General features: G+C 33.3%; 4 protein-coding genes across 4 annotated transcripts in view; 1 reads left to right on the top strand and 3 right to left on the bottom strand.

Moving 5' to 3' along the window:
* Nucleotides 1-1965, bottom strand: part of LOC124836152 (uncharacterized) — a 3512-nt gene extending 1547 nt beyond the window's left edge. Inside the window, exons 1-4 of the mRNA XM_047311247.2 lie at nucleotides 1810-1965; nucleotides 841-1208; nucleotides 411-638; nucleotides 1-275 (exon numbers count right to left, since the gene is read on the bottom strand). The exon at nucleotides 1-275 is cut by the window's left edge and continues 80 nt beyond it. Of these exons, the coding sequence (XP_047167203.1) occupies nucleotides 1-275; nucleotides 411-638; nucleotides 841-1184 (847 nt within the window). The 5' untranslated portion in view covers nucleotides 1185-1208; nucleotides 1810-1965. The remainder of the gene's footprint in view (nucleotides 276-410; nucleotides 639-840; nucleotides 1209-1809) is intronic.
* A 17760-nt stretch (nucleotides 1966-19725) lies between these two features.
* Nucleotides 19726-24672, bottom strand: LOC148195886 (uncharacterized). Its single transcript, XM_088094471.1, has 7 exons — nucleotides 24464-24672; nucleotides 24046-24155; nucleotides 23553-23588; nucleotides 23362-23433; nucleotides 21956-22022; nucleotides 21758-21848; nucleotides 19726-20051 (listed from the first exon to the last, which is right to left on the bottom strand). Exons 2-7 carry the CDS (start codon nucleotides 24057-24059, stop codon nucleotides 19963-19965), a joined length of 369 nt encoding a protein of 122 aa, XP_087950597.1. The 5' UTR covers nucleotides 24060-24155; nucleotides 24464-24672; the 3' UTR covers nucleotides 19726-19962.
* Nucleotides 24673-27982: 3310 nt separating this feature from the next.
* LOC124839120 (uncharacterized) lies at nucleotides 27983-36010 on the top strand. The gene is made up of 7 exons (XM_047314856.2): nucleotides 27983-28253; nucleotides 28465-28533; nucleotides 28665-28835; nucleotides 29264-29434; nucleotides 29785-29994; nucleotides 34467-34555; nucleotides 34966-36010. Exons 1-7 carry the CDS (start codon nucleotides 28166-28168, stop codon nucleotides 35713-35715), a joined length of 1548 nt encoding a protein of 515 aa, XP_047170812.1. The 5' UTR covers nucleotides 27983-28165; the 3' UTR covers nucleotides 35716-36010.
* Nucleotides 36011-50496: 14486 nt separating this feature from the next.
* On the bottom strand, nucleotides 50497-54807 carry LOC148195887 (cyanogenic beta-glucosidase-like). Its single transcript, XM_088094658.1, has 13 exons — nucleotides 54638-54807; nucleotides 53760-53829; nucleotides 53468-53526; nucleotides 53295-53370; nucleotides 53104-53181; nucleotides 52908-52995; nucleotides 52476-52731; nucleotides 52260-52375; nucleotides 51459-51667; nucleotides 51339-51370; nucleotides 51152-51254; nucleotides 50884-50992; nucleotides 50497-50806 (listed from the first exon to the last, which is right to left on the bottom strand). Exons 1-13 carry the CDS (start codon nucleotides 54803-54805, stop codon nucleotides 50635-50637), a joined length of 1536 nt encoding a protein of 511 aa, XP_087950784.1. The 5' UTR covers nucleotides 54806-54807; the 3' UTR covers nucleotides 50497-50634.
* Nucleotides 54808-72089: the final 17282 nt, after the last annotated feature.

The raw sequence follows: 72089 nt of genomic DNA on the forward strand, positions 1-72089 counted from the left end.
GATATGAACCCTGCTGTCCACGAGCATTCTTTGACCTTACAGGCAAGACTACACGGAAACCTTGGAAATATATTACGATTAGGAAGATCAAGACAGTAGCAAGCAAATTTGTCACATTCGGAAGATTCTGGCGGTAAAATGCCTCCCGGAGAGCCCGGACCTTGTCTGTTCTAGTTATCAACAAATGGAACAAAGCAATAACAGCACCTTCAAATTCAGCTCCACGTCCACTATTAATGGTGGTGGGGCTAAATGCCTTCCATATAATGTTTTCACTGAAAAATGACAACAGAATTCCTTTTAATTATTTGATGAAATGTTAAATATCCGGTTAGCAGTTGCTAGAACACAACAAAAACACTATAGAATAAAAGTTGGAAATATAACATTGAGGAAGAGTAAAAATTTACCAGATATTAGTTGCTATGAATAGGGAAATTCCAGACCCCAGACCATATCCTTTTTGGAGAAGCTCGTCTAGACAAATCACAATTATACCCGCAAAACAGAGCTGGATGATGATGAGGATGGCATTTCCTACTCCAAGTTGTCCCACACTACCATACATCCCTGAAAGAACATAGGCAACAGCCTCACCAACAGCTATCAAAATACCAAGAAGCTTCTGCGCTCCGTTTCTGAGAAAGAAAAGGAAGTTAACTAAATATAAAGTATATAAGAAAATATTGGAACACAATAAATATTAAATTTTTATTTGAAACAGTTAAATAAAGGGATTCATCACGCAGCTACAAAAGCTAAAATCAGATAAGATTACACAAGGAGGAAAAAGATAACATGATCAACAAGAGGGATGTAAGTACAAAGAAAGAGACTTACAATAGTGCTCGATCCTCCCGTACGTTGTTGTCGACTTCAATAATTTTCGACCCAGCCAGAAGTTGCATCACCAGCCCAGAAGTCACAATGGGAGTGATTCCAAGCTCCATGACAGTTCCACGGTTTGAAGCGAGAATAACACGCATCCAATAGAATGGATCCGCACCTGTTGTTGAGTGAATCCCATATAGAGGAAGTTGACTACAAACCAGGAAAATGAAGAGAGAGATCACAGTATATATGACCTTTTCTCTAAATGGCACTTTCCTATCAGCAGTTTGAACCTCGGGAAGAAACGATAGAAACGGCCTAACTAAGTGAAGCACCCTAAATCCACCTCCCATCGTACCACACTACACCAGTTTAGCCTGCACAAAATATTCAACAAGCATCTGTAAGAGGATAACCAGCAAGGGCCCAAAAAGTTCTGTACTTCTAAATGTCTCAGCGTCAAAGTGGCAATTCTTCAAATAACAAAGCCCATATCAACAAAAAATAATAAATTAAAAACACTTTTCATTCACACAAGCAAGCCAACATTAACACCTTTTCAATCTATGCTAACTAAAATCACCAGTTTACTCAAAAGCATACTAGAACAACCAAATCAATTTGCACTGGCTCAACTTTCCGATCCTAAAAGGACATTGCTACATGCATCAAACAGTACCACATAAACAAAACCTCATTCGAAAAAATAATAAACAAAGCAACAATGCATCAATTACAAGGCTGCCGAGAATTATGCATCACCTGCATTTAACCTAAAAACAAACAAAAAATTTCAGCGAGCTACGCAATACGAATGCATGCTATATATCTAGATCAGATCTCATGAAACGGAAACCCTAATTTGCTTGTGCTAAAAGCGAGAAGCAAATTGGGGCTGAGAAGCGGGGTAGAAGAATATGCAGATCTAGGAATGTGCGAAACCATGAAAAGGAGATCGAAGAGATTGAAGGGGAATACCTCGGGTGAAAGGTTCTATCGTAGATCTACGATTTTGGGAAGAAAATTTGCAATTGAGAATTGCAGGGAGCGTTTGGATGTATATTTATATAGAGGACAAGAACTACGATACTTTTTTGGAACGAGAGATAGAAGAAAAAAAATTAAAAAAAATCAAAACAATAAAAAAGTCGTCGCTATCTTCGTGCACACTGGATTCAGAGGATTTTTTTTAATTGAGTAAAAACTTCCCACATTTTTTTAATATACTTCTTTTTTTCATTTTTCTTTTCAGACATAACCTACTACCAATTTAGGGTTAAATATGTTTTTAGTCCCTAAACTATTGGCCGTTTCTGGTTTTCGTCCCTCTTCCAAAGTAAGGTACAATTTGGTCCTCATTCTTTAGAAAAACATTCGTTTTAGTCCTCAAAATTTTGTTTTTAGTCCTCATTTTAGTCCTCAAAACGTTCGTTTTTTCGACTAAAACGAACCTTTTTTAAAGATTGAGGACTAAATTGTACCTTACTTTGGAAGAGGGACGAAAACCAGAAACGGTCAATAGTTTAGGGACTAAAAACATATTTAACCCACCAATTTATTAACGAAAAATTCTAATTTTTTTTAGCAGGATGAACCAATTTCTTGCTGTTTGAAACTGATTTCTGTAAACAATTGTAAAATGAAAAATTGGTTTTGTTTTTCAATTATATCATGTTAAAAAAGAATTATTTTATCTATTTCTTAAAATATCTTTTTAAAGTAAAAAATTTAAAATATAGATATTTCAGTATTTTATATTAATTTAAGTATTTAATTTTTCTTCAATATGTAACAAATATTTTAATTTTTTAGCGAAATTAATTATATAATATCTATTTAATAAGTATAGATATTTTACTATTTTGAATTATTAATATTATTTATTTTATTTTACAAAAAAAATTTAAAATAATGATTATTTAATATTTTTAATAATTTAGATTTAATATATATTTTAAGCACTGCTATGTTATATTTTTAATTAACTTAAGTATTTATATTTTTTCAATAAATATTAAAATTTCAATATTTTAAATTAATTATTTAATAAATATAGATATTTCAGTATTTTTTTTAGTTAATTTATGTATTTTGTTTTTCTTCCATAAATACAAATATGTTAATTATTTGATTATTTAGTTTCCATTTAGGGTTTTTATTTGAAACAATAAAATTAAAATAATAAAGTTTTAAATTAATTAAAAGACATTGAAATATCAATCATTGAATCATTAATGAACTTCATATAGTATATATTTTTTTAATTATCTAAAATCAACAAAAATAATGTTAAGATTTTATTTGTATATGGAATATATTAATAATATATTGTTTTAAGAAATAATTAATAAATATATTAATATAATGAACTTATAATATGTCTTGTTAAATAATTTTTTTGTTTATTTAAATTATATTAAATATTAATAATAATATATTCAATATGATTGTCATAGTCTTATAAAATAAAATTTTAATGATTTATTTGAAAAAAAATTGTTTTAAAATATTGGTATTACATTTAAATTGTATTAGTGAAAACATATGCGTTATAATTGTATTAGAGAAAACATATGCGTTATAATTGTATTAGTGAAAACATGCATAATGTCCATACGTACCTCTCCTCCATTTTTTCTTTATGATAAAAGAATAATAAAATTATTATCATGTAATAAAAATAAATGGTAAGATTCGAAAATTTATAATAATTAAAAAATATATATTTAAGGTAATTTATTAATTTTTTATTTAAAAATTTATGGTTTATTAATTATTTAAAATATTTATTTTAGTTAAAAGAAATTGTATTGTATGCACGGACCAATACATACATGCCGTAGTAACGCGTTCGATTGTTCGAGTATAGAGGGATCAAAATCAGTTAAATATCTAATTAATCTAATCAGGTCAATAATCAGGTTTAAAAGATATTATACCATAATTAAGGCGATTCCAATCAAAAGCTTCTGAGAAATAAGTACAAGTCAAAAGTATTCTTCTTGGAGTTTTTATTATGCATTTATTACAGCATAACAATTTTATCAATCCAACTGAAGTTAACTTTAGCATTTAAGCCCCTTTAGCAAGTACTCCGATTAGTTGGAGATTAGCTTCCTCGAGTAATAAGAGGATAACATTAAAACATAAGATAAGAAATATTCAAGAAGATTGAAGCTACAATGAAAATATCTCAAATTGAAGAATTATAAGAAAGAAACAAAGAGATAATTCACATAAAGAAGTATACGCGGAAAGCAATATCCAAAACTTTTAAGTGAATAATGAAGATATACAAAATCAATTCTACATCAACAATGAAGTGGTTCAATGCAATTATATATACGAAGACTAAGATGAAGAAGAAAAAGAATACTTGAGAAACATAGTGAAACACTGTCATATCAAAAGTGAAAATATTGTGAGTATATAAAGTGTCATATTTATCTCATAGAGAGTGATATTGGGGTTGAGAGTAATCATTGTAAATCCTTTACTATGTTAAGTGAACCTTGTGAGCTTGATTGTAACTTTCTTATGTGAGAGATCATTTAGATTATAATTGTGAGTTCATGATCTTAGGGGACATTGAGATAAGATACCTACAGAGGTTGATACTCTTTGTAACCTAAAGATATTGATACTCGTGCTAGTTAATTGTGTTTGTCAGATATATTGTGTTTTATGTTAATTAAGGAAACATGTCTTATGGCAATGTTCTAGCTAGGACAAGCCAAATCTAATAGCAACCAAGCCATGTCATCATGCTACTCACGGTTTTTGTGTGATTAAGCGGAAGGTGTGGTGGACGATGGTTGAAGCTCACGGTTTTTTAGTATTGAATGGTGAAGGATGAAGTGTTTAGGGATTCTCTAAGAGTGGTTGAGCCAACTCTTGGAGGAAGGTCGCTAGAGGAGGCCACTTGAGTTGTTCTAGCCTAAGGTGACCTTAAAAGAGTAGTATAAAACAAAAATGGCAGCATAACTTTACTCTAAATCAAAGGTGATTACATGAAGGAGAAACACCTCTATTTATAGGCTAAGGTGTCTCAAAATGGGCAAAAACTTTAACATAAAAGAGTCACCTTGGTTGGCTTGGTGAGCAAGGAGAAATTCTCTCTAATAGGAGGGAGAAAAGTGGCGAAAATCCTCTCAAATGAGAAGGTGACATATGACCACTACCTATGAAAAAACTCTTCATTCATAGGGTGACACATGGCCAATAATTAGGAGAAAAAACTCTCCAATAGGGTGTCTCCACATGTCTAGGATGAAAATGAGCTCTTTGTCCTCCAAGTTTGGCCAAAAATGTTGACCCCTTGGTCAGCACACCCATTTGGACATCCACATTGGTCAATCTTGGGCTTAAGGCCCAATGTTGACTTCGGTGGTCAAAACTCTACTCTACTTGGCCCAAAATACAAGGCCCAAATGAAAATCCTACACTACTAAATTCATAATACAAAGTCCAAATAAAATTAGACTACTTGGCCTATAATACAAACAAATAAAATCTAGACTTCTTGGTCCAAAATACAAGGTCCAAAAATTATTCTTACTCTAGGATCTTCATTATGGCTTAAGATGGCCTAAGAGAATGAGTTTAGGTCCATCTTCCATAGATGATTCCAACTCTTCATGAATGTGTTAGGTCATGGCTAGGGGTATGCCATCAATGTCCCTATGTTAATGAGATAAACATGTCCTCATGCTAATTATGTAATTTTACATATTCATTTGTATTTGTAGTAGCCCACATTATCTTTATTATAAACACATTACCTTATGTGTATGTTCTACATAAGGGAGATTAACCTTATATCCAATTTTTCACTATATTCAATATGTTATGTAGAGCTTAGATTTTTTTTAGCATTCTTTTTTGTTGCCCCTACCACTGTTATTGTTGTTGCCCCCATCATCTGTGGTTGCCGCCATTAGTTTCTAATGCCATCAATTGTCGTTGGAGTTTAAGTTTAGACTGGAGAGCACACAATTTTAATCGTGTCGGTCTAGCGACTTCCATGCCGCAAGAATCATCGCCATTAGGATAGCCATGCTCCATCACGTGCCGCTCAAAGTCGCACCTCAATCCATTTTGCGCCACGTGTGGCAACCCTTCTCTAACAATGATCACTTGCATCGTGATCGCTCTTCATCCTCTTTCCGGATTTGGCCTCTTTGATCCAATAAGACCGCTTTGGTGTTTTAGGGTTTTCTTTATTTTCCCCATGGCATCTTTCGTTATCTCTTTCGATGTCTCTTTTGCCATCACTATGTCTAACCTGTCAGTCTATACTAACTATGTGAATGTGTACTTGTCCATTAATAAGTTATATGACATTAATTATGTGACTTAGGCGTCAAAAATTAAACTTAGGCTTGAGAGTAAGGTGTATCTTGATCATCTTACTCAAAGAGTGATTGATATTGCTCATAGTGAATCTCCCCGTATGATGAAAATTGAATCTGAGTTATGCATGGCTCTCAAGAACACCATTCATTCTTGTTTAAAACAAATGTTTCGTGCTTATGACACATGTTTTGAACTTTTGGATCGCGCGAAATTATTATACACCAATGATACTCAACGTCTTTATGGTGTTTGTCACAAACTTTTCAATGTTGTTGTTTTTCCAAGTCAAGACCTTATGGCTAATTATTTGGGTTCCCCTATTATATCCAATTTTATTTCTACTCATTCCACCCTTTCGCATGTGCCAAGTAAACTCATTAATGATACATTTGTTTTTGCCAATGATTCTTTTGGTTTGGCATCTCAACGTGATGATCACAACTACCCTTGCAAGCCAGGAAAAGGGTGTCACAAGTGTTACCATTATGGAAAACTAGTCCATAAGATTGTAGGTGTTATACATTACATGGTCTTCCTTCTCGATCTACTCTTTTTGCTTAAACAAATCCTCCCGCACAACCATCTATTATGGATCCTCCTCCATTTGATAACGTTGTCAAATATTCTCTCTTTAACAATGATTTTCTTAAATGGTGTGAGAATTGTCAACCCTTTATTTCCACTGCTTTTATTGCACACACAAATACATCTTTTATTAGCTTGACTCAATGTTCTTCTCTTGGTCCTTTCATTCTCGACTCCAAAGCTACTAATCACATTGCTGGTAACAAATCTTTGTTCGCTTCTTTATCCTTTCCAAATAATTTACCTTCTATTACATTAGCTAATGGGTCTAGGGTTTTAGCTCATGATGTTGGGACTATTGGCCTCTTTCCTTTTTTATCCATTGATATTATTTTTTATGTCCCTGAGTCTCTTTTTAACTTATTACCCTCTAGTCTTCTAACACATTCTCTTGATTGTGTTATTTCTTTTATTAAAAGTTTTGTTTGCTTAAAGGATTGAAGTTCAAGATAGAAGATTGGCACCAAATGTGAGTCTCATGGTCTTTATCATCTCTGCCCTTCTACATATGTTGGCATAGTTATGAAGTATTTATCTCTCTTTCATGTTCAGCTAGGTCATCCTATTTTGGCCAAGTTGCAACAACTTGCTCGTAGCTTGTTCAAGTTATCTAGTTTGGTGTGTGAGTCGTGTTAATTAGGGAAACATTGTCGTAGTTGATTTCCTAGTAGCGTGTCATAATGCGCTTCGTCCCTTTTTTCCTTAGTTCAATCTAACATTTGGAGACCTAGTCGTGTTAAGTCTAATTTAGGTTTTCAATATTTTGTTACTTTATTGATGATTATTCCATATGTATTTGGCTATTTTATATCTATCAAACCTTTTATAATGAAATTAAAGCTAAATTTTGTGTTTCTTTTCGAACTTTGCGAAGTGGTAATGGTCATGAATATCTTGCAAATTCTTGTAAACAATTTATGGCTTTTCATGGCATTCTCCATCAAATTTCATGTGCTTATACACCTCAACAAAATAGGTTTGTTTGATCGCAAGAATAAACATCTTATTCAAACAACGCACTCTTTTAATTCATTGTGAGGTTCCTCAACATTTTTAGGATGATACTATTCTTAATACATATTTATGCTCTCCTTTAGCCTTTAATATTTTATTCTTAATTGGTTTTTGTACTTTAAAATAATGTTTTATTTTAGATTTGTTATAATTGATTTTATTGAGCATGAGATACAAAAACATGCTAAAAATAGTTTTTTAGTTGCATAAATGTTCTTTGGATGTTTTGATGTGTGTTAATGTAGCTACAGCTAAGTTGAGCTCATGAAGGTGTGAAAATAAATTTGTTAAAGTTTCATGACATCTTAAAGACAAATATAATAATAGAAAATAATCAAAACAACAAGTAGTCAAGTCAAGCATTGCATGAAGAATGCAAAAAAAATAACATGAAAAAGTGAAAAAATTTGGCTAAGCTAAAAAGAGGGAACAAGGAACCAAAAATTGGACCTTGTTCTCAACTAGATTATAAGGTTAAATGAATAAATTTGTTTGTTCTTTTAATTATTGTTGTGATTTATTTTTATTTATATTTTAATTAAGTAAAAATAATGATTTGTACATTGTAGCAAATTATCACGGTGTTAAATTTACATAAAATATCAATCATATAAGTTCAAGGATTTTTAATTTTAATTGAAAATCTACTTTGACTAAATTTAGAAGCTTTCATGCGATTGAATGAGTTTTTGTCAATAATTAAGAATGTACTTTGATTAAAGGTGAAAGTTTAACAAGAATTAATCAATAATGTACATTGATTAATTAGCTTTTTACTTGATATAAGAGGTGAAAGAATAAAAATGATTAAGAATATTAATATTTAATTAAGAATGTACTTTGGTTAAATTTACTATGATTAATCTATAAAGTTCTTGCTTTTAATTGAGAATGTACTCTGATTAATAGTGAGAACCCCAACAAATTAATTGAGAATTTACATTGATTAATTTGAAAATGTAAGACAATAATTAGTTGAACAATAATCTTTAGATAACTAATGATGAATCTTATTATAACAAAATTCTTCATTCTATTTTATTTCCTAATAAACCTCTTCATCTCTTGCCTCTAAATGTTTTTAGATCTACATGTTTTATTCATAATTTAGTCTTGGTTTTGATAAGTTATCTCTTATATCACATAAATTTGTCGTTTTAGGATTTACTTGATCACCAAAAGGATACAAGTATTTTTATCCTTTATTAACCACTATTTTGTTTATGCATATGTCACCTTCAACGACTCTTCTTTTTACTTTAAGGGTCCTTCTTCTTTTAATGTGTCTTCATTTACTATAATTAATATTTCTATTGTCTATGATCCTCCTACTGTGCCTAGTCCAACTTTAGATTCTCCTCATGCACCACCCGTTCAGGTTTGTTGTTGAAGACATCATTCCTAACAACCACCAAGTGACATACTTCATGTGCCAACTATTTTCTCCCCTCTGGTTCTGACAACTGACAAGTGCTTACTATTAGTAGATTTCAATTATAATTCAACACTTCTCTTGCTTTGGTTGTGTGTAAAATTCAATATAACTACCTCAATTTCACTTGTTTTTGCAGGATCACACGAATTTAAGGAGTCAAACTTGTATTTTTAAGAAAAGAAAAAGAAATTAAACACTTTTGATGGAATCTGTCACAACACAATTGTAGTGCCATTTTTAGGGCTTGAGCCATGAAGAATATCCAAACAAGAAGGTTTCCTCATTCCCTAGCCTAAAGCTTAAGCCATAAACAACCTTTCATCCTTATGTAACATCAGGCAACTTTAGCCCAAAATATCAATGCTTACGCTAGAGAGGAAACCCACTAAGGGAGAAATCTTCAAGGTTAGAGTCATGGACTATCGCTTAATCTATATTGCACAGATTTATAAATATCAGCACCTTGGGCAGATTTGGAGAGTGTGGAAGAAAAGGAAAGGGACTTCAATTAAGACACTTTTTAGGTTACTTTTAGAGAGAGAATCTAGAGAGTCTTCTCACCTATAACCTTTGTAAATAATATAACATCTTTAGAGGATTAGGATATGTATCTTCTTCATTGTTTATACTTCTTCCTATCATTTATGAGGAACTAAATCTCCTTCGTGTTTGAGCAAAGATGTAAACAGATTTGAACTCGCTTGTATTCGGTAAAATCTTCCATTTATGAATGCAACTAAAATAGTCTTAATCTTAATGCAAGGGACTTGTACGTGGTCACTAAAAGGTTTCAAACTGGACAGTAGGCAACCGATTAGACTCTCGGTGCCAGACATGGACCTAGAGTTATAATAACGAGAACTCCCATAACTTAATTATCCGAAGCTTCATACTTAAAGGTAGAGGTTGATGCAAGAAAGGGTAAATCTATGAAGTTTCTTGAGCTTCAACACGGTTCAATCATATAAAGTTACTCTTTTAGTAGTTTAAACTGAGCTCCAAAATAAATTTTACAACACTCTCACAAATACAAACACATTTTCTATACCCAAACCATTTTACAACAGATCAAACTAGTTAAAACATTATAGTTTATGGCAAATTCATGTGGATACGACACTTGTTTACTATCACAGCCCAATATACTTGCTAGTATATTTTGGGTTGCAACAATGCAAGGAACAACCGACTATGACCTTCAAATTTCCCTTTGTAAAGGTATACATTCTACTCGTAATCCTTCTCCAAATAATATTGCTTTTAGGTACCATAGATTATTTTCACCTTTTTATACCTACCTTTTGTCTACTTCTTCTATGTTTATTCGTAAATAGGTCTAGCCTATCTTAGTTGGTGTCACACCATGCTAGATGAACTAAGTGTTCTTCAAAATAATGGAACTTTGGAGCTCGTCCTATTACCGTCTGGGAAATCTATTGTTGGTTGTAGGTGGATTTCAACTATCAAAGTTGTTCCTGATGGTACTATTGAACGCCTCAAAGTTTTTCCTATGTGTATTTTTTACATGAGGGAAATTAATCTTATCCCTAGTTTTTCACTATATTCAATAGTCTTGATTATTGAACTTCTTAAGTAGATTGCTTAAGAGACTAAACATAGCCTCAGGTGAAGGTAAACCAATATAAATTCTTGTGTGTAATCTTCTTTGTCTTACTCTTTAGTTTAATTTGATTATATTATGTTTGCATAAAACAATTTGAAATTCTCTACGAGCTTTATTCACCCCTCTTCCCCCTTTTCTAGAACCACTTTGCACCAACAAAAGTCCAACACCCTACGATTTTGATCAGTGTTTAAACAACAAACTATAAAACACGATCATGCTTAATCTTAAATATGATGAGTTATACAAACAACAAATCATGTGAGACACATGTGTTTTGTCTAACAAACGATACAATGTTGTATAATCTTAGTTTATGTCTAGTAAAGTGAGAAAACTCTTAAATGATAAAAACACATAAAAGTGAGCAATCCTCATATCACAAAAAGAATATATATGCTTACTCTAGGATTACATGAAATGTCTATTACCTGTATCTAAGAAAGAGATTTATTGGTTAGAGGATAAAACATATTTGTAGATCTCTTGAGCAAAGACCTAAAGGTTATATATGCTTACTCTAGGACAATACTCAAATGGAAGAACACTAACTAGAGAAGTTGGTTTTGGAGGAATTTGTGAGAAGAATTACAAGAAACTATCACAACGGAGTGAAACTCCATTCATGAACACATGTAGAGAATGCATGTTTAGTGCAAATAAGTGTTTAATCTCTTTTAGTATTCCAAATAGTGTTTAGAAAAACTTTTAGAAACGAAAGAAATATGGCAAGCTTATTCTATATTGGTTCACTCCAAACTAAGTTAGGTTCAATTCTCCCTTAAACACTTTTAAGGGGTTTCACTAATCTTGAAAGATTAAAAAAACTAGTTTAACCACTCTTGGTTTTACAACTAATCTCTTCATGTAGTCCTCTTTATATAGACTTTCTTGAAAAAGATTTATTACTTAGAGCTTTGACCTTCTTGTAGGGATGTAGCCTTTTAGTATAAGGTCAGAAGCTATCTTGTGTCTTATAGAGGCAACTATGTTGCATGTACGAAAGAGATAGACAAAAGTCATGAAAGAAACATTTCTAGAATATTTTCTTATCTCTTAATGTTCTTGTGATTCTGATGTAGGCTTTTGAATAAGGCTTTGTACTGAGATTATTTGTACAGAAAAAGAGAGCACAACACAATACACAAAAGAGTACCAATACATACATGCATTAAAATGTTAGACGATCCTAAGTGTTTAGGCATTATACATGTTTTTAACGTTATAGTTTTTATGTATAGCGTTTAGCGCTTTGCATTTTTATCCTAGACAATTTGCATTGTTAAACACTATTTTGTTTAGATGTTGTGTTAAACTTCAAAACAAGATTTCTTAGACGATATTGTCTTAACAATTCCTAGAATAAATAGTTCCTTTTTCAACTCATACCTTTTAGGTTCTTTTAATTTGATTCTTAATTTTAGGAACATTTTTATTTTAAAAACCTTTTTCTTAAATGTAGGTTTTTCAATACTTTTATCTTTTGTTGCTTCTTCAAGCAATTTCTCAAGAATATCAGTATCAAACATGTGACTATTACAAAACTCACATATTTTAAATTTTATTTTTCAAAATTTCTTCTTCGAGAGATTTTTTGAAAATTCTTTTGCAAGGCTTTATATTTTGATTTCAATTTTCTATGTGCATAATTTAATTTTTAATATCATCATACAATTATTGAAATGCTAATGTAAATTCATCATAATTATTCATATAATTACAAATCCTAGAATTATTAACCTTGTTGTAGCTTGATTCAGTTTCTACTATTAAACAAATGTTGACTTCTTCATCTGAATCCCTAGAGTTTGATGAAGAGCTTGAATCATTCTCCTCCAATTTCCTTTTTTTGAAGAGTTTTCTTCCTTTATTTTCTTCAATCTTTTTATTACTTGGACAATTCGCTTTTACATGCCTTTTTTCTCCAAAAACATAACATTTGTACTTTGAAGAAGATCCTTATTTCTCCTTCTTGTCATTTTTAGATTGTATCTTACCTTTGGATTTCATGAACTTGTTGAATTTTCTGATCATGTGACTCAATTTTCGTCATATGAGTCTTCCTTTTCTTCGGGGCTTTTGCACCTCTCAAGTTCAAATTTAAAGGCCAAGTTCTTTCTCTTTCTTTGGTCCTTGTCTTCATTTAGTCGCCCAAGTTCCAATTCACGTTCTTTCAACTTACTAAAGAGAGTCGCCATAGACATGGTTGCAAGATTTTATGACTCTCTAATGGTTGTGACCTTTGATTGTCATGTCATGTTTAAAGATTTCAAAATTTTAAAATTAATTTCATCATTATCAAAAGTTTTGCCTAACCTTATGAGATGATAGACTATTTATGTGAATCGCTTATGCACATCGTAAATGGTTTTGTCTTGTTGCATTAGGAACATCTCGTATTCTTGAATCAACGAGTTTTTCTGAGCTCGCTTAACATCATATGCCCTTTCGTGGGTTACTCTTAAAATTTCCCATATTTCCTAAGCACTTGTGTAGAAAGATATCATGTAAAACTCATCAAGGGCTAGAGCAAATGAAATTATATTTCTTGCCTTAACATCATATTAAGCCCTTTTGTTTTCATTTGCAGTCCATTACGAAAAGAGTTTAGGTTCCTGCCCATTATCAATAGTGATAGTAGGAACAAAATGACCATTTATAATAGCATCCCAAATACCCATATTAATAGATTCTAAAAATATTTGCATTCTTACTTTCCAAAAGCATAATTTTCTCGAGTAAACAAATGAGGTTTGTCAATTGAAGCACCCTTAACAAATATTTAATTTTGTCCAATCATTTTTGAAATATTTGAAAAACTATTAAAGCAAGTTCTGATACCAATTGTTAGAATCGTGTAGCGGAATATTAAAGCGTAGACAAAACCAAGAATGGGGTAAAGTGATTTACTTAATAAAATCATGCCTTTTAAAAAATTCCCCTTTTTCTAAATTAATTTTATAACAAAAATAATTTTTTTTTATAAATAATCAACAATAGAAATAAAGAGTACAGGGAAACATGGAAATTACACAAATATTTAATATTGGTTCGGATCGAAAGACCATACACCGAGTTGTTAATCTCTTTAAATAGGGACTAACGAATCACCAAGAAATAACCAGAACTTACAATCACAGAGAATAAAGTTAAGGTTAAAAAACACCTCTTTCAACATACAAATGATGAACAACACCTCCTTCGACACACAAAGGATGAACGACTTTCCTAGCAACAACAACAACACTCAATCACTCAGACACACTCAATGAAAGTTCCCGCTCAACACTGAGAGTTTCTCTAGCATATAGCTCTTAAACCTTCAAGTGAAAAGTTATGTTTAAAATTTGGCTTAGGTAAAATATATATAGACTCTTATTTTGAAAATTGGGTCAGAAAACTAGAGAGTCTTTTCACAACTACCACTAATAATTGATTATCATAAGTGTTATTGATTCTTGGTATACTAATTTAAATGAAATACACAAATTACAAAACTTGAACAACTAAATTCTTAAGTCTTCAATATATTTATTGAATCCAAGCGTGTTTTTAATCTTCAATACCTCCATGAATCATTATCATTAAAATTTTATTGAAGTAAGATGTTCATCTTCTTATTCTAATAATAATTATATTTGTAACAAGCTTAATATATACAATTTGTATGCATGAGTTTCAGGAAAGTGTTAGATAAATTATTAGATATCTTAAATAAATATTTTATTTTTATTTTTTTTCTTTAGTTAGTTTGTTATTATTTTTTATTTGTATTTTGGATATATACTTTTTCTGTTATAAATAATTACCCAAATAATTACCCATTGTGTATATTCAACACAAGAAAAATTAATCTCATATATAATTTTTACTATATTGAATAATAAAAAATATGAATGAAATTTGTTAAATATTTTGTTGTGAACTCTCTGTGACGTGTTATACAATGTTCTAGCATCATCATATCTAATGGTTATTTAATACTTGTAAATACGATCTAATTATATGTTCAAATTTGTATGATGTTGTTAATAAATACTCACATTAAGAAGTTAAAATTATAAGATACTTTATATATATATATATATATATACACACACGTAACTTGCAACACAATGCATTTTTCATGTAAGGAAAATTATGATTTCTTCAATGTTTAGAAATTATACTAAAAATGAAACAATCAATAAACGAACACATATCTAGTTATATTTGAATATATAATTATATCTACATAAGAAATGTTTCTTTATTTATTCATGCAACATGTAAATGGAAGCGAAACCTTCTACATGGTGTTGATTGTCAATCTCAAAAAAAAAAAAAAAACCAAAGATTTGCAATCAAGTTATGAAACACAAAAATACATAATCCTTGAATATTACACCAAGAAATAATCAAATTCTTGAAGTATTTAGGAATCTCAAAGCCATTCACTAAAAAACATATGAAGATCACATATACTTGAGTGTGAATTTTTTTTAGTGGGAAATGTATAACTATAAAACCTTTTTATTCTTCATTTAGTGGAGTTACCAAATTTGTGAGAATTCTTACTATATCATTTATCTAGAGTTAACTTTGTTATCTGCTTAAGTTCTTATAAGTTTGGAGTGGCAACTAAAAGAATAGTAAGTTCTCAATCTTAAAAAGAAATGTAGAAGGAATAACCAATAGTAATAAATATACTTGTCTTTATAAACTAAGATTAACATGTGTAAATAATCATGTTGGTTTAAATAATATTGAATTTGATTTTAGCTTAAACGAGATATTGGATTTGAACATGACTATTAGAACAATAGTTTATGTTCAACTAAATTTATGTTTTATACATTATTTAAACTAATTATTATAACAATCAAACTGTTTATCATCTATAATTATATCACATGTAAACAAAAACCATACCTTCTAACTAAATTTAAAATTTTTATCTAAAATTTGTAGGTGAGAGAAAAACTGGAGACAAATTAACTTTCGGAGACATAGGTTCACTAAATCCCCGCATTGACATAATATTCAAAATTTAATCATTAAGTGGATAAAACTTTTTAAAGAAAATAAAAAATTTATACTCAATAAAATAGAGAAATCCAATTGATCAAGAGAAAAAGGAAAAGAAAGGTGATTTTGATTGGAAGGATAAAAAATATAAATGAACATAGAATTAAAACACGGAGTTTGATTAGGGGGAAAATGATTTTAGAAATATAGAATTCGATATTAATTTTTGTGTTTTACTTAAAATAGTAAAAAAGACACTGTACTATACTCAAATAAATCAAAATTCCATTTCATTATTATTTTTTATTTATTTCTACTATGTCAACTGTTTCAGTAGGGATGTGGAGGCCGAGATACAAACATAACAAAACTGAACTGCTTCTCTTTATGCTTTCCGTCACAATGCTTCCTTCCTCTCTTTATGTTCTGTTCCTTAGGAAAAGGTGGGCTGGGTACCTGCAAAGACACTCCGACGCTCAAGTCAGAAAAGGAATAGTCACCTGAATCTTTTGGTTCAAAGTGATCAAGAAGAAGAATAATTTCTCTAAGGGGAAAAACGTACCTTTTTTCTGGTGTGCTTTGTATATTTAAAACAGGAGAATAAACCGTTTACCTGGAAATCCGGACGGTTTACCGAAGTGGACTACTTGAAAGTTGTAACTGCTATGTCGTGTTTGATACTGAGTCAAATACTTGCGTGATTCGTGGCGTGAGCTAATATTTGTAACTGCTTATTCCTAACTGCTGAACCGTTTACTATGATGTCGTTCACTATATGTCGACCACTGTTAGTGTCGACATAAACATATGAAACGTCGTGCGAGCAATACATGTCGGGACATCGTTGTTGGCTTGTCGACTACCACCAGTATGTCGACCTCAACAAAATGGGTGTCGACCTCAACAAACGATTGACGTTAAGAAGTGTTCGCTATTCCTGCGATCGTGACATTGTCGTCCGTGGTACCCGTCGACCGTTGGTGGATTTGGGTATCCTACGGTACATCAACTATTTTCATCCAAAGTTATTTCTATTTTATGGAACAAAGAAATCAGAAAAGAATGAGAGGGAAGAAAGGAGTTAGGTGGGCAAAAAGCTTTCCCTTCCGTCACCGCACCATCCGTGCTCCCCTCGAAAATCTCGCTTTCCGCGTAAATGCAAAAACGAAAGTTAAATATTTACCGAAAGAACCTTACTTCGTAAGAGAGAGTGCGTGTCCCAACAAGATGAAGTGACAAGATGGAGTGAAGTAGTGTAGGATCACAAAAGAATCCGCACATCGGATATTTACGGACAAAGCGATCGATAATTATTATTCGAAGGTATTTATTATACGGAGATAACGAATAGCTGTATTTTAATATCCGTTTCTAATGGAAATATTATACCATGCAATTTGCAGATAAAAATAATAAAAATTTAATTAATATTTTTTAAAATTAATTTTTTTATTACTCTTAAGGGAAATTTTGATAACAAAACTTAAGATTTCTTTTGTCACGTCTCATTAAATGCACTGCTGAGTCACCTGGTTACTCTCATAAATGCACCCACGTCACACGTTCAGTGTCATTAAAACGCACTCACACACTCTGACGCACGATTGACAAGTGTCAAATGGAACATTCTGAAGTCAGTAAGTGGAGGGCAGGTGTCAACAGAAGAGCGCACGTCCGTTTTGGGCGTGGGTAAACAAAAAAAAAATCATTTCTGAAAAACTCTGCTCATTCTCATGCACGCCTCTTCTTCTTCCTAACTCCAGACCTCCATTTTCTCCTTCTTCTCTCTAGAAAACCCTCCCTTCTCTCTTCTGTAACTTACCATTCTCTACTCCGATCAACGTTCAGGCACCGTGGAAGTAGTCCCGGCGTCATAGGCTTCATATTGAACCGAACAGTTCTGGATTCTGAAACGGGTAAGTTCCTCGTCCTTTGCTGTTCGTTCTTATCAACATGCAAGCCTAGTTTTGGTTGCATGCAGTCACCTTATCTGAACCAATATTGGTTTTCTGTAAATTGTTTAGTTGAAGAGTTTGATTGAGCGTTGTGGGTAGAAGAGATTTTAATTCTGAAAAACTGAGTTTGAGTCTGAAGAACGTACGCACACTTCTAGAGGTAAGGGAAGCTTATTCAATTTAATTCTTGTGTTATACTATGCTGTATGGATGTTCTGTGAATTGTATTAAGTATGATCTGTGATATTTGAATTTGGTATATGATTATGATGATGAGATGATGTATGAGAAGTATGAAATGTGCTATGATATGAGTATTTAAATGTATGAAAGTTTATACTGAAAAATGAGTTTACTGTAAGTGAGATTTTGAATATGAAACTCCTATGATATTGAACGTTCGTTATTGAACGGTCCTTGACCGTTCGGTATTCTTAGTAACTTCTTTGAAAAAACTGAATCCTTTCATTTGGAAAGAATTCTATCTGAGGACGAACGCCCTCTTGTATTAGTGCTACGTTTGAGCGTTCGGCTAAACGTAGATATCCTAAGTGTTGTATGAGGAATTGAGAAGCTTGAAACTATACATTCAGACACTTAGTCATTCTGTTAAAAACGTAACTTTACCATCTCGTCTTATATAAATTTCTAATTCTATTATTTCGAATTAGCGATGGGCCTCGACCCAAAGCGTACGTTATGAGTGGCGCTCGGTCTTATACCGAACGCTCGTCCTAGTCTTGAATTATCAAACATGTGTAAATAGCGTTCGTCCAAATATTTTAGTAAGTGCGTATTTCCGCGTTCGGTCATTGACTGGCAAACGGTCTCTCAAAATTAAATTGATCTCGGTATAAATCTTTATGGGTCTTGTGGTATCTATATCCATTTGAATTCGGCCTAGAGCCTTTATACTTAATTTATTCTGAGTATTGATCGGATCTTCCTAGAGTCAGTTCATTTAACTGATTCCAATGGTAATAACATTCGTCTTAACATATGTGTCGGTTTTATTCTTTCTGAAACAAGGATTTCTCGGTTTCGTGTTTTAACGTTCGTCCACTACAAGAAAAATCACAGTTATATACGATTAAAATCCGTATATAACCTCCAAAATCCGTATATAAAATGATGTTACATACGGATTATATACGGACAAAAATCCGTATATAAAATGAGCGTAGGTAAATTACATACGGATATATCCGTATATAATTACATACGGATTTTTCCGTATGTAATTACATACGAAAAAATCCGTATATAAAATCTGTATATAATTTATATACGGAAAAATCCGTATATAAAATCTGTATATAATTATATACGGAAAAATCCGTATATAATTATGATTTTATAAAAAAAATAAAATAAATTATTCTATTGCAGTCAATAGTTAGAAGTTTTATATAGTTGATAATGATAAAAGTCAAACAGAATTGCCAAATGTTCAAATAACAACTGATTATTTTTTATAAATAGAATTCAAAAAAATAAATACAACTCTTATTCTTTAACAATCTCTTAAACAATTACATTAATAAATCTCTTACAATGTGTTACCTATTCAACACCCACAATTTTAATATATATTCATAATAAACAAATTTAATAATCTAAGCTGGCACTATGTCAAAGCCATTTACAATGATAAAAGGTTTTTCAAACCACTAAGATTAATCGACATTAATAAAGCTTCCAACACACTATCTTCAAACTGAACTTTAGGGACTGTAACACAGATGCTAAAGTAGCATTTGGTCTCTCCAAACCTGTCCATTTAAGACAGAAAACTATTGAATATATAATAATAGTTTTAGCCACCATAAAGATCCATGAACAACAAAACCATTGAATATACAATTGTAACATCCCAAAATATAGTAATACCATAATTCAGAATTAATTACAATTAACAGTGAACAGTAAACAGTCTTAATATTAACAGGAAACCAAGGTTCAAAGCCTAACGGCTGGTGTACAAATAACGAGCGTATCCAAGTGCAGAGAATTTAAAGCAGAACAACTTAAGGTTTCAGAGTTACAAATTACAGCTCAAAATAACGAGCACTAAATAACGAACGGTTTTACAAGATGATAACCGAACGTCCCAAAATGACCTAATATATATATACAGTACTAAACTAACGAGCGCTCTAAGGCTCGGCTTTAACTTCAACTTCCACCAGATTTGCATCCTCCAAATTTTCTTCTTCCAGCATGACTTCAAGGGATGCCTCACCATCTGCTCACATCCACAACGGATGATCATTGCATTTTGACAAGACGAAAGCACATGGACAGTAGACAACACAAATGGAAAACGCAAGGGTAAGCTTATACTGTTTAATTAATACAACACACATACAGTTCGTAATTCGATTCGCACATACATCAAATAACTTAATCATGTAATTTAACATAGAAAGATATATAAGACAGACCGTCCGGACTGTATGAACCATGTAGTTATAAGCGTCCTTGCACCCAAGTGGTGTAGTAGCCGGGATATACCTAATCAGCTTCCACTTGAGGTAAATCCTTCGCCCCTGCTAAGTGAGGGATACGAAAGACCTCCTGCCATTCCCACACATGACTACCCCCTTCTACGTGAAGATGAGCATCACGGAATATCAGGATGGACCAAGCCAGCATTAACTAACCACAGTCATACTTTACCAATTTCAATATTCAATCATATAAGAGACGTTCCTCCCTGGAACGCTCATCCAATATCCATAATCATAGATTCAATCCATATAGTGTTCACACTGTAATTCAATATGATGTAACATCAATTTCATCTTTAACTGTAAGAGAATAACAGAACGAACGTACAGTCCACTGAACACTCAGGACGAACGTCCAAATAACTTCACTGGATACTCAGGAAAAATACTTAGAACGAACGTAATTTCTGTGGATTCTGTTAAATGAACCGACTCGACTTGAAGTGTACTGGTACTTAGAAAATAATCATGATAGAAACTTGAACCAGATTTAATGTACAAAGGAGGGTCAAGAACACTTAGAATTATTTTTCAAGAGATTTACATATGAATCCAATTCCAGGAATGGAACGAACGCAAAGAAAAATGAATATTTAAATACTTTGAACGAACGCTATTTTATCAATTGAATATTCACTTAGTACGAACGCGAGGTAAGAGACCTAGCGAGATTCAGAACGGACGCTCGTTTTAAGACCGAGCGCTTATTGGTAACGGACGCTCGACATAAGGCCGAACGCTACGAATGACGAACGCTCGACATAAGGCCGAACGCTTATGAAAAACGAACGCTCGACATAAGGACGAGCGCTATCAAAGACGAACGTTCAACATAAGGCCGAACGCTAATTAGGACGAACGCCTCGGTATAAGACCGAGCGTTACTTATTCATAAAGTTTTAAATATTTAAATATTGCTGAGCTAGACGAACGCTCAGACATTCAATTTGGGACGCTCGTTCATGAGCAGAATTCCTTCCAAATGAAAGAATCCCAATCTAAGTTACTTTACTGAAATGCCGAACGGTTTAAGACCGTACAGGGACGAACGTCATTTATCAGTGGGAAAGAATGAAATTTCAGATTTCTCAACCTTAGCAAAATTTTCCAGATTTCCAATTTATAACTTTATAACTTTCATTCCAGATTTAATTCACCTTAAACATCATCATCATACAGATTTCAACATTTGAATCATTCCAACTATACAATCACCATACTCCATTTATACATGATCAGATCAACATGCATTTAATCAAAATCAAAAACAACATATATAATACATACAAGCAGTATTTGTTCATGACAGATTAAACCAACATCAGAAATCATATCAGATATCAGTAACCGTTCATAACAGCTCAAACATCAGACTTTACATACATGCAACTCATATCACAAAAATCAAGCAGTATGAATTAAACTTATAAGCTTCCCTTACCTGATCTAGCAGTGCACTTCCAAATGCTTAGAGTTTCTCTCGTGCTCTCACGGCTTTCTATCAGAAATTCACTCAACCACTTCAACTTAATCTAACACACCAAAAATCGTAAACAGATCAGACTTCTAACTCATGCATGCAACCAGAATTTTGGTTTGCATGAACTAAATGGACGAAGGTGCAAAGACGAGAACTTACCAGTTCAGTTCTCAATTCTGTTCGGATCAGAATGATGTTCACAGTGCAGGGAAGGTTTCTATGGTGTCTGAAATGAGATCAGAGGTTTGATGGTGAGTTATCTTAGAGAGAAGATGAAAACGGTTTAGAGAGAGGGCAGAGAATTTGAAAGCAGAAATTCTGAGAAGAAGATGAAGCATGCAGGAGGAAGAGGGAGAGTTTTTCAGAATTATTTTTCTCTTCCCATGCAGAATAAACTCCCCAACCTCCACACGCCACTTGTCTCCCACTAACCTTCTCAGAATGCTCCAACCGTGACATATGGCAGGCGCATGCAGTGGAAATGTGAGTGCATTTTGACGTGTCACGGTGCATTAAAATAGTGATCAGAGAATGAATTAGTGTGTATTAATTTATCAGGTTCTCACAACAATAATAGCTTTAGCCAACAAAAACTGAGGGAGTATTTTGGCAGTATGTTTATTTTAGGTTAATTAATTTTCTATTTGTGCCAGTTTAATTACTATAATTAAATACTTATTCCAAAAGTAACTAGAATAGAGACAGTAACGATTCTTATCCCACAAAATAAAATTGGCTTTACTTCGAACATGAATAAACTACTTCCTCCACCCCATAAAAGTGGTATTTTCCAAATCACTCGTAAATAAAAATATAATAAATATTCTAACATCTTATTTTTAATATTTTAAGATCGAAAAATAGTTTTAGATTCAAAAAACATATTCTAAATACCCATCCAAAACAAAAGAAAGAAATTTTCAGAAGATAATTTTAGATTTAAAATTACTTTCCAAAATACTTGTTTCAAAATTTTGTCTTTTATATTTTCAGAACACAAAAACTGAAATATAAAAAAATTATTAAACAAGTATTTTGAAAGATATTTCAGATCAAAAAATACTTTTCAGAACATCCTGTTTTGAATTTTTTTTCTAATTCTAAAATGAATTTTCAAATCCTAAATTTATTTTCAAATAAAAAAAATCCAATAGGAAAAATACCGCAAAGCAAGATGCGATTCTTGTTTGTCTTAGCTCAAAAGACTACAATCCGATTGTGGAAGGGTTGATTGAACCGAGAAATAGAGATTAAGAAAATCAATGGAGGCTGGTTCTAATGTATCCAAAGCTATATAAAAAAGAAAGTTTTGCATAAAATTTATTTTTAGGAAGAGACAAAAAAATTGAATGTGGGTGTGGAATCTCGTTCCACTTATAGTGTTCTAGATTCAACAAGCAAATATGCAATAAAATAGGCTTTTGTTATACATGTGCAACACAAGTGATTATACCAGAAAATGGACTTCACGAAATAAGTGACTCATAATAGACAAGTTAACAGAGTAACTGAAAGGTGAAAACTAAAAACTTCAATATAAATTCTACAAGATAGAAGGGACTTACTTGTGAAGAAAGAGAAATATACCACAAAGTATAAATGTGCCAGCAACAAGAATCCAACCAATGAGGATCAAGCTGCAGTCATTAAAAGAACATGATTTAATGGCTGGTGATTAGATGGGACAAACTATTGAGAATTACAAAGTCAAAAAATAAAAAAATAAATAGAAAAATGCTCAACTAGTTTAACTTACAAGTATACAAGACCTTGCAGACCAATATTGATAATACTGCAGAAAGTTGTGACCACAAAAACAATCACATGAGACGACAAAAAATCTTTATGATAGAGACAGAAACAAGTATTAAAACAGGATAAAAGAAACGTATAGAATCCAACAAATGCAAGAAAGAGCATAACAGCAGCAAGAATAACCAAAGCCAGTCTCCTACAGCACATAATATATAATTGTCAAAAAATAAGACTTTTTAAAACCTTAAATCAAATCAAGATATCCAAGTGTTTATGGTTACACTTTCTTTACCAAAACTATGCTCTGATCTGGCAGACAGGAGTTTTTCAAGAGGCTAAAAGTCAACCCAGGATGCCAGTGTACGAGGTCTAATGCAAGCTTCAGTTCTAAATAACAAATCAGATATATGATTCTAAAGACAATGATAACTCTTATGCAAATAAGCTCACTGACAAAAGAAGCAATTATGCATACAATAAATTAAAGGAATCACCTCATTATGGTCATGGAGTAGAAGAGGGGTGTTTGCCATAGGTGAGAATCCAATAGCTGGTAATCCAAGGTCACGAAAGTAGCGTGAATCTGTAGCTGCAGGAAAGACCTCTGGCCAATGGTCAATCATGTGGTATGCAGATGAGAATTTGAACAAAAATGATCACCCATAACATCACAAAGACAACAACATGGCACTATATAACCATCCTTTTAAAAGTCAGTTTATTCCAAAAACAATATCTATCCATGTCATAACCATCATCAAAATAGAAATCACACCAAACTCCCAAGCAAGTTAAACAAATATATAATCAAACATTGAAAAGCCCAATCCCCTTCCCCGAGTTCCTTGCAAAAATCACCACGGGGTTAGATTAATTTCTATAAACAAGCATTAATGGTAGACAAGAAAAAACCTCGGCCAAAGATATATCCTCGGATGAGTTCCTGCATCTGCAAACGCACTGACACCAACAACCTTGGTTGTCAAATACAGTGTCCTTGGAAGAAGTTGAGCCATGGACACCTTCAGTGTCTTCTTCCTTAACCTTGCCCTCATGAATGCCTCTAAACTTATTATCACCACCTTTTTCTTCCTCCTTCTTGATTTTATCCCAAAATTTCCTTCATTCCCACTTCTCTTCCTTCCTGTCCTCAAAAAACCTAATTTTTTATTCTCAGAAACCCAAATTTTCTTATCCTCACAGAGACGCAGATGATATTCTGGAACCCTAATCGAGTTCCACCGATCGTGCAGGAAGAGTTGACGATGGTGATTTAAGAAAATCGATCGTTCAACTCTTTAAGATAAATATCATCATTTTTATACAAATATTTGAACATAGAAAATTAGAAGAAAAAGGAAAAGGGTTTACCGAGATGCTTTTAGAGGGTTTTGAGAGCGGTTGAAAATGAAAACGAGAGAAGCTTATGTTGTGTGTCCCTGCGAAAAAGGAAAGTAAGAGGGTGAAGATGGTGAAACTTGCTCTCGTTGTTTCAGTGTTTATAACTTTATGTGAGAGTTATATGCAAGAAGAACGAAGAATGAAAGGAAGAGGAGAGCTGGGATGAAGGTTGCAGAGAAATGTGAAATAGAATTAAGGCTCGAGAGGAGAGGTCGAGAGAGAAGAGAGGTGGAATGAAAGTTGCAGGGAATAAAGGTGGAATTAGGGTTCGAGAGACGAGAGGTCGAGCCGTGCTTAGTAAATTCAATTTCTTTTTAAAAAATGATTTTTCAGGTCCGTATGTAACATCGGTGTGTAATTTTTTTTCTTAAATTTGTATATAAATTCTGTATATAATACTTACATTACATACAGATTATAATCCGTATATAACTATCCGTATGTAATTATAATATTTCTTGTAGTGGTCCTCGTTATGAAGAGGGCTGAACGCTCGTCTTTTTGTGCAATTGGAACAGTATAAGAAAACGATATTAAAATGGAAAATTATAAAGAGTGAACAGTATATGAAGTGATTTGACGATTGTGGAATTTGAACGAGTGTTCCGGGGAGGAACGACTCTTGAATGAAAGTTGGATTTGTAAAGTATGAATGTGGACAAAGCTTAGCTGGCGATTCATCCTGATGTTCCGTGAGTGCTCGTCCTCATGTAGAGGGGAGTATGTCATGTGTGGGAACGGCAGGAGGTCCTAGTCTTAGACTGTACTTAGGACGAAACGGACTAACCTCGGGTGGCAGCTGAGGAAGAGCAGTTACTACACCACCTGGGTGCACGAACGTCGTAGCTTCACAGAATTCATACGGTCCGAACAGTCAGTCTAGTATCAGGATTTGGTTGAGTTAAAGAGTTAAATTGAATTGTATATTTGAATGTATTTGAGATGGTTGATGTGTTACGAATTGTATATGTTTTACTTGAATTAAATTCAATAAGCTTACCCTGCATGTTTCCTTGTGTTGTATTGTTTTGTACGTCCGTCCTTGTCCTTGCAATGATCATCCGTGTGGATGTGAGCAGATGGAGAGGCTTTGCTCGAGGAAGCTTTGGAAGAAGAAATTCTAGAGGAAGCAAACCTCGTGGACGTGGAAGTGAAGGCCGAACAGTAATGCGTTCAGTTGGCTGCTTAGTTTAAGTATTAGCTTGATGTATTAGGGCGACCCTTACTTTTTTTTTAACCATTCGGTATTTTATACTTTGTAAGTCGTTCGGTTATTCGTTTTGATTAGAGTGAACGTCTTTATTTGTATTAGTGTATTCAAGGCCGTTCGGCCATTATCGTGCTTTACTTCTTTAAGTTGTAAAACTGAATTGATATATTAATACATGTGATTTTTCTATGATATATGGTTTGTTACTGTATTTTATGGGATGTTACACCTTTCAATTACTTTTTTTTAAAAGAAAAAAAGAAACAAAAAGGTTACATTACTTTTGACTTAAAACCCTAATAGAGATATCAAACATATACATAGAATCTCATTAGAAAATTCTCTCTTAATAGATGACTCTTTTCTTCTTCCTTCTAGTTCAGCAGGGAGTAGGCTCCATTCCCTCTTGATGGACGAACGCCCGAGAAGCTGACGACCGAAGCTGTGCGAGCTCGATTCGGACTCCTCGAAGCTTCTCCGACGAGTGAAGACGCAGCGGAAATGGACAAAAACTCGAAGAAGAACAAAAACAGAAGATTAAACTCGAATAGAAAACCCTAAAATCATGAACGAACCCTAGAAAAGAGGGAAAACTCAAAATGAACCGATTAATCGGTTCAAACATAAGATTGGAGGAAAACAATCGGTGAAAAGTCTGGATCGAAGGTGAAACAAGGTTTTAATCGGTGGAAATCAAAAGAAATGGTGAAGATGAGGTGCAAATATGGAAGGAGATGTATATTCATGAAGAGGAATGAAACTTACGGAGGAAGAGACGTGGATCTGTGAAGATAGAAATGGAGTAGAGGCTTACTGTGATGATGATGCGTTTGAGAGGGAGAAACCCTAGCAGATGAGGTTTCTTCGAAATGGAAAATGAGAGAAATGTGGATGCAAAAGTGGGAAAATGGAAAGTGATGCGTTCGACAGAGAACGCGTGGCTGAAGAGCGCTGATGCAAGGAAGCTGGAGACGTACTGGCAGCTGACGCGTGCCAGATGTGGCAGTGGAGGATCAGCGTGGAAATGAAAGAGAAGCACCGTGAAGTTTGAAGAAATGAAAGAATGAGAGTGTGCTTGGAAGGTGGCTAGAGGGAGTCTTTGGACTCTCTAGCCTGACTTTCAAGAGAGAATTGTTTCTATTTCAGAAAACTTAATTCTCATTAATCTCAAAAGTGACAATACAATAAAGGAGCTGGGTATTTATAGTAACCCATGCTCCTTAAGAGCTAAACTATAAAAAGTAAAAATACAAAAGGAGGACTACGTCAAGTACGATTCCATCACCTCTTCCTCTCTCTTGGTTCTTATTGATGTTTTGTTTCTATTTGGGATTTGAAATTAGAGTTTTATTTGTTCTCTAATTTTGGGGGGTTTCTTTTGTAAGTTTTGATTCGCGTTTTGAAAGTTCCTTTCTTTATTTCTTTCCTGTTGATTGGTGACACAATTTTGGGGTTATGATTCGAATGAGTATTTTGAGTTTTTTTGGATTTTAGTTTATTGATGTAAATTGGATTTTTTAAGACCCTGGTTGTTATTGCGGTTTGGAGATTTCCGTAATTACGAATGTTTTCAGAATTTGGGTTTAGGATTCTTGTTTGCGTTCTCTTGAAAATTTTTTATCTCTTTGTGTTAGTATTTGTTTTTAATATATAGTAAATATATTAAATTATTCTTTTTAACTTGTAATTTAATTTAAATTTTATTTAAAAATTCATAAAATATATTTTTTAAATATTTGTAGGTTGAAGATATCCGGTTAAAAAATTCTGCGAAGTTTTTTATGCAAATATCTAACCGGTAAGAAATCGGGGAATCGAGTTATGGGTAGACACTCATGGAGGGACCCAGTGACATTCCTAAACTAGTAGCAGCACTTCTTCCTTGCTACTAGTACTTTTCTTCTTCTTCTTCTATTGCTGCGGTTTCTCAAACTAACAGCACAACCTAATTCAGGTTGTTCTTTCTATTCCTAGCTTCACCTCAGTTCATTCCCAAAGTAGCTATGAAAAATCACATTCTCTTCCTGTTCCTTCTAATTGCACTTGCCCTCACTTTCTCCCACCGCTTTCAACCTCACGCTGCTCCTGCAGGTAAACAAAATTCTTCCCCCACTTCGCCCACAGCGTCAACTTGCCATAATTTTAAATGGGTTTGCTAAATTTTTTAACTTTTTGCTTAATGGTATTGAATACCTAACTGGGTGCCTTTTTAGTCGTTCTTTCTTTTTTTTCTTTTTGGTTACTTTGATCAAACAATGTTTGCTTCTTTTGTTACTTTAATTAAACAATGTTAATGAATCAGGGCCCTTGATTAAGCATCTGTCTTCAATCATCAAATGGACAAGGTCTACCTCCAAGACGCCACATTCAGGTTGGTGCTATTTCTCTACTGAGATTGAGCACTTTCAAAGGTCACATGTTTTCGGTGTAACATGCTCATTGTTAAGGTGTTTGTGTGTGTGACTATGAGTAAATGTGATTTGTTGGTTCTTTCTTTTGTAGATGGGAATGTTCTTCAATTTGAAAATGGTTACGTGGTTGAGACTGTGGTAGAAGGGAACGAGATTGGGGTCATCCCTCATAGGATCCGTGTTTCTGAGGAGGATGGTGAACTCTTTGCAGTTGATGCAATTAATAGCAACATTGTTCGGATAACTCCGCCGTTGTCCCAATGTATGGCTGTTTCTCTTCTTGAGTTTATGTAACTATTATGAGTAAATTTGATTAGTTGGGATATGGCACTTTTGGCATTCATTTCTGGATGTGTCTATTTCTATAATTATTTTCAATTGGTTCTGGATGTTGCCGGTAATAATGATAATAAAAAGATTGAAAGAAAAAAGGAACACGAGTTTGGTCACTTGCCTGGTTCAAGTTAGCAGAAAATTGATAGTTGGGGTGGGGGAGGAATCTAAGTCTTAGCTTTATATGATATATTGTCCAGGTGTTTCACTAAACAGTTTTGGTAAGTGAATGCCATATGACATGTTAAACACAATTTGGGATTGATTGTAAATTTAAATGAATTGATCTTTCTGGATTGGGCTTACTTCTAGGGATCCTAATTCCTTCGGCTATCTATTTGTGCTATCTGGCTGCAGATAGTAGAGGAAGATTGGTGGCAGGGTCATTTCAGGGATACACTGGTCATGTGGATGGAAAACCAAGTGATGCTCGTTTCAATCATCCCAAAGGCATAACCGTGGATGATAAGGGGAATGTTTATGTTGCTGATACTCAGAATCTTGCGATCAGAAAGATTGGAGATTCTGGTATGTGATAATGAGTTGTAGCTTACAATAGTTCAAGATCTGTTTATTAGTCATTACTAACATGATGTTTTGGTAACGGACGATATTAGAATGGAATTTGAACATAAAATGTGTCAATAGAAATGTTACTAGTACACTAAGATGCAATTCTGGAATTCTTTTTACTGGAACCTACTAAAACTGTTTTACATAAGAATTTCCCAGCCCAGTATCATGACATAATGATAATTCCTTCATTCAAACACTGCTACCAGTGGTGATGGGATCATAATGTACTGGGAGAATTGTCATTGAGAATGGTGAAAAAGGATATGATTACTTTGTTGTTGATCTTTGTGAGTAATTTTTAGGTGTGACGACCATTGCTGGAGGAAAATCAAATGTCGCAGGGTACAGAGATGGGCCTAGTGAGGATGCTAAGTTCTCGAATGATTTTGATGTAGTATATGTTCGACCCACCTGTTCCTTGTTGGTCATTGATAGAGGAAATGCTGCTCTTCGGCAAATCTCTCTTGACCAGGAAGACTGTGATTATCAGTCTAATTCAATTTCCAGTACAGGTTTATATTCTTACCCTGTTCTTTATTCAGACTCTGTAAATATCCATGTATCTTTTACTAGATAATCTAGTTTCCTCAATAACATATTCTTTCATCCACTGATTCTAATCCCTTAACTTTGGGGATTGATTCTGTTTGTCTTGTATACAAATATACCACTGTACAACTTATTCGTGTAAATCAATCAATAAGATACAACATATTCAAATTCAAGTTGGTGTTAAAGCTCTCTGATTCAACCTTAGTCTCTTTGTTGAATAGTGCCTCCACCATCGGCCCAGAAATATTGTAGGTTTATGTTTGATATGTATTATAGTTGAATACAATAATCTCTGCTGATACAAGATGCAAACACTGTGCTGCTTTTTCCTTTACCTTCAAGCATGCAGTGATAAGACATGAAAGTTTTGAATGCTTTATGCTTCACTGAAGAACCAAAATTTCTAGTCGCTGCAACATGTGATTTAGATGTTAAAGTTATGTTTTTGAATTTGAGTATCACCTGCGAACTGGGGAGAAAAAGGAAATCAGGATTAAAGGCATCAAATATGAGTTGAGATGAAAGAAAAGAGAAAAAACTATATGTTGGCTGCATCACTATTTGTCACTATGATGAATACTGCGAACATTATTGGCTCTACAGTTTCAGCTAAGACTGTTTACTCGCATATCTCCCATGACATATTTAGTTAAGTTGGGAATGTGGGGTTGGGGGGGGGGGGGGGGGGGGGGGGGGGGGTTAGCTTTTGTTAGGATATAGGATGATAGAATAGATGGGTTTAGAAGTTAAGGGTATGGGGGTGTCGGTTGTAAAGGGGGAAGGGGGGAGCGGGTCAGAGCTGCTATAAATAGAACTCTTGTAACTCTGTAGGGGGTATCGAATATACTTTGTGTAAAGTCAGGCATTTTAGCTTGTAGAGAGGGGTTATGCCCTTAACCAGGGAGGTTATGCTCCCAACTCATTCTTGTAAAGAGGTCTCTTTTACTGTGAATAATATATAGGAAACCCATTCTTTCTTTCTGTCTCCATCATTTGATTGAGTTCTTGTTAGGTTCCAAACCCAGGAACCTAAAAAATTGGTCCAACCTGACGTTTCGAAGTGGGGGGTGAAGGATCAAGAAGTAATCAAGAAACTACAAGATCCGAATTGGGTGTGAAGCACATATGGAGGGGAGCACGAAGAGACGATTGGAGGCTCTGGAGATTATGATGGAAGGGATACAGGCGGAATCCGTCACAGTGCATTGGGACTTGCAAAAAATAATGAGGATGATGGGGGACACGGGCTTACAACAACGAAGAACAATCAGGTGGAAGTCAGATTTCCGTAAATGACAACCATCAACGGCGCGACGAGGATATTGGAGTGAGCGTGGATGACGATCATCCAGAGGGGCAGAATAAATGGTGGAAGAGGGGTGAATTACCCACTTTCAAAGGGCAGAACCCGTTAAACTGGATCAACAAGGGGGAGAAGTTTTTCGAGTTTCAAGGAGTAGCGGAGGAGGAGAAAGTGTGACTCGCATACATAAGCATGAAGGGCAGCGTGGGTTACTAGTTCAGAGCCTAGAAGGAGAAAGCCAAGAATCGTTCTTGGGATGGTTTGAAGGAAGCCTTGGTGATAAGGTTTGGAACCTACGTTGAGCGTTTGGTGACATACAAATAGAAGGGGACGATGAACGAACGAACGTGAGGAGCGGTTACCGAGCGGTACGAGGCCAAGTACTATAGTCTAGACCGATTGGGATTAGCCGAGCGGTCAGAGACCTATTGCTATAACCCATGCCGATGGGAAGTTACCGAGCGGTCAGAGGTCGATCGCCATAATCAGTGGCTAGAAAAGAGTCGAGGGGCGATTATTTTGGGGGAGGATGAAGAGGTGGAGACTGAGGAAGCTGAGACCGCAATAGACCAGAAGCAGATGGAGATGTCCGCTTTCTCGGTTGAAGGCCTCACTCAGTCAAAAATGAAGCTGAACGGTTTGGTAGGGGGCCGAACGGGTATTGTTTTGACCATTAGAGGACGAAACCGAACGATGTTGCCCATTATAGGACGAAATCGAACGGTATTGCCCATTATAGGACGAAACCGAACGGTGTTGACCAATATAGGACGGAACCGAACGATATTGACTAGGGTGTTCAATCAAGGAGGGAAGAAGGTATTTAGCAAGGGGGATCCAACACTAGCTAGAAGGTGGGGGGAGCCAGAAGCTTTGTTAAAAATAAAGGAAGTAGAACCGTGGACCTTGGTGTGGGATTTGGGCTGATAGGAAGGAAAGAGGAAGAATGGAAGATAGTGGAGGAGGAATTGCCACTACCTAAGCCTCCCGACCTGAATTGGTGGCAGTAGCCAGTGGATTCTCTTCAGATGATAACAAGATGATGAAGAGGAGCCAAGAGACCAAATTTTACGGTTCCAACCTTGAGGATAAGGTTGTTTTGCAGCAGGGTGTAATGTTAGGATATAGGATGATAGAATAGATGGGTTTAGAAGTTAAGGGTATGGGGTGTCGGTTGTAAAGGGGGGAGCGGGTCAGAGCTCCTATAAATAGAGCTCCTGTAACTTTGTAGGGGGTATCGAATGTACTTTGTGTAAAGTCAGGCGTTTTAGCTTGTAGAGAGGGGTTATGCCCTCAGCCAGGGAGGTTATTGTTAACCCTCGGCAAGTGTAACCGAATCGTATCAAGTAATAATAAATGGTAAGACCAAATATCGTTTCCCAAAGGACTCACGACCTAAACAGTTATATGATTTATTGATTAAATTAGACTTGTGAACAAAGTTTTGTAGATTTAAATGCAAATACTAAAAAGTAAATATGAATGCTTGTATTGATCAATTGAACAAAAGAAGCAAAACGTGATTGAAATATATGATGATGATGTTGTTGGGGGTTTTCAATTCATCCTATCCACTCTCATGTATTCAAGAATTCATCTTCTTCATTAATTTTAATGTCACTTTCTAATTTACCTTAAATCCAATGTCTTGGTGAAGAAAGCCTACTCCTAATCACTAGTTTACAATGTCTTGTCTCCCTAGCAATTATTCATGCATTACATTCGCACAGAAGCTTAAAGGCAACCAGTCCTCCTATCCCTATGTTTAGGCAATATTACTATTGGGAGAGTTCCTTCATATCTAGATTTATCTATATGTGTCCATACAAATAAAATCAATGATCATGCAATTGAATGAATTAAACAAAGCATGCATAGTGTATAGAAGAAAAACCCTAACAATTAATGAAAGAAAACATATGGATTAGAGAACCAATTCAATACATGAGAGTTTCAAAGGATTACATTGACTCCCCAACAACAATGAAGGTTTAGTTCACCATAATCATGGTGAAACTAGATGAAAAATAATGAAATAATGAAAGATAGAACCTTAGAATTTGAAGAGTGGAGCTTGAGCATCCAAAATCCTCCTCCAAGGGGTGAAGAAAGTGTGATTTTGCTTTGTTCTGCCAAAAGATACTAACCCTAGATCGACTAAAACCTTATATAGACTCTTAAAGATTACAAAAAAGTGGCCCAAGGCCCATTAAAATACCGCTCAGCGGTAAGTGCATTTCTTCTATTTGACGCTCAACTGCAGTTTTGCCCCTCAGCGCCGGGACTTCAAAGTGCCGCTCAGCGGTAATTTCCGCTGAGCGGTACTTGCAGCTCTTCTTTTTTATACACTTTTTCTTCCTTTTCTGACTCCAACTTATGGCTACTTCACTTCTTCCATTCAATTCATCTTAAAACTTGCAAAAACAAGAGAAACCAAGCATAAAACCCATCAAACTCTCTTATTTCCAAAACATAAGCAAGAGCATGAGTACAAGCTAGTTTCTAAGTCATAAAGTTTGTCTTTAAGGTCAAAATTAAATATAAAAATAATGGTTTTCAACCGTTATCAGTTATGCTCCCAACTTGTAAAGAGGTCTCTTTTACTGTGAATAATACCGGAAACCCATTCTTTCTTTTTGTCTCCATCTGTTGATTGAATTCTTGTTAGGTTCCAAACCCAGGAACCTAACAACTTTGGATGCATCTCGATTTGAAATGTTAGCCTTGTCTTGTACAATTCCTTTTTCAAATTTAAGGGAACATCTCCTATCCTCATGAACTAGATTTGTGAGGCAGACGCATGAAATGATGTCACTTCATGTGGCTTTAGTTCATCCAACTGATGTGTTTGTCCAGATCTGGTCTTAAATCCCTTGGCTATGGTCCATAAATGCAACGGAAAATTCCAGTCGGACAAGATTTTTTGGCAGTTCTGATTTATGGTTTATCAGAAGATTGTTCTTTAATGTGTTGGTGTTACTGGAAAATCTGAATTAGCTGTATTTAGCATGGAAGTGAAGCAATGAGAAAATCTGTAAATCTGAAAACTGATGACTTGATTGCATTCCTTTGGATACTCTATATCTCCATTTAACTTCTGATTTTAGTGTATTGTGGGTTTTCCTGCAGATATCCTTACAGTTGTTGGTGCTGTTATAGTAGGATATGCTACATGTATGCTTCAGCAGGGATTTGGATCCTCTTTCTTCTCAAAAACAGTATGTTCTCTTAATAGAATTTGTTAAACAGAAGTTTCAGAATTGTGACATTTTGCCTGTTGTAGCTGCCCAACATTTTGTCTTTTGGAACCATGTTATGCCTTGTGAGTTGCAAAAGGGAGGACTTTTCCTTTGTACCAAAAATATTTGTACAGGAAACAATTCAGACAACAAATAACATGTTGTCTCTGTTGCTTCTGGTATAACTCGTTAAAATAGAAAATAAAATGAAATCAAACTAGCATTTTTGTAATTATTTGAAAAAAGGGGAAATAAAAATTGAAAATATTTTCTCAAATCAAGGAGACCCTAAATTCTGTCTTTTTGCTTGAAAATGCTGTTCATTCTAAAAATATTTCATGTTCACCTTTGCTAATTGGCTAATTAATTACACTGCACAAATGCTGCAGAGACCGTCAGAAAGAGAGTTTAAAGGACCAGCAAGCAATGAGAAACACATGCCAATCCTGGAGAGCAGTAAAGAGGAGCCGGGATGGCCGTCTTTCGGACAGCTCATTGTTGATCTTTCTAAGCTTTCCCTTGAAGCATTAGCTGGTGCATTCACTCAATTTATACCTTCACATTTCAGACCAGGCATCTCCAAGAGAGGCTTAACACCGCTGAAAGATCGTCTTGTAATGCCTGAAGATGAAGCACAGCCTCCGTTGATCAACCGGCAAAATGCTCAAGGGCATACACCTCTTACCAAAAATCAGCTGCCATCACAGCTCCAAACTCCTCTTAGTGATAGTCGGATGGCATCACATGTTCATACTTCTCTTATCGATAATCGACTGGCACCAAATGTCCATACTCCAAGCACAGCAGAGAAATATTCAGAAATGAAGCCCCCCAAGATAAAATCAAGCAGTTTCAAGGACCCTTCTCTGTCAAGCAAGCACAGATCATCAAAACGACCCGATTATGCCGAGTTCTATGGATCTACTGAGATTCCTCCATATACCAAATCTAAGAGCCAGAAAGAAAGGCCAAGACATAGGCAACGAGAAAAGAGTGGAGAATTTGTTATGGGGGCAGTTGGAACTGAGGCTAAAGCTGTTGAAACAAGGGCTGTTGATCATAATAATCCAAAGTTTGACCATTACAGTATGAGGACTAAGTATGCTTCTGAGGAGACCTTCCGATTCAACTCCAAGTAAAAAAGTTTTGTATGATTTATTTTCACTAGTATTCTGTTCTCCATTGGACCATTATATTGAATATCTGCACCTACATCTGTTTTAAGTTTGTCTATACTTGAAGCTGTATTATAAGAAAATACTATTTGCTTAGTGAATCATGCGGGTGGGAGGATTAATTTTGACCCATTTGCTGAACAATTTGTGAAAAAATTAGCATCCCCACAAAGTTGTTCAGCTTCAAGGAGATTGCTCCCTTTTAACATTGTAGATGATCGAATTACAGTGTGTTTGGTATTTTCTGCAGTCAATTTCATACACAGGCTTAGAAAGAAATCCATCTCATTGGGAACTCAATCAACCAATTCATCTGCATTTCTATTAACAATGAGGGTTGCTGTCTTCGGATAAATGAGCTTCACTAAGAAAAGGTGTCAACATTCTGTGGCTTATGAAGTTAAATCCTAAATAAATCTTCAAAAGCATATAGAGTTGTGAAATTTTAGTTGTGTCGAATGTTAAAATAGTATAAAATTATGCAGATGATTTTAACTAAGTTACATTATTATGTTTTCAAAATATCTTATCATCTATAAATCTTATAATTTAGTCAAATATCATAAACTTTAAAAAATTAATATTGTATAAAAGTCTAAACATCTAGTTTGTAGAATACTGTTACTGAGCAATGCTAACATGAAACATCAAGCATATGAAGTTAGCAGAAAATATTAAACAAACACTTCCATGTCTGCAGTTTAATGAGAAAACGGATTGGTGACAAAGAAACAGGTAAGCTTTCCACCAAAGTAAACAAAATTGTTGAGAGATAACAAAGAACAAACCCTTACTGTTGTGCTTTAAATGCAAGGAATTTGTAATTAATTTACTCTTTTATGTTTAATATGAACTCTAATGTTTTATTTTTTTTTAAGTATTAAATTGGCAAAAAAAAAAATATAAAGCAACATTGTAATTAATGTAGTAAATTGAAAACATGTGTAGAGTTTTTCAACAAACATAAATATTTAATACAGGAGACATATTTTCTTTTAAAGCATTTCATCTTTCATATATTCCGTACCATCAGTATTATTAGTTTTTTGGCGATTGAATATTTATTTGAGACAAATAATACTTGAAAATAAAAATGTTATAAAAATCTATGCAAAGTTTTATATTTTATAAATAAAGATTCGAAATAGAGTTTATTTCAGACAGATGATATAGAAACATCGTGCAAGTATATGTTTCTAAAATTAAAGATAAAAAAGTATGAATAGTAGTAAAATAAATAGATAAACAGTATCAAAATAAAATGAATCATAAAATGTAAAAGAAATAAATTTTTGAAGTAAAAGATTCAAAATGTAATCATTAAAAATATTGTAAAAATTTAAAACTTATGATTTGTTAGAACTTTTTAAGAAAAGTGTTTCAAATTTTAAATTATATTAAAAAAATATAAATATGACAATTTCAGCTATTCATAATTTTCTAATAATTTTTCCGTATATATATATATATATATATATATATATATATATATATATATATATATAGATTTATTTATATATATTTAATTAATGTTCATCAATTTTTTTTATATAAAGATGAATATAAAAATAAATAGTTTTTTTAATTGCTATCCCATTTCAAATTTTGATTAGTTTGTTAAGATCGTTTTAGTAGAATATTTATATTTGGACAAAAACTAATAAATCAAAAGGAAGGTGAAGTGATTTTTTTAAACAAATTATATTTTAAATATATATACATATATATATATATATATATATATAATTAATGTTCATCAAATTTTTATATAAAAAGAGCAGTTTAAAATGAATATAAAAATAAATAATTGTTTTGGTGTTTTTACCACATTTCAATAGGTTGTTTAGTATGAGGAAAATTTGGACTTGTTAAGATCATTGTAGTAGAATATTTTTGTTTGTACAAAAATTAATAAACCTATGGAGGTGAATTGATTTTTTTTAAGAAAAAATAATTTAAAAATTATCCTAAAAAAATCATAGTGTAATTAAAAAAAGGCTTTTATTTATTTTAATAATCACAATAAAATAAGAAGAATAGGAAAAGAGAAATTATACAAAGTTATTTTATATTAGTTCAGATCAAAAGATTTTATGTCTAATCAGTGTTAAAATAAAGATAAATTAAACATTAAAAATAAATTAAAAATTATAATAATAAGATTTAATACATCATTTGGTTTCTAGTTTGGGACGTTATATTCAAAGTCGTCCTACCTTTTAAAACAGTTCACTATTGTCCCATATTTCGTTAAAAATGGTTCAAGTTGGTCCTTTTGGCTTACGGCGTTAAAAACATAACGGTGAAATGATGTGACAACTATGATCTGTCCAATTTTTTATGAGGTGGCAAGTGTGACCCATTGATGTGGTAATGTTAATGTAAAAGGATAGGAGGACACCGTGAAACCCTAATTTCCTTAAGACCAGAAACCCTTGTGCCACCACCGTGAAACCCTAACCGTCGCTGTTGCCGTAGAACGAAACACGCTACCACCAAACCCTCAGACCACCATGCTGCTGTCACCACCATCAACACAGACCTACAATTCGAAGCAGAGAAAAGCAATAGAAAACCTAGAAATCAAACCCTAGCCATCATGAAATCCTAAACCGCGTTGCCAATAATCAAGGTAAAATCTCCACCATGTGTTGCGCCTCACCACCATTAAGCAAGAACCGAATCGAAATCCCTAACCTGCAAACCAGAAATTCCAACCCAAATATGAACAAGAAATATGCAATCGCGACACCTAGAAACCCAATTCACACCTGTAGCAAAACATAAACATACCCAAATCGCAGAAACCCTAGTTCGCAAGCAACATCCATGGGCACCAACTTGCAAATTGCACAAGCCAGAAACGTAGAAACAATGTAAAGGTGAAGCTCAATGTTTACGTTCAGGTGTTTATATATAATGTTAAATTTAGTTTCCCCTTTGGTCAAAAAATGTGCAATGTAGTCCCCTTTTCAATTTAAAACTGTGTACTTTGGTTCCAAATGTATATCAACGAAAAACACATGAAAGATATCTGGCTTAGTTTCCATCATTAGTTTCCACCTCCAGCCCACCATCTTTGTCTACCTCCACTCCATCATCCACCTCCTCTCCACCATTACTTTCTACCTCCAGTCCACCATCTCTGTCCACCTCCACTCCACCATCCACTTCCTTTCCACCATTACTTTTCACCCTCTATTTTCACCTCAAACCCTAACCCCTAAATCCAACAACAAGAACATCAAGTAAGTAGGCTAGGGTTAGCAATACTTACTTCACGTACGTACGCTCTTCAAATTTTACCTTCAAGGAATCACCACGCCTCAATGATTACAAGACCAGTTTCACCAGATTGTTAAACCCATAAATCGTGATAGGATCCTTAGATAAGGATAATTTGATTTAACCCATTTCGTTAAACCTAGCTGACGTCATTATATATTTTTTTAATTTACACATTCAAATATATCATATGTGTCACATATTGCAAAACTTTACACGTCATTCAGTTTTGGCCACGGAGGCAACTGCACCGTTATGTTTTTAACGCCGTAAGCCAAAAGGACAATTTTGGACATTTTTAACGAAATAGGGGGCCTAACCGAACTTTTTTAAAATGTAGGATGACTTTGAACAAAAGTCCCAAAACTAGGGACCAAATGATGTATTAAAACTAATAACAATTAAGACAGTGTAGGATAGAAAGCACTTATCTTCAAATTACAAGAGATGAAAGACATATTTGAAAAAATACAAGGATGAACATCTCATTTGAGTTCCACAAAGGAAGAAAACACCTCTCTTAAGTCACGAAAGAGATAAATAACACATTTCTTAAAATCCATAAGGATTGAACATTTCCTTTGAATCATACAAAGGATGAACAATTTCACCTAACAACATCAACAATACTTAATCACTCAATATCACACTTGATGAAAGTTATCGCTTTACCCACACTAGGTTTTCAAATCTTTTCCACAAAGACTTATAACACAACTCCTGTGTTTTCAAATGAAAGCCTACCACTTTATTTATAGTCTTCAGTTTTTAAATTTGGTTAAGAAGATGAAGAATAAAGTTACAACTTTCGCAAATAATCATTATTGTAAGCAATAATCAATTATTGTCAAAAGCTAATTCGTAAAAGTTTCTCTCTACATCAATTATCATAAGTGATAATCGATTATCACATTGTTTTTTTAAAATATTTTTCTCAAGTGGTTTAATGCTGCTTTTGACTCTAGAGACTCATGACATTTTATTTTCACTATCTTAATTAGGATACATAGATTACATATTTTCAACAACTAAACTTTACAAGTATTTAATGTAACTCTTGAATCCAAGCTTTCTTTAAGTGTTCAACACTTCTCCATGAACATCATAAAGTCTTCCACACTTCTCCCTAAGTCATTATCATCTAAACTCTTTATTGAAGTAATATATTCATCTCATTCTTTTATCAACAATTTATCCTTTTTTTTATGATAAAAAAATTGTTGAAGAATTGTGATATGCCATGTTCTTAATCAACAACAACTTAAGAAAAAAGAGTAGTTAATTCATGAGAGATAAATAACTTTTATTTCTTTTTTAAATAATCATATATCTCCTCTTTAAAGAGAAACAAATTATCACAAGCTATTAACATAAATATATCTTTCCTTAAGAAAATAAAATATACTACTGTTTCTACCAAAGAGAACTCTCCCTACACATAATATTCTCCCTTTTTTATAAAAATAAACTTTTCTAAGTACTTCCTATAAATCTAAGATTTCCTCTAAGAGTGATTCTAAATATTAAAGAAGGAAAAATTATTTAAAAAAGAAAAATCAACTCCACCATACAACTAATATGAATTTGTGAAGTACCTAGTTATTATAAGCTGACCTAAATAGTAAAAATTTAATTTTTTTGTATTTAACTTTGCATGATAATCGATTATTGTAACTAATAATCGATTATTTATTCATCAGGATAAAATCCATAAATTTATGAAAGTAATGATAATCAATTATCGCTTATGATAATTATAACACCCAATTTTCAAGGTGTCACGATTATTACAAAATAAAAAAAATTCAAAATTTATCATAGTATAGAAACGTGCTTTTCAAAAACAACTTTTAAACTTTCATAATTTATTCATAACATAATAGTTCTAAAAACCTTATCCAATTACATTATTACAAAATAATGAAAATATCGAAGGAAATAAAATAACTCAAATTATATTATCTTAGATTTTAAAACATAATAACTTTAATTGAAATCCCAAGTTTTTCCCCCGTTCTCTCTCGAGCCTATCACGCCTCTGGAACATCATCTGCTTATGTATAACACATTATACGATCATCGCCAATTATTTCATTCACAAACACACAAACATAAACACATATGGAGTAAGCTACCGATAAAACAATCATAACATTAAGATACATACATATTGATTATATGAACCATAATCAAACTCTCAACAAGATACGTACCTACTGATTATATCAACCATAATCAAACACCCCATACATAGAAGTAATAACAATATGATTCCTAATCCTCTAATAAAACAAATCAATCATATCTAATTACTCTATTCTCGAACCTTGATACTCCATCCTCGATCCTTGATCCCTGATCCTCGATCATCGATCCTCGATGTCATCACGAACGTCACACACCTAGACCAACAATCTATCCTTTTAATAACACCTATGCTAACTACACCACCTGATACCATTACTACCAACATAGTATTCTCCTGATGCCCATCATCACTATAATCATCATGTGTACCTCTATCATGATTAACCATATCATGATCACCATCATGAGCCTCCACAATTACTATAAACACTATAGTGGAGAGAATCAATCACACTCATGTACCCTACCTCACTTTTGAATAACACAATGTACTTTTGAAAAAATCCATTACTCAGAGGTTTGACTTTCTTCTAAGTATGTAGCCGTTATGATAGAGTCAGAAGCTATGTTGCTTCCTTGTAGAGTAATTGTGATGTGTACGAATGAGAGAGACAAAGGACATGTATAAAACATTCTTTGAATATCCTCCTGTATCTAAATGTTTTTCTGATTTTGAGCAGACTTTTGAATAAAGTTGATAATCTACACAGAAAAAGAAACATATCATAATAGACAACAAGTACTTGAATGTACATGCATTCAAACCATTATACAACCTAGCCATTTGATGCGTTAGATGACTTAAGCGCTTAGGCATGATGCTTGGTATAATTGTTTGTTGTTGGTATGTTTGAGTAACTTTGTAAAGATGTTTAGTTTTAGCAGAACTTATGTTCAGACACTATGGCAATTTAGACGCTTTATTGGGAGCTTTATAGCTTTTAGCGCTCTTTATGTATACGTTAGACGCCTTGTGATATTAGACATTCTTATTATTTAGCCATCTTTAAATGTAGCATTTAGTGCATTTAACAGTTATCATAAACGTTTTAACATTATTTCGTTTAGACGTTATGTTAAACTTGAAAGCAAAATTTGCTTAGACAATCTTGTCTTAACAGGAAGGTGTGTCAATGTTTGGTTCGATGACATAAATGTACATAATATGTTTTGAAAATCGTCAAGTGAGTTAGACATTTATATGTTAAAGAATTCAATTCATTTGGATGGTTGTAAATATATTTTATATATACATCTTTCCTGTTATTACAAAAGTCATGAAAGTAATATTATAATGGTTAATTATGATCGTTACAATATACATGTTTTATAAAAAGGTTTTCAAAATAGTTATATTTTGTATTGTGTTATATATTACCATCCCTGTGCTTCCTTCAAGAACATATGAAATATCATTTACTAAAATGATAAGTATAATCACAATAAAAAATTACATAATAATCATAAGAAAGTTCACGAAGAAATTATAATGAGTGTAATATATATACATATATAAGTTATGATTTCAAACAAATCAATTCATATAAAATAAAACCGATTTCAGGTGGGGTCGAGATCAACGGTATTGCACATTAAACTCTAAAAAAACTCTAAGTTGTCTTACAAACCAAGTCTTCACTCCTTTTCTCATTTAGCCCGTGCGGTGAGGTTACCTGCAAAAGATACTTTGATGCTTAAGTCAGTAGATGACCTTCGATAAGTAGAGTTAATTCTTGACAATGCAATAAATACAATCGCCTACCTCCTTACCTTAAACTTGTATTTATAGGTTTCAGAATGAGCTTTTAATTAACATCAACCTAATCATGACCCAAGACTTGATAAACATACTTAATTTTTAAGTCTGACCATTATTAAGGGAATTACTGGTAGATCAGAGACTTTTATTAATGGTCGTCCAGTTTCCGACAACTATCTCCAAATGTGCCAAGGTTTGCTTCAATGAAATCTATTTGATTTCAAATTATTCTTAGTCTAAAAATATTTGCTTTGATGAAAATAAAACACATATCACATAAGTTATTTTTAACATAAATATGAATTAAAAGTCATTATATTACTTAAAGAAGTAATTATTGTTTGAGTGGAATTCATTATTAAAACAAAAAGAAAGTTAACTAGTTTCATCTTATTCAATCTACATTTGTGCAAGTTAATTGAGCAACAACTTATATTACTTAAGTGACATAAATAATATTTAGGCAATATGACTCTTTGTTAATATTGAAAGAATTTTCAAACCTCACCATGACATAAACTCTTCATTGCTTAAGTTATTTGGTTTCACTTTAGTTGTAGGAATTTTAAAGAAGGGAGAATCTCATCTATGTTGCATCTTTTTCGCTCAAACTCCAAGCCATAACTTAAGCAAGGAGAACTATTGCTTGAGTGAAAAATGACCTTAGTATCATGCACTTGAGTGACATAACAACACTCAAGTGTCTAAGTAAAATCAAACAAAAGAAGATATTCATAAAAAATAATTCTAAAACTAATATTTTAATCTACTCTAAAAAGTTTTAAATGGTTTTTTACACTCCATGTTATGTAACCTCTTTACTGAAACTAGTTTCACATACACAAGCTTTAAATAGTTACCTTCAACAAGTTCAACAAAAAAACATTCAACAAAAATTCAATACTCAAGATTTGAATTCTCTTATAATTATTACTAACTACACTTATTATGTGTTTGATGTAAGTATTATTTCAATGGGAACATAGACTCACGACCTATGCTGATCCTAGAAATACAACTAGTATTTTCTAAAGAATACTCATTTACGCTACTAGTGTAGGGAAGGAATACGATAATGCTTATTTTCGATAATGGGTATCAGTTCTACAACCGAAGTATATTAAGACGAGGTAAAAAAGGAGAGTTTTAGGTATCGATTATGAACCGAAGCAAAAAGGTCAACATTGTGCTTTGGTTAAAAAAAAAACTAAAACAATAAATCAAAAATAAAAAAAGTTGGTTATTTGGCCTCAATTCTACTCATAACTGAGACCATATACCCTTTATGACTTAAAATAATTATTTAATTTTAAGGATCTTTTGCTTTAGTTCAGAAGAAAACCGATGCAAAAGAGCTTTTAAATTAAATAATTGTTTTAAATCATAAAGGGGTATATGACCTCAATTATGAGTTAAACCAAGGCCAAATCTTATTTATGCTTTACTTGTAGGAATAACCGATGTCATATACCCTTTCTAATTTAAAATAATTAATTAATTAAGGGTCTTTAGCATCGATTCTAACTAGAACTCATGTCATATACCTTTTTGTGCTTCGATTTTGGAAATAGTTGAGGCTGAAAGTTGTTTATTTCTTTAAAATATTTATTTTCTAAAATAATATTTAACTTTGGTTATGGCTTGAACCGAAGCTAAAATCCCCTTTCTACTTCGTTTTTTGCTATAACCAAAGCCAATGTTGGTGTTTTTGTTTTAAATATTTTCTTTATTTTTGTTTCATCTTACATATACAACCTGCATATAAAACCCAACACAATCTAGAATAGAATATGATTTCCAAACAAAAACATAATTATAAGAAAAAATCTAGATGGTTGTACAAATTATTATATTCAAACAATTACATACTATTGTACATTTATACTACATAATTTGCACAAGCTTTCCTTATGTAATGAATGGACTTATTAGGAATTGGAAGATGACTCTTGAATTTCTGCAAAAAAAGCCAATGATTTCAATTAGTATATAAAAAGACAATGGAGAAAAAAAATTGATTCAATGTAAATATTACCGTTTTCTAGCTACTTGTAATACAAGCATGAATAATGATTGTCATCCAATGCATTACATAGTAGCCACAATCATATGAGTAAGTTTATCTATTACACTACAATATATCATCATAATTATGAATAATTGAGGTAGATCACTAAATAAAATAATTATAAGTATATGGACTAAAATACTAAACCTTATGGGCCAACTATGCAAGCTTTTTAGCCTTAGCAGTTGATTTTCCTACCAATATCATATGTCCTACAATTGAACTTTGAAAAATGGAATGTTTTAGGATACACTTATATAATAAGGAAAGTTCATAACATTGATATAACATTGAGGTTCTTACCAACCTATTACTTGTCTAAGATAGTTAGAGGGAGACTTGTGTAACGAGCAAAACCACACGACAATGTTGTTTGTCAGGAAAACCACAAATAGTTTCCAATGACATCTGAATTGATAATAACTTAATTGTTATACCTTAAAATACAATGATAATGAATTACAAGTCAACAATATATACTTATGCAATAATATAAGGGACAAAATACATTTTCTTCCCTCACGTAAAGTAGTTGGTGATGTATGCTTGGATGTCATTAAATTTATTGCCTTCATAAGCGAGTTGGGGTCTATAAACCCGTATACATCATTCACTCCCATATTGTTACTTGCACCAAACATGTACTTTAAACAAAACATTTATTTTATATAAATAACTAGATAAATCAATTTTATATAAAGAATAATTCATAGGCTTAAATCATCCATAACTGAATTAGGGTAATATCCAGTTCTTCTTTCCTTGATGCAAGTAAGGCATCTTGCTTCTACAAGTACAATGGAATGTCAAGATCTCTCCCGAATACACTAGAATTCCATGAAACTAGCATATACTGATCGGTAAATATGTCAGCAAGCTGGTGTAATCATAAAGAGGATCGTTCAAAAAATGAATCTTCTTGTGTTTAGGACTTTTCTCTCGACATGTCTATTGTTACATGAAAAACTATTTAAGTCTAAACATAAATAACATGTAAACTTAAAAGTTGAGAAGTATATGGTGGGTTTGGGAGTCCATACCAGGGGGTCAGAAATAGAACCAACCAAATCTCTAGGCCAAGCAAGAAAATATTGAAATGCTTGTGCCATTATAAATATATCATCTGTTGGCATAGGAACTAAAGCATCTAATTTGAAAATTTCTTTTACTATGACCTTAACCTCATTCTCTGATAGCTCCATACCTTGAAGAGTTGTGTTTGCCTCAAATACTATTCAACGGGTCATACATTAGTTGCTTTCAAATTCACGAACCTTAACACCGTTGACAATCATATGAACTTAGTTCAACCGATATAGGAAGAATTCTTCGCTTAATGGACATCGTCTCATACACATGCACTTGGAAAGAAACTTCTATGCCAATAACGCGGTTCATGTCTTCTAAGTGTCTTTTTGAGGTCGATCGTCCATGGTGGAATCGACAACATGTTCAATTTGAGAGACAATTGGAAAGTCTAATAATTCGTTATGCCATGTCCATGTTGTATAACTTTGAAGGAAACCATCACATATAAGGTGTCCCCTAATTTTGGTTGTGTTCAACTTTCTCTCATTTAAACAGTTGACATAAAGACATCTAAACTTCACTTCACCATTACTTTTACTTTCATTATGTTGCGCAAATTGTATAAATTTTTATACTCATCTCTCATACTCAACACTGATGCATGGTGAATTAATCCAATATCGATTCATAGGTATATATACTGAAATTGTTCACATATTTTCAGTAATGTTTAAATGAATGATCACCTCAATCGCTTTTGTATTCAAGGTTTGACCTTATTCCATTCAAGAAGATTCACTTTCTTTAGTTTATTGTCCATATCAATTTTAAAAAACATATCTTAAATTTCATAAAATTTTGCTAGTATTTCGCATTGGTTTTCAGGTTACATGAAATGAAAGTGATGATAAACCACAATAAAATGCACATGAAGATCAATACAAAACATAATTAGCAACTATTCATAAATTTTAAGACATATATATTAAAATTTAGGGTTAAATATGTTTTTAGTCCCTAAACTATTGGCCGTTTCTGGTTTTCGTCCCTGTTTCAAAGTAAGGTACAATTTGGTCCTCATTATTTTCAAAACGTTCGTTTTAGTCCTCGAAAACTAAACACTGTTTAAAAATTTGATTCTCATTTAGCAAAAAATGAGGACTAAAACCAAAATTCTGAGGACTAAAACGAACGTTTCGAAAAGAATGAGGACCAAATTGTACCTTACTTTGAAAGAGGGACGAAAACCAGAAACGGCCAATAGTTTAGGGACTAAAAACATATTTAACCCTAAAATTTATATGCACTAATAAATTATAAAACAATTATTAATCTTCTTAAACTGTCCAACCAGATAATTCAAGATTTAAAACTTATAAATTATTAGTATCGTCTCCTCTTATATTAATTATGTTTTAAAAATACATTTCTTTAAAAATCTTGGAGATAGTAAATAATTTTTGTATTGAATCTCAAATAGGAAACTAAGGCTAACTCAATACAACAATATATTTAGGCATATAATTAATTACATATCCAACATACAAAAAATAAACAACATAACAAAAATTATAGGCACATATTAAAAATAAATTATTAAGATAATAATAAGAACGCAGAATAATGTTATAGTACCTGGAAACAAAATATTTACAACATATTAATCTGAGGAATGAACATAGGTACAAAAATGCAGAAAATAAGACGACAATCGAACTCACCACGATGTGGAGGTGAACATAGAACGAGGACGCTAGTAAGGAACAAACGTAGTGTGACAACGACGGCGAGGTGCAAAGTAGTGACGATAAAGGACCAATGGTGGTGGCTTTTGCATTTAGAGACGAAGTGAGTTGAGTATAGAGCTGTCAATTTGACCCATGACCCTGGGGCTAGCCCTAACCCACTCTTGAAAAAGCCCCCTCTTAAGAAGCCCCTCAAATGGGGGCCAAAAAAAAGCCCCAACCCCAAAAGCCACCTCTTAAGGAGGTTAGGGTCAGGGTTAAGGTGGGTTTAGCCTACTAAAAGATTTTTGGAAACTAAACTTCAACATTTTCATAATAAAAGTACTAAATTTTATATTCATAAAATTGATTTCTTATTTCAAATTATTAAATAAAACTAATTAATTATAGTATAATAGAATATTTAATATTCAAAATAACTATTTTTTTAAATAATTAAAAACAATTGCAAACCACACACTTAATTTTATACAACTAAATAGTTTTACAATTTTTTTTTGCTAAAATATTATAAAGATGTTTTATTTTGTTGTCAATTTTAATACAATTATGTCTTATATTGCAAACACCAATTATTAGAAAATTATATATAATTAGTAATATCAAAATAACCCAAAGAGAGATAATAACATATTAAATTAATTTAATATTTGCACTGCTTTTACCGTTCTTAAAAAGAATCACTCTTTTATTTTCTCGACTTCTAAAATATCACTCAATCGGTTTTTAATTATTTAAAATTAAAAATAATTCAAAAATTTATTATCTAAAATTTTTCGATCAAAAATAATATTAATATTTTATGTGTAAATTAAACTTATGTTTTATTTTGTTTTTTTCTCCGTGATAATCTTTTCTCAAAATCACCATAAGATATATTATAAAAAGAAAATTAATTTCTGAAAAATTTATAAAACAAAGAAAATTTTAAATAGCCGTAAAGTACTAAAGAATGATAATGTTATAGTGTTTCAATTCTTTAATTAACACATTAAATAATTTATTTTTAACTTTCAATTAGAACACATAACATAAATGTATGTTTATGACATTTAAAATGTAAACATTTTGAGTGAGTAGTACGACGAGATAGAATCCTATGGGTGGGCAATTATAATTGTAGCTTGCCCAATGTTTATGAGTTTTTTCTTTTTACTTATTATTTATGTTATGAGCATGATTTGTCGAGTATAAAATGAAAAATAAAATCATTTATATTTAATTTCTTTTTCAATAGTTTTCTAAGAAAATAAAGAAGCCTTATTTTTTTTTTAAAATTAAGAACTTCAATTATAGAAAATCTTCTCTTAAATTTCAATTAGGATAATTTTAGATAGAAAGTTAATTTCTGACTTATAACCTAAAAAAAAGCGAAATTAAATATTTAAATTTAAAATTTATAAAATGATCATTTAATTATATACTTAGAGAATCTAACTCAATAAATATTGTCAATTTGCTTTTGTTTCTTGAATCTAGAACCCTCCTCCTATAAAAATTTCAATTTATTTTCTATAGTAACTATTTTTGTAACAAATTAGGAGTTAATTATATTTTTTCTTGTATTCAAAATGAATATCTTTTCTAAAAAAAAGGTCCATGGGTTGGCCCTGGCCCACAGGGCTTTTGAAGAAATTTTGGCCCTGTGGGCTTTTTCTATAAGGGGCTTTTTGCCCCTGTGAATTTTTCTTGCCCAACCCACCTGGATTAGGGCCAAACCATGTAAGGGGGGACAAATTGACGGGTCTATGAATAAGAGTAGCTAAATTTCTCTTTCGTTGAAATTGGATGTAATGACTTCACTATGATGTAAAATTCTTGTGCAATATATCGTTGTTCGTTCATATGCTCTTTCTTGAATGTATTTTCATTATATGGAAATATAATGTTATTTGAATGTCTCTGCTTACTAGAAAGTAACTTTGAACATGGACATAGATAGAGCATCTAAGTGATTTGGGATCTAGGGATAGACTCAATAACTTAGTCATTCTTAGCATCTGATTTAATGCAAATTGTATATTAAATTGACTAAGTGATTAACACTTTGATATACGAATTTATAACTAGTTGCTAAGGAATTAGGGCCTTGATGTGAATGTTTGAATGAAATAATGATATGTTGTGCAAGGTCTTATTTTCATGTGATTCATGAAAGCAGTAAATGAGTCCAATTAGATGACGTAACTCAATTCCCTTGGGAGAACAATACTTCGTATTTACTTTTACCACTTGAAACAATTTGGTATACTTGACAAAATGTTATCAAGTTTTTGGCATCGTTGTCGCGGATCAAACCTGGGTCGTCCGCGTGCATGCGAAAATACTTAGAAGTATACTATTGCATAACATTTATATAAAAATTAAATTTCGTTACTATTTGAAGAGTGACAATATTGTTTAATTATAAAAATATTATGACTTAATTGAGATAAAATAAAAATATAAAGATCAAATTAAAACTAAACAATGACACCAGACATGAGAGTAATATGTGATACTGACATAGTGACATCACATTATCTCTGTCATATGACATGATGTTACTTTAACATGTGACAAATTTTTATTTTTAAGAAAATTGAAAAAAAAATAAGTAACATGTGACACCTCTTTAATAATGTTAGTACATTATTAACGAAAAAACTAATTGTATCCACTTTTTCATATTAAGGACCAAATCGGAACCAATAAAAATACAGGACCGACTACAATTTTTTCTACAAAAATGAAAACCAATGGAATCATTTAACCCTATATCTATTACATGAGCTTTGCAAGAATCCTTACTCTATCAATATTTATTCTAATAGTAGAGTGCCTTAAATATTAAGAACTAACTATATAATCTAAGACCTTTTAAGAAAGTTCTTAAACCATTTTGCAGAGAGTTTTTCATATCGTTTTAAGCCATCCTTATAATCCACAAAGTGAATTCCAAAGCGTACTGCATAACCATCATTCCATTCGAAGTTGTCCAACAATGACCATGCAAAATATCCTTTTATGTTTACGCCATCCCTAGTAAAGTCAATAAAATAAATAAATTAAATTTGCAAATAAAATAATTTTTGAGCAATAAAGAAATCATTAATTACCTAATTGCCGAATTTATATAATAGAGATGGTGATAATAGTAGTGAACTCTATGTTTATCGTAAAGGGATTTCCTTAATGATACTGTCGGTTCGTCCAATTCACTTACACCTTCAAATGAAAAGCAATATACGTTAAAAATGATAGAAGAAAATTACTTATAAGCATGCAAATAGTTAAATTAAGGCTACATATTTTAAATAATTTTGTCTAAATAATTACTTAATGAGATATTTCAAAGATAATAAAATGATGATTTGATTTAATTACCATTTTCAGTTATGTAAATCAAAGGAATGTTGTACTTTTCTTTTGTATAGAGCAACAATTCTCTAATTCCTTTAGGATAAACGTATAACCAACTAGAACTGCTCTGCAAATATAAATATGAAGTTATTCAAAACCAAATAAACCAATAATAATATGAACATAAAATTTCAAATGATTGCATACATACCGATGGACCTATTGGAACGCCATTACGAATAGCTAGCCCACAAAACAAAAAAACAAAATGTGATATTATGAAATTATAAGATATGTTATTTAAATAAGTGATAGTTAAAGTTCTACTTACATGAAAGATTGGCCTTGCAATCTGTTTCATAATTAGGTTTGGTTTTGGGTGCATCGGCAGCATAGTAAGTGGTGTAATAGTTTAATCCAAGAAAATCAAATGAACCAACAAGAAGTTTTGCTTCTTTTTTAGTGAATTCTGGTAATCTTTTACCAACTAAGGAACGCATGCTCTCTGGATACTTTCCTGATGTCAATGGTTCCATGTACCTATATTTATTATTACAAAATATCAAAATTTCAGACTTTTCTTTGTTGAATAACTCCAAATTATTCACATACCTACTACCAAAATAATATAATGTAGTACAAATCCAAAACTTACAATATTTTATTCTTGAAAATAGAAGAACAATATAACACGTAATAACAACTTTAAGTAGTGTGACTCTACATAACTCAAGCTATTCCACATCAATTATAGTTATAAGATAAATTTATAATATATAAATGAGTACAATCTTATATGATTGTATAAGTTTAAAATTCACTTCTTAATATAATATCATGACTATAAAGTCTATTATAACGAGATTTTTTGTTTGTCCAGCCTATTGTACAACATTATCATACCAATAATTAATGTTTTGTCCCTAAACTCAATATATATATTTCTCATTATGAAGGACATGTGTTGAAAGTTTCGAATATACGGACAATAAGACCGTTCACAGTATATAAATAAGTATAAACTTCATGTTATAAATCGATTTTACAAGGTTGAGTTAATCTTAAATTTTATATTCTAACATAATTTTATTTTTAAGAGTGGTAATATTTAAATGGAGAGTGAAGTACTTACCATCCATACATAAAGTCAAGAGCTCGTTGAGCAGCTTCTTTATCTGATGTGGTATTTGAAAATGGCTCAAACCAATGAGACACATGTGTTATGCCTATCACTCCCCTTTGAGATTCCTAAGCAAAGTGTTCCAAATGTTAAGTACAAGAGTTGTACAAAAATAATTTAACCCTTATAGCAATGCTGAAGTGTAGCTTTTGGTGAAGACTGAAAAACCTGATACTTTTTCTTGTACACTTGAACAACTGCTGCATGAGAAAGTAGTTGATAATGTGAAATTACATAAGGTTCTGTTCCTGAATCACCACCAGTGCATTCTGGATTTAACCATTGGGAACATCGACCTGGTGCAAAGCTCCCAAGTGCATAACCACCCCTACTAAAAGACCATGGCTCGTTTAAAGTAATCCAATGTTTCACCTTATCTCCAAATTCTTTGAAACAAAGTTCCGCATAGTCTTGAAAATCATTTCTGAAAATCAGTGATGGATGAATTATATTCATGGTAGTTATAATGATAATAAATTAGTGTAAAGTTAACATCAAGGAAGTAACTATTTATGGAAATTAGATTACTAAGTTATCTTACATATCATTCGTATTTTTATTTTTAGTTATGACATAAAAGATAAATTTTGTAAAACTTACACAATGAGAGGACTTAAGAAACCACCGTAGTCTTCTTGTAAAGCTTGAGGAATATCCCAGTGAAAAAGTGTCACATATGGTTGTATACCTGAAATATTAATATTTCGCATATAACCATTGTCACTTTCTTCAAAATCTATTATAAAATGTAAACTTTTTAATTAAGAAAAAAAAAGAGTAAAGAATTAATGTTGACCGTTAAGTAGCAAATGATCGATGAGGTTATGGTAATAATCGATTCCTTCGTGATTTATACCTCCACTCAGCTTTCCTTCTATTTATGATTTACAAAGATTGAAATCATTAACATTGAAATCATTAACATGAAAGGTACAAATACAATAATTACGAAAATAATTAATAATTGTTGATGAACTTTGATCTCACTTGGTAGGATTCTGGACCAAGAGATGGAGAATCTGTAAGCATCCAGATTCATATTCTTCATTATATGAATATCTTCCTGTTATATAAACAGAAAACAACATTAGAAAAATGATTAATTACTTTGAGGGAAAGTGATACTTGGTTTCATCATTGATTAAGAATTTGGACTTTACCTTATAGCGATGATACTGATCAACTGCTACGTCTCCATTACTTTTATCCTTTATTTTGTCTGAAAGTATTATACATGTATAATTAGGCTATTTTAAAACGTTACACTGAGCTCATAAAATTACTTTATAGATGGTTAGATTGTTAGAGATGAAAACATAAAAAATATTAAACTGTAAATTTTAAATTTAACTGAATCTTATAAAATTAACTTTTTACGATAAAATTTCAACTTACTTATATATTACGAAATCTTCTTATGTTTAATGAATATGAAACTCCAACAAAATATACCTGGATATTTGTGGGTGAATACATCCCACATACTTAGTCCTCTTCCATCTTCTTTTGCAGCACCTTCGTACTACAACATGAACATAAAATTATGTGAGTTTAGATTCAAATTTTAAAGGTTAACTTCTTGTTAGGAATGAATTATGAGCATTACTAACAAGTAAATTTTAACCCTAATTCAACTTTTTGCATTAACATTGAGAGATATAAAGTTGGTTTGAAGAGTTTGAAAAAAAAGAGTGAAAAAAGTTACGAGTTTAACTCTTTTTATGAACAACATACTAACAACTTACATTTATTTATAAAAGAATAACCTAATTCAACTTATAAAATTAGTTTAAATTTAATTCAATTTTATAAAATACATTTACTTTTTTATCAGCAGAATATCTATATGTGTATATATACATAAGACACTTGTGTCAACTCAGGTACAATAATTCATGATTTTACATATGTAATGTTTTTGTATGAAAAGTCCATTAAAGATAATGAGGTTTGCATATACTTTATATGGTAAGGTGATATTTGTAAATATTGTAAATTTACTTTATTTATAGTTGATATAAGATTTGTCACAAGGTTTCTGCCAATAGAATAAATAATGTCATCTTTATTTACTTTGTACAATGAATAGAATGATAAATACATCTATAACTATATGCTCTCTTTCTTCATTCAAATTTGAATAGTTATTTTTTAAACTAAGTGATAACAACACTGTGTATATATGAACTACAGGATCTTTGATCAGATGGTATTATAACATTACACGTTGGTTGCTAATTAAACTTCAAGAGATGTAGTTCCAAATCTGACTAGTTAATATTAGAAAAAAATTTCAATGTAATACAAAAATGAAACTGAAATATGTATACCTGGTAGGCTGCTGATGCTGTTCCAAAAACGAAGCCTGTTGGAAAACTACTTCGATTGAGTGAAGAAACATCGACGATAGATGCAGGACCAACAAAAGTAATTGATTGTGATGTGAGAGGAAGAGCGAAGAAGAGAAGGAGAATAAAGTGGTTGCATGCCATGTTCATTGCTGAATCTTAGATTCTGCTTACTGAAGCTATGATGTGTAATATTCCATTTTATAGAGAGAAGAAGAACATAAAGTTATAGCTAAATATAGCTTTATAAGTAATTTAGAATGAAGCTCAGCCATATACTCAAATTGTATTAGTCAATACTACTAATTTAATCTACAAAATTCAGTGCAGTTTGGAATTATTCTGGATGAAAAATAAATCTATAAATCAAATCTAAAAAACATTATAACTCACCACTCAGTCAAAGTTAGGATTTTGTTACTTTTTTTATGTAATAAAATCTAAGAAGCTCATATACAACATCTATATTAGGAAAAAATTAAGAGAAAGAGATGAAACTTACCTTATACGAATAAATAAATAAATTAATCCATCCAAATTGAATAACTATCACAAGGATTAACTCTACTGTCTTGGATTTTCAATTACACCAATAGAAAAAAAAAGTTAGAAAACTTAAAACATGATTTAGTGAGAAATTATGTATTTTAAAATAAGGAAACACTTTTGTTATAAAATTATTTATATTAAAATCTTTTATTCAAATAATTGTGTGTTAGTATTTTTAAATCATTATCTGATACAATTGACAAGGCTAATTCTTACCATAAGCATCAATTTAGTAGCAAAATCAACTACTTTTTAGCTTTTAACTTGCTTAATCCTATCTTTTATCTTAGTTTTATAAATAATTGTGTTTTGAGCTACTTTGATGTAATTTCATCTAAAATCCCTTTATTTTGTAGCTAATAATGTGCTTGGAAGAATCTCCAACAATGTAAAGAACTGAACCAACCACATAAGCAAGCAAATCTGCAGAAAAAGAGAAAAAAATGCAGTGCAGCAAAGTCAGGCTAAGGGCCCTTGGGTCAGGGGCATTGAGCGCCACCTTCACAAATTGAACAAAAGCTGATTTCTTGTGTGCTCGCGTTGAGCGACCCTTAGCAGAGGGCGTTGAGCGCCATTTTGCTGCTAGAATTTCTCGCCTAGGCACCCCCTCTAGGGGCGTAGAGCGCCACTTTCGCTGATTGACAGTTTGAGCTTATTTAAACCTAAAACACGAAGGGGTTTGGGTCTTTGGTTTTTTGGAGGCGCGATTTCACTCAGAGGAGAGCTTGAAGTGCTGTTAGGGTTTGTGGGAACACTCTCTTCTTCCTCTTTGGGTTCTTCTTTTGTAAAAATAAAATTAAATACAAAATATGTTTCAATTTTTTTTAAAATAATTTACATTTAAGGAATGAGTGAATGTTTTACTTTTTAATATCATTATTTTATTTTTTTAAATTGGTATGAAAAGATTGTGTGAATATTTTTAAATAAAGTATAAAAAACTATTTACACTCATTGAAAACTATTTTAAACATATTTTTATTCAAAAAATTTAATGGATAAAATTTGTCACTACAATACGAAGTTCAATAGAGTAATACCCATATTTTATAATTTTATTCATAGTTTTCTTAATGCATTTTTTTAATACTTTTTAAACAACTTTTTCGTGTATATATATATATATAACTTATCCTAAACGTTTAAATTTTATATGGGAACAAAATTTAAAATATGAAGAATTCAAAATATTTTATAAAATATGTGAATAATGACAAATAATAATAATAATAATAATATTAATAATAATAACTAAAAATACGTAAATTAATAAATGACATCATTAACAAATCGAAAATAAATTAAATAATAAAATATTGTGAATAGTAATTATGTTAAAATTTTAATATATTTATGTTAAATTTAAATAATAATTTCGTTAATATAAAAATAAGTGTATTATTAACAACTTAAAATCATAAACTCTTTCAACTTTTAAAAATATAAAAATAACGATTTATTTTAATTTGAATATTATTCTAAAATTGAAATTTATATTGGTAAATTTGAAGATTGTTTTATATATATATATATATATATATATATATATATATATATATATATCACTAGTGCAGAATTGGCTTTTAACGTCTCCCCATAGACGTTCGTTCGTAAAAGCACCAACGTAAATAATTGACCGGTGGCATATTCGTAAATAAGTCAAACTCTAGACGTCCGTTGTGTGGGGGACGGACGTCTATAATGTTATAAACGTCCGTCTAAGGGGGACGGACGTTTACGAGGCTGAACAAATTAACGCTTCAACTCTCCATGTCAGCCTCTTAAACGTCCATCCTGGGGGGCATGGACGTCTATAATATTATAGACGTCCGACCCCCCAAGACGAACATTTAAGGGGCTAAAGCCAATTAATTCTTCAACCACCCTGTCAAGAACTTAGACGTCCGTCTTGGGGGCCCGGACGTCTACAATATTATAGACGTCCGTGCCCCCCAGGATGGACGTTTAAGAGGCTGACCTGGGAAGTTGAAGCGTTAATTTGTTCAGCCTCGTAAACGTCCGGGCCCCTACCACGGACGTCTATAATATTATAGACGTTCAAGCCCCGTAAACGGACGTCTAAACCCCCCGCGAATATCAATTTTAAATTCCCAAAGACGTCATATTAGTGCTGGGCCGGATGTCTATAATATTATAGACGTCGGGGCCCCAGAGTACTGGACGTCTAACAATATTAATATGGGAAACGCGAACCCGCGAGCAATTCGTCTTCCCCGCGAACACTGCTGCGCCATTGATTTTCGAGGTGCGTTTTCTCTCTTTTGGACCGTTTAAATTTACTTTCAATCCGATTACATTGCCCTGTGATGAAATATCTTTGATTTGAACCGATTGAAAATCGTTTTCGGTCCGTTTTTGTGCAGTCTCTTACGTGTTCTTGGGCGGCTTCTTTGACTGTTTTTGGGCTACGTTTTAGGCCATTCCCTCCTCGATTTCCCTCCCTTTCATTTGGAATCTACTTTCAGGTTAGCTTGTTGGTTGATAAACTTTTATTAACCTGAAAAGTTTCGGTCCGTTTTGTGTATGCATGTAATGGGGTTTTGTGTATGCATGTTTTCTACTCTAAAGTGTGCATGTGTTATTGGCTTTTCAATATGCATGTATTAGTTGTGTTATTAGAAGTATCAAATCATTGAGTGACACTTAGTTCTCGTTTGAAATTTAACACAAACGAATAATCTTTTAATCGTTTGTGTTAAATTTTGAATTGTCCGATTGGACAGTTTGAGAAAATTAATTTTCATAATTTGCAATAACATGTCAATCGAAGTTTATCGATAAGATTGATAAAATTTCGGTTCAGTATTGTGTTGTTCTCCGAATGCAAAATTGATTGTGGTCATCGTTGACTACTCTCATTTCGTGTATTTCGGAGACCAATGTGAAATGCTGCCAAAATCTTATCAATTTTATGATGTAGACTTCAATGCACGTGTCTGAGCAAATTATGAAAATTATTTTTTTTGAATGGGTAGGGCCTAATGATAACAGTTGAAAAACTGTTATTTTCATGCTTAAAATTGATACTAAAAGCAACCTTTATACTTAGAAACTAGCTTGAAATCATGCTTTTATTCATATTTTCAGAAATAAGAGAGCTGGACAGGTTTATGCTTGATTTCAGTGTTTTTGTGCAGGTTTTAAGGTGAATTTAGTGAAAGAAGTGAGGAAGGAGAGAGATGGAATAAGAAAAGATATCAAAAAGTGCAAAAGGAGAAGCCGCAACTGCCGCTCAGCAAAATGGCCGCTGAGGGGAAGAAACTACTCACGCACTCACCGCTGAGCGGTACTTTACCGTTGAGCGGCACACTTATGGGCTTGGGCCTAGATTTTCTGTAATTTTAGAATAGTATATAAGCTTTAGGACGTCCTAGGGTTTGTATCTTTGGCAAAGACGAAGCAAACACTCTCTCTTCCACCCCTTTGAAGAAGGATCTTGGATGCTCAGGCTACCTCTTCACCTTTCTAGGGTTTTATCTTTCATTCTTTCATTATTGTTCATCTAGGTTCACCATGAATATGGTGAACTAAACCTTGTATGTTTGTTGGGGAATCAATGTAATCTTTTGAAGCTCTCATATATGGAATTTGTGCTTGCATCTTAATCTAAGACTTATGCTTTCTTTCATCATTAGTTAGGGTTTTTCCTCTTTGCTCAAGGCTTGCTTTGTTTAACTCATTCAATGCATGATTATTGATTTTGTCGATACGGGAACGTACGGGGAAGTCTAGATCCGGGGAATCTCTCCCAATATTATATTGGTTGTCGTTAAGCTCCTGTGCTAAAAGAACTAATTACTAGGAATGCTAGGAATTGTATGAACTCGTAATTGGGGATAGGCCTTCTTGACAAGGTAATTTAGAGAGTGGCATTAACAATGATGACTTGAATGTCGAATTCCTAAAATATATGAGAGTGGATAAGATGAAATTGACCCCCAACAACATATTCATATATATATTTCATTGAAAGTGCTTGTCTTTTGCTTTTGCCATTGATGAAAACCTCATGCATACATGTTTATTTTCGTCTTTTGCATAATACAATCCAATTATTTCGTCCTTAAGTCTTAGCTAATCAAAGAATCACATAACTAAACTAGGCTGTGAGTCCTTTGGGAGAACGATACTTGGTCTTACCGAGTTTATTACTTGAAACGATTCGGTCATACTTGCCGATTGTTCAACAAGTTTGTGACATCATATTTTGGTGATCATAAATTTGTCCATCAAGTTTTTGGCGCCGTTGCCCGGGACTCGTGGTTTAACTGGTTAATTTGTGTGATTATTGATTATCTTTGACTTTACTTTTGAATTTCTGTTTTTATTTTTCTGTTTTTATTTTTTCGGTTTTTATTTTATTTTATCTTATTTGATTTGATTTTATTTTATTTGATTTGATTTGATTTTATTTGATTTGCTTTGATTTGATTTTATCTTCTGAATCTTTTATCTTCTCCTATATCTTTTTGTGCTAACAAATATTTTCTAGGGTTTTGTTTTCTTGTGTATGCAGGAAGCAATTAGAACAAGGAGCAAGAAAACAACAGAACATCTTCTTGAAGGTCTAGACGAGAGTAGACAGAGGAGAAGAATCCGAACATCTAGAGAACTTTTCCCTTCTCCAGAAACTCTCTTACAATCATCACCATAAGGTTCTGTTCATAGCACAGAAAATATGGAGAACAACAATGTCAGAAGAACTCTTGCTGATTACACCAATATAGCTGGACCTCAGCACTTTAACAGTATAGCTAGACCTAGAGTCAATGCAGCTAATATGGAGGTCAAACCAGCACTGATCCAACTGGTGAAAAGCAACCAATTCAATGGGTTATCTCATGAAAGCCCATATGAGCAATTCACTACATTCAATGAGATTTGCAACACAGTAAAGATTAATGGGGTGCCAGATGAAGCGATCAAACCTAGCTTGTTTCCTTTCTCATTGGGAGGCAATGCTAAGCTTTGGTTAAATTCTTTCCCAGAAGGAAGTTTCACAGAGTGGGAAGCAGTGGTAACAAAGTTTTTAAACAAGTACTTCCCACAATCTAAGGTGACAAAAGGCAAGCAAGAGATTTCTTCATTTAAACAGGGCATGGAAGAATCACTAGGGCATGCATGGGACAGGTATAAAAGCTTGTTACGTAAAACTCCCACGCATGGTTTTGAAGATCAGGAAGTAGTCTTAACTTTCCTTGGAGGGCTTGGTTCACAAACCAAGATGATGCTGGACGCCTCAGCAGGAGGCAATATTAAATGGAAAACTCCAGAGGAAGCAACAGAGATTATAGAAAACATGGCTACTAGTGATAATGAGCTGCACAGTGAGAGAGGAGCTCCTATGCAACAAAAAGGAGTTCTCCAATTACAGACACATGACGCCCTGCTAGCTCAAAACAAAATTCTAACTCAACAGCTGAAGACTCTGACTAAAACTCTTGCACAATTACCCAAAGAGTTGAAAACTGCTGCACAGGTACAATCCCAGTTGTGCGAATTGTGTGTAGGCGACCATATCAATGGTCAATGTGCCTTTCCAGTTGAAGCCGTAGAGGATGTAAACTACATGAACAATCAGTACCGTCAAGGGAGCTACAATCAGGGGTGGAAACCACACCCAAGTATTGGTCAAGGGCAAACTGGGCAAGCTGATCAATATAATAAGCAGCAGCAGCAACCCACCTTATGGCCACAGTTATCTATGCTTAATGAAAGGTCCATGAGGATGGAGGAAACTCTCAACAATTTCATACAGAAGACTGAGTCTACACAGAAGAGCACTGAAGCTGCTATCAAAAATCTGGAGACTCAGATGGGGCAGATCACCAAACAGGTGGAAGAAAGGCCAAATAGAAATTTTGGGGCTAATACTGAGGTTAACCCAAGAGAAGAGTGCAAGGTGGTAGAGAGTGTTGATGATGAGAAAGTTGAGTTAGATACAGAAGAGAGAAGAGAAATAGAGAGCAATAGCACTTTTCCTTTTCCAATCCATCAAGGGAAACAACTGGACTTCACAGAATTATTCAAAATGGTGGATAATGATGCACCTTGGGAACAGATTCTACAACAGATTACGGTTTACACTAAATCTAATGAAGAAATCTCTACAAAGAAAAGACGTAGAGATGATGAGGCAAAGGAGTGTATAACTGTTAAAAAAGAGCCATTCCCTCCTAAAGCAACAGATCCAGGCAGTTTTTTATCCCTTGTACCATAGGGAAGAAAAGGGTGAAGAAAGCTCTTCTTGATTTAGGTTCAAGTGTTAACTTGATACCTTACTCTTTACTGGAGCAAATCGGCAATGTTAATGTGAAACCTGTAAAGGTTAATCTAGTAATGGCCGATGGATCTTCAAAGGAGCCATGTGGGATTGCAGAGGACATTATAGTTTGTGTTGGCAAACTTCAGTTCTTGGCAGACTTTGTGGTGATGAAGATGGAGACAGAGAAGATACCTATCATACTTGGAAGACCGTTTATGAAAACGGCCAGAGCTATCATTGATGTAAATGAAGGTGTAGTAGTGCTCCAGGACAAGGAGGAGAGAGTGGTTGTAGACGTCTTTAAAGATGAGACGCAAACACAGGAGGAAGAAGCTAGTTATAAAGCTGCATTTCAAGATGCACTCATGACTAGCCCTAAAGGTGAAAATCTCAAGGTTGCAGGTAACCATTGTTTGTTGTTTCAGGTGCACAAGAAAGAAAAGATTGGAAGAGGAGGAGAAATTCCTGATGACTGGGAGAAAAGAAGACCCCAACTTGGCGCACCTGTGAGAATCAAGAACAAGTTGTGGGTTGTGAAGGGCTTTAAGGAGAAGGAGATGATAGAGATAGAATCTCCATGTCTTAGAAGAATCAAAACAGTTCACAGGAAACAACTGAGGAGTTGGTGGGATGACAACATCAAAGAAGGAACTTGAGCTTACTGAGTCAAGCTAATGACGTTAAAAGAGCGCTTGCTGGGAGGCAACCCAGTTGATTTTAAGAACTTTCTAATTTTACTTTGGTTTGTAAATTTTTAATCTGTTGAACATTATATTGCTGAACATAGCATCTACTGAAGGATGCTAGTTGGATATAGCATCTACTGAAGGATGCTAAGTGGTAGCACTACTGATGGGTGTTGGTAAGTTATTTAACACCTACTGATGGGTGTTGGTGAGATTTTAAACACCTACTGATGGGTGTTGGTGGATTTTGGGTCAGGCTCGTGACGTTAAACAAGCGCTACTTGGGAGGCAACCCAGTTGATTGATTGTTTTTGTTTGTTTTATTTTAGTTAGGTTTTGCATAAGTATTCTGAAGATTGAATTGCAGGGAACCAGTGAGGGGCATGTTTAGGAGGCACTTAGGTTAATCAAAGAAGGAGAAGAGCACATCACGAAAGTGTCGCTGAGCGGCAATTTACCGCTGAGCGGTACTCTCGCAGAATGGGCTTTAGTTCCCCTTAGCGGGACCCGAGCCCATTAGGGTATTTTTATCCCCAAGCTGCGTTTTAGGTTTACTTTTCAGACCCTTCTCTGCACAAGCACTCCCACATACCTTCTCCAAGGTTTTCCACATCTTTTCCCTCATCCCTCTTTAGAAAATCTCCCTTCCACTCACTTGCTCACTAGTTTTCCATCTAAGTTTGGGGTTGGGAGAGAGCATCATTGAAGGGGCTGATTTCTTCATTGTGGTTTACTAATGCTTAACAATGTATCTTTTGGTTTTGTGAATTATGTTTGATGCAGGGATGGCCTCCTCATCGGGAAAAAAGAATCAAGACTATAAGATCCAAGAAGAAGAAAGATACAGAGGACAACTCAGATTGATGAGGAGCTGAGATAGCATTTACTGATGAATGCTATCATATGCTTATGCTTTTGTTGGTTTAAGTTTTCTAAACTTATTTATTTTTGGTTTTAGATTAGGGTTTGATGTACTCTATTGGAAACCTGGTTTGTTATGATGGTTTGCTATTAACTGTGATTGTTTGATAAGTAATGCTTGATGATGCTTATTGATTGATTGGTGTTGAGATGATGTGCATATTAAAATGCTTATACAGGTGATTCACAAGCTTTGTGAACAAATGCATGATATCATGATTGTGATTGTGAGATTAAGCAGGATGTGTATGTCAAATGTGAATGAGCTTATATGTGAGGTTTTGAGCTCCAGAGTTGTTATTGTTGAATGCTATTACTTTGAAAGCATGAATGACTTTGCCCAAGTTTTCTATGATTGAATCAATTGCTTGTTTTGCATCATGTGATCAAGGCCGTTTGTTGGAACCCTTTTTATTGGCTAAATTCATAAAGTTAGCCCACTAAAAGAGAACACTTTGTGTTCTATCCTTTGAACCCTTAGCCTTGAACATACACTGAAAACCCTTGATTGAAAATCTTTACCTTGAGTTAAGTAGAAGATATTGTGTGGTATTGTTAAATGTTCAAGTTTGGGGTTGTTGGGAAAACATGAAAAAGGAAAAGCATTGAGTCAAGAGCTAAAAGTAAGAATATGCAAAGAAAAAGAAAAAGAAAAGAAAAGAAAAAGAAGCAAAGCTCAATGCAAATGCAAAAGGCAAGTTGGGAAAAATAAGAATAATTGTGTTGTTATGATTCTCTTAACTCAAGGATTTTGTGATCCAGAAAAACCAATTTTCTTGTTAGCCCAACCACATTATAAGCCATTGAAAAGTCCTTGTGATGATGCATGCTTGTGAATGTTTTTGATTATGGTAAAATGAAAGGCAAAGTTGATTCATGTGACATTGTGATAGTAGAGTGACTGAGTGATTACCTCTTATACACTTGTGTGTGAGTGAAACACTTTACCTGGTGAGGAAATATTCCATGAGCACATGAACATCCATGCTCAATTGATTGATCATTCATGAAAAATAGCATTTGTTGGATATTAACTGACTTTGTGAAACACTAAAGCATGTGCACATCTTGATTGAACTCTTGGTCATAAGTTTGATTGAAGTTTTTACTTATCTTGAAAAAAGGATTCTTGAATGAGTGAACCATCATATGAATTGGTTGAAGATTGAGTTACATCTTGTTTGCTTGAGGACAAGCAAAGTTCTAAGTTTGGGGTTGTGATAACAGTTGAAAAACTGTTGTTTTCATGCTTAAAATTGATACTAAAAGCAACCTTTATACTTAGAAACTAGCTTGAAATCATGCTTTTATTCATATTTTCAAAAATAAGAGAGCTGGACAGGTTTATGCTTGATTTCAGTGTTTTTGTGCAGGTTTTAAGGTGAATTTAGTGAAAGAAGTGAAGAAGGAGAGAGATGGAATCAGAAAAGATATCAAAAAGTGCAAAAGGAGAAGCCGCAACTGCCGCTGAGCGGCAGTTTACCGCTGAGCGGCACTCAGGAGTTCACGTTGGAACCGCTGAGGGGCAAAATGGCCGCTGAGGGGAAGAAACTACTCACGCACTCACCGCTGAGCGGTACTTTATCGCTGAGCGGCACACTTATGGGCTTGGGCCTAGATTTTCTGTAATTTTAGAATAGTATATAAGCTTTAGGACGTCCTAGGGTTTGTATCTTTGGCAAAGACGAAGCAAACACTCTCTCTTCCACCCCTTTGAAGGAGGATCTTGGATGCTCAGGCTACCTCTTCACCTTTCTAGGGTTTTATCTTTCATTCTTTCATTATTGTTCATCTAGGTTCACCATGAATATGGTGAACTAAACCTTGTATGTTTGTTGGGGAATCAATGTAATCTTTTGAAGCTCTCATATATGGAATTTGTGCTTGCATCTTAATCTAAGACTTATGCTTTCTTTCATCATTAGTTAGGGTTTTTCCTCTTTGCTCAAGGCTTGCTTTGTTTAACTCATTCAATGCATGATTATTGATTTTGTCGATACGGGAACGTACGGGGAAGTCTAGATCCGGGGAATCTCTCCCAATATTATATTGGTTGTCGTTAAGCTCCTGTGCTAAAAGAACTAATTACTAGGAATGCTAGGAATTGTATGAACTCGTAATTGGGGATAGGCCTTCTTGACAAGGTAATTTAGAGAGTGACATTAACAATGATGACTTGAATGTCGAATTCCTAAAATATATGAGAGTGGATAAGATGAAATTGACCCCCAACAACATATTCATATATATATATTTCATTGAAAGTGCTTGTCTTTTGCTTTTGCCATTGATGAAAACCTCATGCATACATGTTTATTTTCGTCTTTTGCATAATACAATCCAATTATTTCGTCCTTAAGTCTTAGCTAATCAAAGAATCACATAACTAAACTAGGCTGTGAGTCCTTTGGGAGAACGATACTTGGTCTTACCGAGTTTATTACTTGAAACGATTCGGTCATACTTGCCGATTGTTCAACAAGTTTGTGACATCATATATTGGTGATCATAAATTTGTCCATCACCTAACCTTGTGAGAGTTAAAAAACTTGAACTGATGATTTTACGAACATAGTATGGATCGAAGCTGGATGAACGAACGTCGCATGAGTGAAGAATATGATAAGGGTGTTTCGAAGTTCTTGCAATACGTTGAATAAAATGCTAAGTCTGTCATTTGGGAAAAAACAATTAGTTAATAGGTTGATATTTTCACTTTTATTGACTTTATATGTATGTTCATCATAATTGAATTATTACTAACGTTGTTTAATTTTTCAGGTATGTCGGCCTCAGACTCAGGATTGGGAAAGAGCAGACGTGGACAAGGCGTCACCCGAGTGGCAGATGTGACATCCGGACGTGTGGATGGTCAGAGGAGGCATGTTGACATCGAGGTAATGATGTATACCTTCAATACATTACAAATCAAATTCATCTTCAACATATATGAAACCATAATGAATCTTTCTTGAATTTTGTAGCGCTTCAAGAGTACATCGTCTATTTCAGATGACACAATTAAACAGATAAGGCAGGAGTGAAACGCTTATCTTCTGCAAAGATGGAGTTAGGAATAGTTTTATTTCTTGTTGAACATTGCTTAGTTTTAGTTTAAGTTTTATGTTGATAGTTTTGGTAGTGGATTCAACTCCACATTAAGTAGAACTTTGTTTATATGAAACGTATATTTATATTATTGCAAAATTGTTCTGGGACAATTTTCTGCTTTTCAGGTGTGGTTTTATTGCAAAAATAAATTAATTTTAAAAAAAAACGCCCAGTAGACGTCGGTTAGTGTACTGTCGGACGTCTATAGACGTCTGGCAGTGGACAAACGGACGTCCAACCCCCAGCCCCTAGCAAAAACAATTCAGGCAGCTGGACGTCCTGATGGACGAGTGGCTCCGAGAAGTGACCAAAGGCGCGATGCAGACTCCTCGAAGCTCCCTCCGACGAGTAAAGATGCAGCGGAATGTTGAGGAACACTAGATCGAGGAATGACTCGAATGAAATCTAAGGAAAACTGAGAGCGAACACAACAAAACCCTAGACCGAGGTTTAATCGGTGGAAAACCTTATAAACAAGAAGGAAACCCTAGAACGGTGAGGAATCACTAAACTGACCGATTAATCGGTGGAAATGGTGTTTTAAACGGTGGAAAGGAAAGAACGAAGGTTGGAGAGGTGTTTAATCGGTCAAAACTCAAAGAAAATGAAGAAATGGTGAAAAGGATGTGGAATCTGTGAAGAGAATGAGGCTTATAGATGATGAAGAGGTGAATCTGTGAAGAGAGAAATGGAGTAGAGGCTTACTGTGATGATGGTGCGTTTGAGAGGGAGAAACCCTAGCAGATGAGGTTTCTTCGAAGTGGAAATGTGAGTAATGAGGATGCGCGAGTGGGAAAATGAGAAATGAAGTGGCGTTTCTATGCGTGAGAGGAAAAGCCAATGACGTGGAATGGAGGAGAGGTGGCAGCGAAGGATGTAGCGTGGAGGAAAGAAGCACCGTGAAAGTTGGAAAATGAAAGGGAGAGAGGTGCTTGGAAGGTGGCTAGAGGGAGTCTTTGGACTCTCTAGCATGTGACTTTCAAGAGAGAATAATTTCTGATTTCAGAAAATTGAATTCTCATTAAGCTCAAAAGTGCCAATACAAGAGAGGAGCTGGGTATTTATAGTAACCCATGCTCCTTAAGAACTAAGCTATGAAAGGTAAAAATACAAAAGGAGGACTACGTCAAGCACGATTCCATCATACCCTCCCTCTTAAAAAAAGATTTGTCCTCAAATCTGACATCGCCTTATGAAGAAGCTCCACAAAGTCTTGGGAGCAAAGCCATGAAGTGGCCTTATTACTCTAGATCTAGTTTTCTTCCTCCTGGATCAAACACGAATCTGCAATACACATCAAATATATCTTCGGTTAATATCAATCCAAGAAAGAATTTTTCTTTAAAAACAAGAGAATAAGAACATCAAATACTTTGATTTTAGAAGTCCAAATTCAATTTGGTCTTGAGTTAATTGTTTTCTTAAAGATAACAATAACTCAAGATTTGAATTGTCATATTTTGAAAATGTTTTCATAGAATATATAATGACAATTGGTTTGGAAGAGAAGTCAAAAATTGAAAAGTAATCAATTATTGGAAAAGAAGTAAAGATTTGGAAACCTTCCCTTTTAGGTTCCATGGTCTTTGAAAGAATAGGATTTGTCATCAGTAACAATTTCTCCTTTTCTTTCTTCTCTCTTTCTTGCCTTTCTCTCTTTTCTTCTTCTTTTCTCTCTTTTTCTTTTCTCTCTTCTTCTATTCTTTTATCTTCTTCTCTTTCTTCCTTTTCTTCTTCTCTTCTTAATTCCTCTCTTCTTCTCTCTTCTCTTTTCTCTATTTCTTCTCTCTCTCTCTTCTCTTCTTCTTTCCTTTCTTCCTTTTCTTTTCTCTCAATCTCTCTTTCTCTTTTCTTATCCTTGATCTCTTTAAGTCTTGCCCTAAATTCTAATTCTCTACGAAGAAACCCATGATCATTTAAACTCTCAAGAAATAATTTTCCATCTTCAATGTAATCCTTAATTAGTTCTAGGTTTCTTTTAATACTTAGAGGCACAAACTTTCTTCTCATGCAAGCTTTTAAATCATGCCAATCACGTATGGAAGACTTTCTACCTTTTCTAACAAGATATTGTCTTTCATCCCACCACTCACTTGCATGTACTTCTAACTTAGAGAGATATATACTAAGAACATAATATTCATTCTCTTCATAAAACCAAGGATTTATTTTATCAATTTCTTTTTCCCAAGCTAGGTATGTTAATGCACCTATGTCTTTACCAAAGGATGGAAGATTCCTAGCTTGTTTAAACATTTCATCAACTTTATCTAACCTAGAAGACCTATATGAACTATAAGAAGACATCTTTGTTTTTAAAAATTTTCTTTGTATGAAAGGTATACAAGATTCACACTTAGACAAGTCCCAGGTAAGAGAGGTGAGTCATGAAGACTGCTTAAATACCAAGTCTTGCGTTGCCAAAAATGTCTTAGGTTACTACTAGTTACCTTTTAAACAAAAATCACCTTTAAAATCAAAGAACACAACTCACAAACAAACACAAACAATTAAAAGACTAGACACTCGGACTCTAATGTGATAAGGCTTAGAGTTTAATCCCTTTTAGCCTAAATCACCCCTAAACGTAAAACACAAAACAAATAAATATTAAAGTCTACTCCTATGGTGAAGCTTGTAGCTTTGGCTAACAAGACACGTTCACCTGTCTAGCTATGCTAAAATTAAAGCAAGTTAAAGTTGCCAAGAGTTTGAAAGAGCACCAAGGACTCTTCCAAAGCACTTGGACTTTATAAAAGGCCTTTTTACAAAACAATCTAAAGCTATCAGTAGGTTAACACAAGCCTATTACAAACAAATTGAAGAAAATAATTACAAAAGAAAAACTATACTAGGCTGCTACGGTCCTGGTCCTGGTCCACTTCATTCAGCTTTGTTGCTCAACTTTGTTGCCTCTGGAATCAATTGTCTTGAATTTTCCAGGCCAGTTCAATCCTACAAAAGTAAATGCACAGAGCTGCAATCAAAATTTCCTTAGCTAGAACAAATTGCACAATGAAAACACATAACAGTAAGAACTTCCCTTTTATTCTCTGGCCTTCACGTGTGCACTTGTTGATCCTGGCAGCTAATAGAACTGCTTTTGCTCTCAAATTGCAAGACGCTGCACTAGCTATATATATTTCTCATCAACTGAAATCTGCACAGACAATTCATTCCAAAATCAATAGATCACAAATTGCAAGCAACTACAACCCATAACAAGAGCAGTTCAATCACAACAAAAGTAAGTGAAGGTAGAAGAAACTCCCTTCAAAACTGCACATCAAGATGCAAATGCTACTTGTCTCACGGATTTAGCTCACAATTTACAATCTGCTACAACACTGGATTTAGCTCACAATTTACAATCTGCTACAGTACAAGCAGTATGGCTTTTCCCAAACTATTTAAAAGACTGCTTCTAACTGTGTGTAATTCCAACTAAACTCCCAACACATCAACTCTGCACACTAAAAATTCACACCAAATTCCAGCAAGGTACCAATGGGAAATGGATATTAAACAAGATGCAAATGGGTGTAATTCAAGGCTGAAACGAAACTGATTAAGCAATCATTCCAAATTAATCAAAACCTGATCAAACCAATGGACAAAGAGTGATATGATGTAATGCAGAAAATTCAGCTAACATTAAACAATGAATTTAAACAGAATGGAAATCTGCACAAATAAATCTCAGCTGTTTAAGCTCTCAAATCATTTCATTGAAATTCCGATATGCACTCATAGGCCAATGTACTCAATCTTCATCAGATTCAAGACCCAACTTCCAACCTGTTGCAACTATTTAAATGTAGAAGTAAACTGTTAAAACACAGTTATGTAAAAACTGATTCTCTCATACAAATATGCCAAGGAATTGGGCTAAGTCAGCCACACTAAACTCACTACACTCAGGCTTCTCTTTTGAAATTTAAAACACATAAAGGAAAAGGTTTGGAAGGGAGATTCTCCCTTGGCAGTTCAAGGCTTGAGAGTCTTTCAGACCACCACCACCTAAGATGCTACCAAGCACACAAACCTTCCTTCAAATTCCAGAAACCAAAGTATAACAGCTTCTCAAACAAGAATGGCTAGGCTAGGGTCAGAAATCAGAAACCAGAATAGAACAGGACAGCCACAAAACAATGACAACACAGCAGATCTATTGCTTAAGACAACTCTAGATCAGATGAATAAAGCAATTAAAGTTCAAATTAAGAACAGCATATCAGAGTTCACACGTGAAAGACAAAACCAAGACAGCCAACAATTGACAAACAAGAAACAGGGCTAGTTAATAAAGGTACGCACAACAAAATAGAGCCTAAGGAATATAACTAGAAACGGATTAAAAACACAAGAAAATCACAGCAAGTTGAATCATACATGACCAAACAGATTTGCAACTGAAATAGAATAATGCATTGCCAATTGCTCTAAAATGTTCACTCCAATCCAATTATATGATGAACCAGAAAAAGGAGAGAAACATTAAGAGTGAAACTGTGTTGTGAATTGCACTTTCCACTTGACTCTTTATGTGGTTCAATCAATACTTCTTTTCTAATTGCTTTTTCTTTTTCAAATCACAAGAACTCATGCTTTTATACTTTCACTTTCTTTTGCTACAATTCACAACATATAATTTGACTCTATTTCAATTCAACTTCACAAGATATGAGTCATGATAGAAACAAATGATTCAACTAAAAAAAAATTATCCAAAAGAAAACAAGAGGCTAATCACTCTCAGCCACAATTATAGTTTCCATATCACTGGTTTAGGCTTCCTTGAGTGAACAAAAATTTATTCTCAATTGCAGAATTGATAGCAAAGTGAAAACAGTGAATGCACACTATGGATCACAAACTCAGAAGTTCAAACTAAATTCAATCACTGTTGTAAACAGTTTTAATGCAATTCTGCAGATTCATATACCTCAATAGATGCCAACGAAACAAAGACAACAATTAAAATTCAAACAAGACACTAGGAAGTTAATGCAAGATTTCCAGCAAGATCTATATGCCAGAACAGATTTTAAAACAAAAAAAACTAGACTTAAACAAGATAATGCAAATCGGTCAACTGCAACTTTGATACTGTTGGAGTTTTCACAAGATGCCACCAAGCTATTTGCTTCAGCAATTCATGGCTTAAGTGGTGTGCACCTGATACGAACTCATTCAAGCCTTCTATCATCGAAATAATATGTATTGGCCATGACTATAAACGCAAATCAAAATACACATCATCAAATCTTAAATCTGAGATTGAGGTCACTTTTGCATGCACCCGAGCTCACAATGATTGTATCATAGCTCATATGGTGTACAACCACTGATCATATAATCCAGAATCTCAGGAAAAATCAAATACAGCTTTGAACACAGAATTTATGACATTTTAATCAATTAAACATAACTGTAAACATGACAGAATATGATTCATCAATGAAAATGACTCAAATGAACAAATGGACCGATTAAAATGAGGAAAAGACTTAAAGAAAAGCTGGCACACACAAATAGACTCAAAAATAATGACTCAAGAACAGGATACACAACCTTATCAAAATTTGGAAACCTAAACGCATAAATTGAACAAACGCGAAATCAACACAAGACAGTGAAGGAAAATGATGAACAACTCAAAAAAATGAACAACAATAAACGAAAAATAGAAACGCGACTCAAAATCAAATGAACAAAAAAATGAATCAGACAAGACCGAATCGAAACAAAACGCAAAGAACAGAATCAAACCGAGACAAAATAAGATGAATGCATAGAAACACGAAACAACGCAAGAACAGAAGAAAACTCGAAACAGAGACGCGAAACACTTAACTCAGAATTAAACCGAACAACTCAG

The sequence above is a fragment of the Vigna umbellata genome, chromosome 7 (assembly GCF_029865625.1).
Source record: "Vigna umbellata cultivar VRB3 chromosome 7, Vumbellata_1.0, whole genome shotgun sequence".
Taxonomy (NCBI): domain Eukaryota; kingdom Viridiplantae; phylum Streptophyta; class Magnoliopsida; order Fabales; family Fabaceae; genus Vigna; species Vigna umbellata.

Coding starts and splice junctions, on each gene's coding strand:
- LOC148195887 (XM_088094658.1), bottom strand. CDS start 54,805: ATGAACATGGCATGCAACCACTTTATTCTCCTTCTCTTCTTCGCTCTT. Junction 53,527..53,759: donor ATTCACCCACAAATATCCAG/GTATATTTTGTT, acceptor TAATACTTTCAG/ACAAAATAAAGGATAAAAGT. Junction 52,732..52,907: donor TTCTTAAGTCCTCTCATTGT/GTAAGTTTTACA, acceptor ACTGATTTTCAG/AAATGATTTTCAAGACTATG.
- LOC124839120 (XM_047314856.2), top strand. CDS start 28,166: ATGAAAAATCACATTCTCTTCCTGTTCCTTCTAATTGCACTTGCCCTC. Junction 28,254..28,464: donor ACCTCACGCTGCTCCTGCAG/GTAAACAAAATT, acceptor TTAATGAATCAG/GGCCCTTGATTAAGCATCTG. Junction 34,556..34,965: donor CCTCTTTCTTCTCAAAAACA/GTATGTTCTCTT, acceptor CAAATGCTGCAG/AGACCGTCAGAAAGAGAGTT.
- LOC148195886 (XM_088094471.1), bottom strand. Junction 22,023..23,361: donor ATATTTCTCTTTCTTCACAA/GTAAGTCCCTTC, acceptor ATCTCATTTCAG/ACACCATAGAAACCTTCCCT. Junction 21,849..21,955: donor CAGAATTGAGAACTGAACTG/GTAAGTTCTCGT, acceptor TTGGTGTGTTAG/ATTAAGTTGAAGTGGTTGAG.